General features: G+C 40.1%; 1 protein-coding gene and 1 non-coding gene across 3 annotated transcripts; one reads left to right on the plus strand and one right to left on the minus strand.

Annotated features, from left to right (window-relative positions):
- Positions 1 to 11,899: 11,899 nt before the first annotated feature.
- On the minus strand, positions 11,900 to 11,973 carry TRNAI-AAU. Its single transcript has one exon. It is a non-coding gene; the product is annotated as a tRNA-Ile (tRNA).
- A 22,255-nt stretch (positions 11,974 to 34,228) lies between these two features.
- On the plus strand, positions 34,229 to 38,935 carry LOC110606029 (F-box/LRR-repeat protein 3). Of its 2 annotated transcripts, none has more exons than XM_021744745.2 (8): positions 34,229 to 35,096; positions 36,055 to 36,180; positions 36,393 to 36,497; positions 36,588 to 36,981; positions 37,059 to 37,188; positions 37,437 to 37,731; positions 37,817 to 38,068; positions 38,684 to 38,935. In XM_021744745.2, the coding sequence occupies exons 1-8, from the start codon at positions 34,470 to 34,472 to the stop codon at positions 38,708 to 38,710; spliced, it is 1,956 nt and encodes a 651-aa protein (XP_021600437.1). In that variant the 5' UTR covers positions 34,229 to 34,469; the 3' UTR covers positions 38,711 to 38,935. The 2 variants fall into 2 exon arrangements, with proteins under 2 accessions (XP_021600437.1, XP_021600438.1); XM_021744746.2 differs by having other exon boundaries at positions 37,817 to 37,966.
- The last annotated feature ends 33,154 nt before the right edge of the window (positions 38,936 to 72,089 follow it).

A 72,089-nucleotide genomic window follows, 5' to 3' on the forward strand; every position in this document is an offset into this window, starting at 1 on the left:
GATATGTAACCTCTAATATAGATCATGTATCGGTAGCAGTACTGCGAACTCTGTATGTTTATATGGCATGCCATACCCTTAAGCTAACCTCGACTCCTATTACGTTTACCAGGGCCAAGTATCATTAACTAGACAACCAATCCATACCCAAAATCACATCAAACTCTCTAAAAGGTAACTCTATCAAGTCACCTAAAAAGGTATGACCTTGCACACATATAGGACAATCTCTATAAACTCTATTCACAATCACAAGATGTCCTAAGGGATTGGTCACTGCTATGTCATGTTCTAAGTGTTCTACTTGAATTCCCTTCTCATTACTGATGGGTATGCTGATGTATGAATGTGTGGAACCAGGATCAATTAATGCATAAACATATTTGCCAAAGATAGAAAATTTACCAGCAATAACATCTGGTTTGTCCTGGTCTTCCTTTGCACGAATGGCATATGCTCTGGCAGGTGCTCTAGTGTCTGGTCTATCTACTGTCTCTGATACTCTGTGACTCTGAGCACTGCTAGATTCACCTCTACCTCTACCTCTGCCTCTAGACCCTGTCGGCAAAGATCTCTCTGTCTGTATAGGCTGCACTGACTGGCCTCTAGGACAATCCCTCATAAAGTGGTCTGAGCTTCCACATAAGTAGCAAGCCCCAGTCAATCTCCGACATACTCCACCATGTCTCCTGCCACAATGCTCACATACTGGTGGCAACCCTCTGCCTGGTCCTCCTGTACTGGATACTGAGGTAGTCTGCTGTCCAGACCTTACTACTGAACTCTGCCCAGGTCTCTGAATCTGCCTAGGTGGTCCTCTCTGCCCTGTCTGCTGAAATTCCCTCTGTCTTTTACTACTTGTCTGAGATGCAGAGGATTGTCCCTGATACTGGCTCTGACTCCTCTTCTGCTGCCCTTTCTGCCTTCTACTTTGCTCTTCTTCTTTAATTCGCTCCAGGCTGTGGGCCGTCTCTACTAAAACTGAAAGGTCCCTGAGATGCATAGCTGTGAGGTACATCCTGATATCAGCATGTAATCCCTGCTCAAAGCGTTTACATCTTTCTTCCTCTGTAGGAACTATCTCTGTGGCATACTTACTAAGTCTGACAAATTCTCGCTCGTACTCAGTTACTGTAAGCCTGCCCTGTCTGAGGTATAAGAACTCCCTCCTTCTCTCCTCTATATATAAGGCCCCAACATACTTCTTCTTAAACTCTGACAAAAAGAATTCCCAAGTCTGGCGCTCTGGTCGAACCATCTGTGTTAAAGTTGTCCACCATCGATACGCTTCATCTTTTAGCAATGATACTGCACACATCAAGCTATCTACTGGTGAACACTGTAGCTGCTGTAAAACCCTTTCTGTACTTTCTAACCAGAATTCTGCAGCTGAAGGATCATCTTCCTTACATTTCCATACAAATTCAAGCTTAAATGTCTTCTACAAAGTTTTAGGTCTACTTCTTAAGATTCATTTGGCACTGGTCTTAACAAATTTCACTGAGTATGTAATTAGTTATGGTATAATCAATAGACTCTGTTCCGGATGCACTACCACTGTGTCCATTTTAGGTTCACTTGCAATTTTCATCATTTTAACTACAGATTCAGAATTTTGTCAATTCATGAAAGTTTTAGATATTTGTCTTAGCTTTCATTTGGTATATCTTAGGCCTAATTTCAATATATACACAATAAGTTATGAAGTTAGTAACACAAGCTGTCCTGTTACAACCTATTCTGCCAGATTTACACTTTTAGCTCCCATGGTAAATTTCTTTACTCTAAGCCTTTCACACATCATTTTACCATTCATATAACATATTTATACAATCAAAGCAACATTTTCAGCAAGTAAAATCAACCTCTAATTTCACTTATTCATGGCAGAATCAAAGGAAAACAGAAAATCATTAAAACACCAAACCTTTCTTGAATTCTTCTTTTCTTTTCCTCTTCTAATCTCTAGCTATCTCCTTTCCCTTTGATGTTCCTTCACCTATGCCAATTTATATCTTAGGGAATGATTGAATAAATTGTAAATTAAAGCTTTATAATTCAAATTCATGCATGAAGAAATGAGATGATGCTATTTCCTACTCATTTCTAAGCTCACCTTTGATTTTCAAGCTTGGTGCATATGGAACCCTAAACTTTTCTTCTTCAATTCTTTCACTATATGGCTGTTCCTTTAGCTCTTAATCTTAGGATGAATTTTGGTTAAAGGAAGAAGTTGTTTTGGTAAGGTTTTGGCTTGGCTTTGGTGGAAGGAAGACAAAACAAAGCTTTGGTCTTCTATGGTGTGAGCTACGGCAATTGTGTGATGGAGAAGATGAAAATCCCTTTTTCACTTTGCTTTATCATTTCTCCTTTCCTTAGTTAGGTGACACATGGAAAGTAAATCTAAATTTTTATGTTTTAACTTTCCATATTTATACTTTGACCTACTAAACTCTTTCCAATGTTTCAATTTAGTTTTTAAACTTTCAATAATCATAGATTGACCTACTAAACTATACATATAGCCTTTAGAAGCCCTTTTCACTTAAGCAAGCATGACGGATATAAACAAGCACCTCAAGCAAGCACGTCGGGAAACCCTAAGCACCTCCTGAAAGTGACTCGTTCCCGACTCGCTAATCACACTGTCTGCTTTATTTATGGATATGTCCGTTTCTTTATTTAAGTTTTCTATGATTCAGTTATTAGCAGATTAGAGTTAAGCTAGCACCTCCCCTAATACCCCTTACTCTAGGAATGAAATAGCCTAACGATGGCACTACTCTACCTATGGGTTTGAGGATGTTACAGTTAAGCAATCAGTGGCACAGCCTTCTGGTTCTAAGACCCCAGGATCTTCTTCTTTTAGTGCAGCAGCTTCAGGTAGCAAGAGGTGGAGCAGTACCACCAAGAAGTCGAAGAAGAACAAGTTTTGGAACAAGGTCAAGTCCAGTCTGGGACTAGGGAGTGGCTCGAGCTCTGGTGCGGATAATGCAGTTTGTGCAAAGTGTAGTAGCCCACACAGGGGAGTTTGTCGGGCTAGGACAGCAGCCTGCTTCAGATGCGGGCAAGAAGGACACATGGCTCGGGAGTGTCCTAGGGCAGCTTTTGGAGCACAGTCTCAGCAGACAGCTTCTGGAAGTGTGGCTCAGCCAGCAGCTCCAGCCGTGACTCAGGCCAGTGGCAGAGGTAGAGGGAGAGGAGCAGCCTCTTCTTCAGCGGGTTTCAGAGGTGAAGGTCCATCAGCTCCAGCACGGATCTTCACAATGACTCAGCAGGAGGCAGATGCATCTAACACCGTGATGGCAGGTAACTTAGTCATTGGTTGTTCAGATGTGTATGCCTTGATGGACCCTGGTGCATCTCATTCTTTTATTGCTCCGAGAGCCGTCCAGAGGTTGGGGTTGATGATTTCTGGGTTAGAGTGTCATCTCTGGGTCAGTGGACCCAAGTGTGATCCATCAGTGGCAGAGTCAGTCTGCCAGTGCAGTCCAGTCTTTGTTGAGGGAAGATGCCTTTCCGCCGACCTTGTGGTTCTAGACTTGACAGATTTTGACGTCATTCTAGGGATGGACTGGTTATCTACCCATGGTGCTACCTTGGACTGCAGGGACAAGGTAGTCAGGTTCAGAGGTCAGGATGGGTCAGAGGTTGTCTTCAGGGGAGACAGGAGGGGTACACCTAGAGGTCTGATATCAGCTCTTCAGGCTCGTAGGTTGCTTAGGAAGGGATGTCAGGGGTATTTGGCTCATGTGAGAGAGCTTAGCAGTCAGGTTAGAGAGCCCGCCTCGGTGCCAGTGGTTAGAGAGTTTCTAGACGTCTTCCCAAACGAGCTGCCAGGTTTACTACCTGCTAGGGAGATAGAGTTCGAGATGGAATTGATGCCTGGAACCCGACCGATCTCTATTCCTCCCTACAGGATGGCTCCAGCTGAGTTGAAGGAATTGAAAGAACAGTTGCAAGAGCTGGTAGAAAAGGGCTTCATCCGACCGAGCACCTCACCTTGGGGTGCACCAGTCTTGTTTGTCAGAAAGAAGGATGGATCCCTTAGGCTTTGTATCGACTACAGGCAGTTGAACAAAGTCACTACCAAGAATAAGTACCCGTTGCCTAGGATCGACGATCTATTTGACCAGCTAGCTGGAGCAGGTTGTTTCTCCAAAATAGATCTGAGATCGGGGTACCATCAGCTAAGGATAAGGGAGGAGGATGTGCCGAAGACAGCCTTCAGGACCAGATATGGGCATTTCGAGTTCCTTGTAATGCCACTCGGGTTAACCAACGCCCCTGCAGCATTCATGGATCTCATGAACAGAGTGTTTAGTCAATACCTGGATCACTTTGTTATTGTCTTCATAGATGATATCTTGGTGTATTCCAGGAATGCAGAGGAGCATGCCCATCATCTGAAGTTGGTTCTACAGACCTTGAGGGAACATGGCTTGTGTGCCAAGTTCTCTAAGTGTGAGTTCTGGCTGAGGAGCATTTCATTCTTGGGGCACGTGGTGTCAGAAAATGGAATAGAGGTGGACCCCAAGAAGGTAGAAGCTGTGGCTAACTGGCCTAGACCCACTTCAGTAACAGAAATCAGGAGTTTCTTGGGTTTGGCAGGTTACTACAGGAGGTTCGTTCAGGACTTCTCAAAGATAGCAGCTCCTCTGACCAGGTTAACCAGGAAGAATCAAAAGTTTGTGTGGACCGACCAGTGCGAAGAGAGTTTTGAAGAGCTTAAGAAGAGGTTGACTTCAGCACCAGTGTTAGCTCTGCCATCTAGTGATGAAGACTTTACAGTCTTTTCCGATGCGTCTCGTGTGGGACTGGGTTGTGTACTAATGCAGAATGAGAGGGTGATTGCTTATGCTTCTAGACAGCTGAAGAAGCACGAGTTAAATTACCCCACGCATGACCTAGAGATGGCAGCAGTAATCTTTGCACTCAAGATGTGGAGGCACTATCTCTATGGGGTAAAATGTGAGATCTTTACAGATCATAAGAGCCTGCAGTACATCCTGAGTCAAAGAGATTTGAATTTGAGACAGAGGAGATGGGTAGAGCTGCTGAGTGACTATGATTGCAAGATTCAGTATCATCCGGGTAAGGCGAATGTTGTGGCAGACGCCCTAAGCCGGAAGTCACTAGGCAGTCTATCCCACATCACGGCAGAGAGGAGACCAGTGGTGAAGGAGTTTTACAAGCTCATTGATGAAGGTCTACAGTTGGAGTTGTCTGGTACAGGTGCTTTAGTGGCCCAGATGAGAGTGACACCCGTGTTTCTGGAGCAGGTGGCTCAAAAACAGCATGAGGACCCAGAATTAGTGAAGATTGCCAGGACTGTTCAGTCAGGCAAGGACAGTGAGTTCAGATTTGACAGTAAGGGAATCCTCCGCTATGGGAGTCGATTGTGTGTACCAGATGACATAGGCCTAAAAGGAGACATTATGAGAGAGGCTCATAATGCAAGATACAGTGTTCACCCCGGAGCCACCAAGATGTATCAAGATCTGAGGAAAGTTTATTGGTGGCCAGCGATGAAGAAAGAAGTGGCATAGTTTGTGTCAGCCTGCGAAGTGTGTCAGAGGGTGAAGCTGGAACATCAGAAGCCGGCTGGAATGCTTAACCCGCTACCTATTCCAGAGTGAAAATGGGAGAATATAGCTATGGACTTCGTAGTGGGGTTACCGGCAGCATCCAACAGAGTGGACTCCATATGGGTGATTGTGGACAGACTCACCAAATCTGCTCACTTCATCCCTGTCAGGAGTGGCTATTCTGTGGACAAGTTGGCGCAGGTGTATGTTGATGAGATCGTCAGGCTGCATGGGGTTCCTGTTTCAATAGTGTCTGATAGAGGGCCCCAGTTCACCTCCAGGTTTTGGCGGAGTCTGCAGAATGTCATGGGTACTAGGTTGGATTTCAGTACTGCCTTCCACCCCCAGACTGATGGACAGTCAGAAAGGACCATCCAGACTATCGAGGATATGCTTAGAATGTGTGTGCTGGACTTTGGCGATTCTTGGAGGCAGCATCTACCTTTGGTGGAGTTTGCCTACAATAACAGTCATCATGCTAGCATCGGGATGGCTCCATATGAAGCTTTATATGGAAGGAAGTGCAGATCACCTGTTTGCTGGGAGGAAGTTGGAGAGAAGGCCTTGGCAGGGCCTGAGTTAGTAGAGATTACCAGCAGGGTGGTACCCATAATCGGAGAAAGGATCAAGACTACTGCAAGCAGACAGAAAAGTTATGCAGACATCCGCAGACGGCAAGTAGAGTTTCAGGAGGGAGATCTGGTATTGCTCAAGGTGTCCCCAATGAAAGGAGTGGTTCGGTTCGGAAAGAAAGGTAAACTGGCTCCACGATACATCGGACCCTTTGAAATCTTGCAAAAGATTGGGAATGTGTCGTACAAGCTGGATTTACCTGCTTCAATGGAAAGAATCCATCCGGTTTTCCATGTTTCCATGTTGAGAAAGTTCGTGTCAGATCCGGGCAAGGTTCTTAGTGAGCCTGATGTGGAGATCCAAGAAGATCTCACCTATGTTGAGCAGCCAGTACGGATCCTAGACACCCAGATCAGAAAGATGAGAAACAAGGAAATCCCGATGGTGAAAGTCCTTTGGAACCACCACAATATGGAAGAATGCACTTGGGAGACACGGGAGTCCATGCTCCAGCAATATCCTTATCTTTTCTGAGGTTAGTTCCTTGTGAGTTATATGTGCTTTGTATGTATGATATGTGTATGCCATGCTATGTGCTTGTTGAGGAACGTTCGGGGACGAATGTTCTTAAGGGGGGAGAATGTAATACCCGGCTAGACTCCGGTATCGGAATTCCTGCCGTCCGGTGGAATCTCGGATGTCGGAAGTCTCTAGTAGGGTAGAAACATGTTTTCATAAAATGTTTTAATGTATTTCATGATTTTAAGTAAAAAGGAAATGAGTTTTTGCATGAAAACAACTTTGGAGGAAAACCCAGGTTCGGCCGCCGAACATGCAGGAATTTCGGGTGTGCCTTAGGCCCCCGAAGGCATAAGTGAGGGAAGTCCAGGTTCGGCCGCCGAACCTCAAGTTCGGCCGCCGAACATGGCATGCATGCGGAGGCACGTTCGGCCCCCGAACGTGGCCTGGCCAGCCACTATAAAAGGGTCCCTTAGCCGAAATGGGCGAGCTTTTCTCCCCATTTTCGGCCAAGGTGAGCTCTCTGCCGTCCCTCACCAATCTTTGAGTTCTTCCTTCAAATCTTTCACGATTTTCACAAGTTTTCATCTTGTTTTGAAGATTTTCAAATTTTGAGCAAGTTTTGAGCTTGGAGACCCAAGGAAGTTGAAAATCTCCCATCTCCAAGATTAGGTCGTCTCTCTCTCGATCTTCAAGAGGTAAGAGCCGATCTCAAGCTCAATGCATGTTTTAAGTAAGTTTTATGAAGATCTATGGGGTAGAATGCATGTTTTAAGTAAGTTTTATGAAGATCTATGGGGTAGAATGCATGTTTAGCTTATGGTTAGGTTTATGAGTTTATGTTGTGTTTTTGAGCAATGTGGCTTGCAAATGCATGTTTGATGTGTTGTAGATGGGGTTTTAGATAGTTTGAAGCCCCTAGGAGCTTGTATGCTTGTGTATGTGTGTTGTAGAATAGGTTTATGCATGTTTGGAAAGTTTGGAGGCAAATGTGCATAGAAGAGCTGAGTTTCTGCCATTCTGGGAGAAACCAGGTTCGGCAGCCGAAGGAACTTTCGGCCGCCGAACATGCTTGTGGAGGCAGCCTTCGGCTGCCGAAGCTTGCCCCCGAAAGGAGACTTTCGTCTCTGTCTGGGAGTTTCGGCCGCCGAAAGTGCCGCCGAACATGCATGAGTTTCGCCTCTGTCTGGGAGTTTCGGCCGCCGAAGGTGCCGCCGAACCTGCCTGACTTTCGGCTCTGGAGGGACTTTCAACCGCCGAACCTGCAGCCGAAAGTGCCCTGTCCAGCCCTTTTTTGCATGTTTTTCTATGGTTGTTTCATGATGTTCTAGGGGATTTTTGGGGGATGTTTTTTGAGATATGTTCTAGTTGTTTGGTCCCTCATTTGAGTCCACCTGTGTAGGTTCGGACCCGAGGAACCGAGGACCTCAGCAGTTAGTTCAGCTGCTTCTGAGTCAGTAGAGCTTCAGCCAGAGGTGAGTGGAATAACTCTTATGCTTTTAAATAAATAAACCAGTTTTAACATGATTCACGCATCATGAATGCCATGAGATATAATAGGGTGCTTGCATTAGAACTCACGAATATGTTGCATTGCATAATATGTTGATGATGCGGATGAATGTTGAATGATCCTTTAGTCCTCATATGTTATGATATGATGATTATACGGTACGGAAGACCAGTGAGGCCCATTCTACGCCCCTGGCACCATGTAAGAGAAAGACCAGTGAGGCCCATTCTATGCCCCTGGCACAGTTGGACCATGTAGAGGACTATTGGTGACAAATTCATCCTTGATGTGATTAGCTGTGATGTGATGCATTTCATGTTATCATATATTTTAAATGTTTTATTATTCTGCTCACTGGGCTCTTGTAGCTCACCCCTCTCCCTTAACCGCCAGGCTTGCAGGTACAGGGTAGACCAGGAGGTCAGCAAGAATAATGAAGTCTTATATATGTAATAGATAGTGTGGACATGATAAATGTATTAATGTTATGAAAAAGTACGGTTTTAGTCATGTAATGATATTGAGGATTAGAGATTGTGCTTGACTTTATGTATAAGGTATTCCTTTTAATACATGATCTTAGATGTTTTATGATGCTTATGTAAATCAACTCAACGTATGATGTATCGCCCATTGGGGCATTGATGAGGTCCCACAGAGGGGTCATGTTTATGACTATATTTATGTTCAGTGCATGCACAGGTTGAGTTGGTGTATGAGAGAATGAATGAAAGAAAAATTTTAATTTTTATGTATGTTGTTGATCATGTATGGGATTAAACAGGTTTACAGGTTACATGTCAGGCTTGCTACGGGTCCCGGCGGCCTTAAGCCGACTTGGATCCTAGCGCCGGTAGCGGTCCGATTTTCGGGTCATTACAGTCCTTCTTTTGGGCCGCAATTTGTTTGCTTCTATTTAGATCCTAGGGGTGTCTATAAAGGCTTCATCCTTTCTTCCAGAGTCCATCTTTAAAGCCTCTTCCTAAACCTTATACTACCCAAGAGTAGTCTGCAATTTTTGGATACAATGGAGTATCTATTTATTGTTTAAATTATTGAAGTCTCATTCGTTGACCACACTGGGCATGTTTTATCTGTTGTTTAGGATAGAGGAAACGATGACTCTTTCATTGGTAGCAACATTAATAGTAGCTCTAGGACCACTGGCCATCTTGAGAGTGAAGGGAGAGAAAAGGAATAGAAACCTTAGCATAATCCAAATGAATAAAGGAGATTCAATGGAACTCTCGACAGCGAAACCAAATGATATTATTAAGATTAAATTGATGAAGTGGACAGAATGGGACTGTATTATGATTAGCCAGAATCTGTAAGGAGAAAACGTGAGGTGGTAGTGGGTGCTACGGCAGCCATTTCGACGCTCAAATCAATATTTTGACAATTAGAGAAAATACAATGAGTTGCTTAGAGTTTTAGTATTAGAGAATAGTGTATTTTTGTCTCTGCGATTCTTCTCTTTTTATCTTGTAAGAGATAGAGATGAATATAATATTTTTCTGATAATCTGGTGGTAATGTAGCCATCTGCTTGATACGAGACATAACCAGCCAATAAGTTAGAATTTCGCGATCACAGACATAATGAAAAAATGTTAGGTTGTACCTGATAACAATAATTTCGTATTAATACTCGCATTGTTGAAGGAAGGGCGAGTCTTCTGGTAATGACCCAAGTGTTAAAATGTTTAAGTCTTCCCTTCTCATGCTGGTCTATATTTTCTATGTATCTGATCCTTACCACGTATCCCTATTTAGTAGCGACAACTTCCAGCTTTTTCTTGGATGGATATTACGTAACATCACTAATTAAAAGTTATCCGAAAATCTCAAATTTTAAAATATATATTCTATATTACGCTACATACAAAAATGTTAAAAGAAGTTGGAATAATGATAATATAAAAAATTATTCATAAAATTATTTAATAATTATAAAATAATATTTTAATTTAATTGGCTCAAAAAAATTAATACTTTATTATTATTTAAATTTCTTTAATTCAATTAATTAAATAAAATTTTTAATTAAATCTAAATTGGTTAGACACTACCGAATTAACTTTACTAAGGCTTTAAACAATTACAGAAAAATATTTGACTAAAAAACTTTGTTTTAGTTGTACAAGTTAAGTTAAGAAAATATCTATAGTGATATATATATGGATTCATCTCAAAAAAGTGGATTAGTAACAATAAAATTATAGTTAATACATATTAAAATGTCATTAACAATATTTAGTACCAATTAATTCATCATTAATAACTTTTAACAATGAAAAATTTAGACAATAAATTACATTTGTAAATAAATTTAATTGTTAATATTATTATATATTATAAAATAAAAAGTTAATATTATATTAATAATAATTCTAATTTATATTAAGAATCCTGTTATAATTTAAAATTTAAACAATTTTATTATCTAAATCTAATAAATAATAATAATTAATTCAAATTATTACCAATTAAAATAAAATTAACAAAATTATATATAAGAGACTGAAGATGAAAAAATGAAATTGTTAAAATTGCCATAATAATTTAAAATTATTAAAATAAAATTAATTTTAATTATGAATTAATTGTAAATTTTATTATTTATGGTTCATAAAAATTACAATAATATTAAATATTAGGACAATAATTTTTAGAATGCCACATGTAAATATTAAATAATATGAGAAAGTATTTTAAAAATAGTATATGTTAATAAATTCTTAATTTTATATTAATTTAATATATTTAAATTTAATTAATTAATAAGAGTTATTGAAATAAGATTTTTTTTATAATAGATTTTTTTAAAAAGAAGATGAACTGATAATTCAATCATTATTCTACCTTAATATTCTTACTTTTTTAATTATTTATAATTTTATTTAAATTTTAAAATAGATTACAATTTTATTAAATAAATTAATTAAAAGTTATTAAAAAATCTCAAATTTTAAAATTTATAATTTGTAGTATATTATATATAAAGTTTAAATGATGTGGAGTAATAAAAATATTAAAATTATTCATAGACTCATTTGATAATTATAAAATTATCTTTTACTTTAATTAGCTAATAAATAATATAATATCTATTATTATCTAAATTTCTTTACTTTTATTTATTAAATTGAATTTTACTAAAAGATATGGTTTAATAATAATAAATTTACTATTAATGAATATTAAATTATCTTTAATAAAATTTAATGTTAATTATTCTATGAATAATAATATTACATATTAAAAATTTATGCAAAATTTTTCATTTATATAATTAGTATTAAATAAAAGTTACAATTATTTTAATAATAATTTTAATTATACCAAAATCTCTATTATAATTTATAATTTAAAATGTAGATAATTTTACCATTTAAATTTAATAAGTAATACTAATTAATTTAAATTAATCTATCTATTAAAAATACTAATTAATAAGAGGTTGTTAAAAATGTATAATAATTTTAAAATATTAAAAAATAGATAAAAATTATTGTAGAGTAATGAATTAAACATTAAATTTTATTAAATGTAAGGATTATATATTGTGAACTCATTAATGATATATAATTGATGTGCATGTCCATTTGAAAATCCCCTATAAACAGAGCGTTAGATACAGCTGATGCTTCTCTCCATTTGTTTTTTTACTCGGTGAAAAAAAATAAAAGATGCAATTATATAATTGGCCCATGCAGGTCTCGAACCTGCGACCTTCGCGTTATTAGCACGACGCTCTAACCAACTGAGCTAATAGGCCACTAATAATTGTTCAACGACTTGCAGACTTGTGGCGAATTTTTATTTACTTTTAATAATTTCAGACTTATTTTACTTTAAATAATTTTTATTTTCTTATTTCCCTTATCAAATTCTCCATGTACTTTTCCTATTTTATGAAAGTTACTTTTTTACAATTTTATTTTTACAAATAGTTATTATTTTAAAATATTATTAAGTTTATCAAATAAGCATTTTTTTTTTAATTATAGCAATTATAATTGAGATATGAATATAGTTTAAAAGTTACGCCAAATAATTTTAAACAGTATTTTGTCTTATTTATAGAATTATAATCTTATATTATTGATTTAATTTATTTAATAAAAAAAATTGTGGTCGAAACTTCATAACTATTTGTAAATAGATTTTTATTACGCATTCAACATTCGATTTTAAAATAAATTAAATTTAAAAACTAAATCATTGAAACTAAAATAAATAAGTTTTCGATATCAATTTTAGCAAGCACAAACTTGAAAAAAAATACTAAATATACTATCATTTTATGATAAGAAATTTTCATAGAGAGATTAACTAATATATTTAAAAGTATTATTTATTATTAACATGTGAAATGAAGTTAATCTTACGATAAAAACTTTGCTAAATTTTTGTTTTTGTTTTGAAAAAGATACCACAAATCAGATGATATAAAAGAAAATAAGACCAATTTCCAGAGTCTAGATTTCGGCTTGGATTATGAAAAGTCCAAAAGGGGTGTTACTTTATGATAAATGGAAAATAAGTTTTAACAAGACAGTCTATTCATTTTGATCGTTTTAAACTCTAGGTTGATATGTCTGAATATCTGTTTGAACATTATAGTTTAAGATAATAATATTTATTTTCTTGACTTTAAAAAAAAAAACAAAATATGATTTATATGTGTGGGTGATTAGGCTTATTGTTTTAACTAACGTACTAAATACTAGTTAGTTTTTTCACCGTCTCATACATAATTATTGCAATAGAAATTAAAGACTTGAAATCATAATATAATTTAATAAATAAAAGATGCAAAATATTTACCTTTGAGTGTTTAATTTTTTTCCTTTGCTTTTTTTTTTTTTTATTATCGAGTTGTAGAAAATCATAGTTAACTAAATTGATTATCTTCAATAATAATCCATACAAGGAAAAGGAGAAAATAATTTTCAAAGAGCAGCAACAATAGCTGAGACACCTCGATGCGAGGAGCAATGCCACCTAGAGGAATTAGCCGAAAGAGGAAAAACTTTTTGAGTTTGCTTTATTTCAAGGTTTCAGCCAATAAAGAATTTTATACTCTTTGTGGCTGAAACTCATATTCTCTCAATCCTAATTTAATTCTTAAATGGGCTTTAAATTAGGAATTGGATTCAAAATATTCGAAAAGCTCATTAAAAGTGTATTAACTAAAAAGTCCAAAACTTAACCCTTTTAGCTTCATACTTATTAAAAAGTGTTAGGCAAATTATTTCTATCTCTAATTTAGTCGCATTAACATTTAACATTAATATGTTAATTAATGTTTTATTTAAGGCTCTCATTCTCAGGACGGTCAAGATGATTACAGATGAGTTAGGGGCTGATGACAGTAGAGCCATTCAGATGGCTGGGTTCACGTTGAAGTGCAAGAAAGCCCGAGAGTGATTTAAAAACTATGTGAACTCGAGGTTGGATAGCCTATCATGGGAGGAGTTTGCTAATGAGTTTGCAGGATGGGCTTTCCCTGATAGTTCAAGGGAGTTGAAGATGATTGAATTTGAGCAGTTGAGGCAGACAAAGGAGATGAGTGTGGATGAGTACACAGATAGATTCTTAGAGCTGTTGCCGTTTGCCGAGCAAAATCTGGACACAGATCAGAAGAAGGCTAGGAGCTATATCATGAGGCTTCATTCTAGGTATTCCTCCTTGATCCAGTCAGCAGAGAGGGAGAGTTTTCATGCCATAGTAGATATGGCCCGGAGAATGGAGGCTAGTGCAATAATCGAAGGAAAAGTTAAGCAGTCTGTGGCACAGTCTTCTGGTTCCAAGACCCCAGGTGGGGGAAGTTAGACCCTTCTTCTTTGAATTCAGCAGCTTCAGGCAGTAAGAGGTGGGGCAGTACCACCAAAAAGTCAAAGAAGAACAAGTTCTGGAATAAAATAAAGTCAGGTCCGGAATTAGGAGGTGGCTCGAGCTCAGGTGCAGACAGTGCAGTATGTATGAAGTGTGGGAAGCCGCACAAGGGAGTATGTCGGTTTGGGACGACAGCCTGCTTCAGATGTGGACAGGAGGGACACATGGCACGGGAGTGTCCTAGAGCAGTTTATATGGCACAATCCCAGCAGACAGCTTCTGGTAGTATGGCTCAGCCAGTAGCTCCAGCCGCGACTCAGGCCAGTGGCAGAGGCAGATGGAGAGGGGCAGCCTCTTCTTCAGCGGGTTTTAGGGGTGAAGGTCCATCAGCTCCAACACGGATTTTCACCATGACATAGCAGGAGGCAAATGCATCAAACATCGTGGTGTCAGGTAATCTCATCATTGGTTGTTCAGATGTTTATGCCTTAATGGACCCTGGTGCATCTCATTCTTTCATTGCTTCGAGAGCCGTCGAGAGGTTGGGTTTGATGGTCTCCGGATTAGAGTGTCCCCTATGGGTCAGTGGACCCAAGTGCGACCCATCAGTGGCAGAGTCAGTCTGCCAGTGTAGTCCAGTTTTTGTTGAGGGGAGATGCCTTTCAGCCGACCTTGTGGTTCTAGATTTGACAGATTTTGACGTCATTCTAGGGATGGATTGGCTATCTACCCATGGTGCTACCTTGGACTGCAGAGACAAGGTAGTTAGGTTCAGAGGTCAGGATGGGTCAGAAGTTGTATTCAGGGGAGACAGGAGGGGTACACCTAGAGGTTTGATATCAGCCCTACAGGCTCGTAGGTTGCTCAGGAGGGGTTGTCAGGGTTTTCTAGCTCATGTGAGAGAGCTGGATAGTCGTGTTAGAGAGCCCGCCTCAGTACCCGTGGTCAGAGAGTTTTTAGATGTGTTTTCAAACGAGCTATCAGGTTTACCACCTGCTAGGGAGATAGAGTTCGAAATAGAATTGATGCCTGGAACCAGACCGATCTCTATCCCTCCCTACAGGATGGCACCAGCTGAGTTAAAAGAGTTGAAGGAGCAGTTGCAAGAGCTGGTAGATAAGGGTTTCATCCGACCGAGTACCTCACTTTGGGGCGCTCCAATGCTTTTTGTGAGAAAGAAGGATGGATCCCTTAGACTTTGTATCGACTACAGGCAGTTGAACAAGGTCACTACCAAGAATAAGTACCCGTTGCCTCGGATCGATGATCTATTCGACCAGCTAGCAGGAGCAGGCTGTTTCTCCAAGATAGATCTAAGATCCGGGTACTATCAACTGAGAACAAGAGAAGAGGATGTGCCGAAGACGCGTTCAGAACCAGATATGGGCACTATGAGTTCCTTGTGATGCCGTTTGGGTTAACCAATGCCCTTGCAGCATTCATGGACCTCATGAACAGAGTTTTCAGTCAGTATCTGGATCACTTTGTTATTGTCTTCATAGATAATATCTTAGTGTATTCCAGGAATGCAGAGGAGCATGCCCATCATCTGATGTTAGTCTTGCAGGCCTTGAGGGAACACGACTTGTATGCCAAGTTCTTCAAGTGTGAGTTCTGGTTGAGGATTATTTCTTTCTTAGGGCATGTTGTATCAGAAAATGGAATAGAAGTGGACCCCAAGAAGGTAGAAGCTGTGGCTAACTGGCCTAGACCCACTACAGTGACAGAGATCAAGAGCTTTTTAGGTTTGGCAGGTTACTACAGGAGGTTCATTCAGGACTTCTCTAAGATTGCAGCTCCTATGACCAGACTGACTAAGAAGAATAAGAGGTTTGTGTGGACTGACCAGTGTGAAGAGAGCTTCGAAGAGCTGAAGAAAAGGTTGACGTCGGCACCGGTGTTAGCTCTGCCTACCAGTAATGAAGACTTCACAGTGTATTATGATGCGTCCCGTGTGGGACTGGGTTGTATGCTAATGCAGAATGAAAAGGTGATTGCTTATGCTTCTAGGCAGTTGAAGAAGCATGAGTTGAATTATCCTACATATGACCTAGAGATGGCAGCTGTGATCTTTGCACTCAAGATGTGGAGGCATTACCTCTATGGGGTAAGATGTGAGATCTTCACAGATCATAAAAGCTTGCAGTACATCTTGAGTCAGAGAGAGTTGAACCTGAGATAGAGAAGATGGGTAGAACTGCTTAGTGACTATGATTGCAAGATTCAGTACCATCCGGGTAAAGCGAATGTTGTGGCAGACGCCTTAAGCCGAAAATCACTTGGCAGTCTATCCCATATCACAGCAGAGAGGAGACCGGTGGTGAAAGAGTTTTATAAGCTCATTAATGAAGGTTTGCAGTTGGAGTTGTTTGGTACAGGTGCTTTGATAGCCCAGATGAGAGTGACACCCGTGTTTCTGGAGCAGGTGGCTCAGAAATAGCATGAGGACCCAGAGTTAGTGAAGATTGCCAGGACTGTTCAGTCAGGCAAGAACGAGGAATTCAGATTTGACAGTAAGGGGATCCTCCGCTATGGGAACAGATTGTGTGTACCAGATGACGTGGGTCTGAAGGGAGACATTATGAGAGAGGCTCATAATGCCAGATACAGTGTTCACCCTGGAGCCACCAAGATGTACCAGGATCTGAAAAGAGTTTATTAGTGGCCAGCTATGAAGAGAGAAGTGGCACAGTTTGTGTCCGCCTGCGAAGTATGTCAGAGGGTAAAGCTAGAACATCAGAAGCCGGCTGGAATGCTTAACCCACTGCCGATTCCAGAGTGGAAATGGGAGAATATAGCTATGGACTTCGTGGTGGGGTTACCGGCGATGTCCAACAGATTGGACTCCATATGGGTGATTGTGGACAGACTGACCAAATCTGCTCACTTCATCCCTGTCAGGAGTGGCTATTCTGTGGACAAATTGGTGCAGGTATTTGTTTATGAAGTGGTCAGGTTGCATGGGGCTCCTGTTTCAATAGTGTCTGATAGAGGACCCCAGTTCATCTCCAGGTTTTGGCGGAGTCTGCAGAGTGCTATGGGTACCAGGTTAGACTTCAGCACTACTTTCCATCCCCAGACTGACGGACAATTAGAGAGGACCATCCAGACGATAGAAGATATGCTCAGAATGTGTGTGCTAGATTTTAGCGGTACTTGGAGGCAGCATCTACCCTTGGTGGAGTTTGCCTACAATAACAGCTATCATGCTAGCATAGGGATGGCTCCATATGAGGCTTTGTATGGAAGTGCAGGTCGCCTGTCTGTTGGGAAGAAGTTGGAGAAAGGGCCTTGGCAGGGCCTGAGTTAGTAGAGATCACCAGCAGAGTGGTGCCCATAATAAGAGAAAGGATCAAGACTGCTGTAAGCAGGCAAAAGAGCTATGCAGATGTCCGTAGAAGGCAAGTAGAGTTTTAGGAGGGGGATTTGGTATTGCTCAAAGTGTCTCCGATGAAAGGGGTGATTCGGTTTGGGAAGAAGGGTAAGTTAGCTCCACGGTACATCATACCCTTTGAAATCTTGCAAAAGATTGGGAATGTATCGTACAAGTTGGACTTACCTACTTCAATGGAAAGAATCCATCCAGTTTTCCATGTTTCCATGTTACGAAAGTTCATGTCGCATCCAGGCAAGGTTCTTAATGAGCCTGATGTGGAGATCCTTGGAGATCTCACCTATGTTGAGCAGCCGGTGTGGATCCTAGACACCTAGATCAGAAAGTTAAAAACAAGAAAATCTCGATGGTGAAAGTCCTTTGGAATCACCACAACATCGAAGAGTGTACCTGGGAGACACAGGAGTCCATGCTCCAGCAATATCCTCATCTCTTCTAAGGTGAGTGTCTTGTGTTTTGTATGTATGTTTATGTTTTATGCTATGCATGTGTTGTTTGGTGAATATTTGGGGACGAATGTTCTTAAGGGGAGAGAATTTAATACCCGGCTAGACTCCGATATCGGAATTCCTACCATCCGATGGAATCTCGGATGTCGAAAACCTCTAAAAGGGTAAAAACATGTTTTTATAAAATGTTTTCATGTATTTTATGGTTTTAAGTAAGAAAGAAATTGAGTTTTGAATGAAAAAAGACCATTGAGGGAAATCCAGGTTCGGCAGCCGAACATGCATGAGTTTTGGAATCACTTTCGGCTTCCGAAGGTGGTCTGGCCAGCCACCTATAAAAGGATCCATGGCCGAAAATGGGCGAGCTTTCTCCCCTATTTTCAGCCAACGGTGAGTCCATGCCCTCCAATGGTTGGTTTTGATGATTTTCCTCAAATCTTTCAAGTTTTAACAAGTTTTAACTTGGTTTTGAAGATCTTTGAAGCTAAGATCAAGTTTTGGAGTTTGGAGACCCAAGGAGCTAGATTTCTCCCATCTCCAACTTAGAATCGTCTCTCCTCTCGATCTTCAAGAGGTAATCTTAGATCCTACCTTTCCTGTATGTTTTAAACAAGTTTTGAGGGGTTATGGGGTAGAAATGCATGTTTAGGTTAAATATTGAGTTTATGGATAATGTATGTTATTTGAGTTGCTATATGTGTTTGTGTTGGGGTTTAGGTTAGTTTGAGACCCCTATATGCTTATTTGCTTGTGTATGCATGTTGTAGAATAGCTAAATGCATGTTTGAATGGTTTGGGAGGCAAAATGTGCATGAGGAGGCTGAGTTTTGCCCTTTGGAAGAACTCAGGTTCGGCAGCCGAAGGACTTTCGGCCGTCGAACCTGCCTGTGGAGGCAAGCTTTCGGCTATCGAACCCTGCCCCCGAAAGTTAGACTTTCGGATCTGGAGGAGGGTTCGGCCGCCGAAGGTGCCCTGTTCAACCTTTCTTTGCATGTTTTCTATGATTGTTTTAAGGTGTTTTAGGAGATTTTTGGGGAGTAGATTAGAGTCATGTTCATGAATGTTTGGTCCCTCATTTGAGTCCACCTGTGTAGGTTCGGACCCGAGGAACCGAGGACCCCAGTAGTGAGATAGCTGCTTCAGTGTCTTGTCAGAGCTAGCTGGACGTGAGTAGAATGACTCTTTATGTTTCAAAGCAAATAATGAAAGTTTTAGCATGATTCACGCATCATGAATGCCATGAGATATACTAGGTTGTTTGCATTAGAATTCACGAATATGTTGCATTGCATAATATGATGTTGATATGGATGGGTGTTGAATGATCCATTAGCCCTCGTATGATGATATGATATGTTATGATATGGTATGGTATGTATGACCAGTGAGGCCCATTCTACGCCCCTGGTATTATGTAAGAGAAAGACTAGTGAGGCCTATGCTATGCCCCTAGCACATTGGTATGTTATGTTATGTTACGTAAGAGAAAGACCAGTGAGGCCCATGCTACGCCCCTGGCACTATTGGAATGTGTAGAGGGCTATTGGTGACAAGTCCATCCTTGATGTGATTTGTTTGTGATGTGATGCATTTCATGAAAGCATGAATTTTAACCTAATGTTTTTACTATTCTGCTCACTGGGCTCTAGTAGCTCACCCCATTCCCTTAATCCCCCAGGTTTGCAGGTACGGGATAGATCAGGAAGTCATCAAGTGTAAAGTTATCTTTTATGTAATAGTTAGCTATGGACATGAGAAAGACATTGTAATGTAAAGTATAGTGATGTAATGAAATGTAAAGAATTGTATTGAGGATAGAATTGTGCTTGGCCCTAGAGTATGTTAATCCCTTTTTTTGGTACATGATCTCTTAATGAAACGATTTAATGATGTTTTATGTAAACCAAGCTTATGGTATGTTATGTTACCCCATTGGAGCATTTATTGAGGGCTCCAGTGTGGGGTTTTATGTTTATGAGTTTGTGCATGCACAGGTTAAGCTTGGCGAATGAAAGAGAAAGTTTAAAAATTGTATGTATATGCTTGATCATGTATGAGATTTAACAGGTATACAGGATGTATGTTAGGCTTGCTACGGGTCCCGGCGGCCTTATGCCGATCTGGATCCTAGCGCTGGTAGTGGTCTGGTTTCCGGGTCATTACAAAGACTTTGAATAATATTTTTAAAATATTGTTAAGGGGTTAACACCAGACCAAGAACCTAGTAGTCTCTACTTTTTATCATAAGATAACTTTAACTTTTCAAAGGGACTTACTTCCCGCCTTGTGACTCGACTAACAGTTACCCGCCTTATGACTATAGAATAAATAACTCGGAAAAAATAAAAAAAACTAAATTTAACACTCGATTATAATAACGATTTAAAGGATTCTATTAATCGGGACTGACATCCGATCGTTAGACTGACAGATACCTGCCTTGTGGCGCTTTTTGACAGAAACTTGCTTTTGTCTTTAGGAAGGATACCAAAAGACTCACCTAGCGGTTACCTGTATGGTGGCGCTTTTTGGCAGAAATTTGCTTTTATCTTTTAGAACTAATATCTGGATTATGGTCTAGTGAAATCCGACTTACAGCCCTGGCATCAGATGCGTTATTTAGCGGGACTAACACTCGATTATAGCATGGAAGAACCCACCTTATGGTCTTGGTGTTAGGAAACCAAGTGATTTACTACAACCCAAACACGCAGTGAAAAAATTAAAAATCTCTATTTTCCTTCCCGGGATTCGTGTTCTTCATTTATTTCAAAAAGAAGGATACGAGACTAACCTGTTAGACTCGACGAGAAGATACTATTGCGGAATGATGGTGCTGCTTTTCAACGAACACCCTCTATGGTATCCACACGAACGTCTTCTGTCCTTCTAGAGTGATAGCTCTCTCAAGATAGATAAACTATGTGCTCCCGATCTGCAACTCAAAACAAATTCTCAAAAACCTTTTTTTTTCACTTCGTAGAAGCAGTTTTTATTCGTTTTTAGTCTTTTATTTTCCCACAACTCTTTTTGTGAAAGAGTTGTGCTCATAACCCACTATCATGACTCGCAAATACTCAAATATCTTATGTGATACAGTTGTGTTCATAACCAACTATTACAATCTCGCAGATACTCAAATATCTTATGTGATAGAGTCCTTTATCTGTAATAGTTACAGATAGACTGCAGATCTTTTTAAATATTATTATCTCATAATAATAAATAATTAATATTAATAATAATAACACTTTATTATTATTAATTATATTAATGGGCTTTGGGCTTTTAGCCCATTAATATGACATAGCACATCAACAACATTCTTTTGTGTATGACCCAATAGACTCACATTAATTGGCAATAGACCCAGTCCCACAAGGCCCATAAATCATAAGCGGTCTCTATCAAGACATTATAACTGCCCAATTAATGTAAGGATCGATAGTCCGATATAGCCTAATAAATAGAATATGTATTAATCCCTTTGTCACACGATATCTAGTTTGAACATAAGTCATGGTCAATGTCAAACTTATAATATTCAAACTTATGATTTTCTCGATCTCTAGATAGACTGATAAATTCAAATGATATTGATCACACTATCAATTCATTTGAGCACGGCCATGCATTTCTTAGTCTCACTTATTGAGGGGCCCAGAAGATATCTCTCTCAAAAACAGGGAAAAATTATATCTTGATTGTTCAATATCATCTACATAATTTCTATTGTGCTCAATCATAACCTTTATGATTGTCCGATTAAAGACAATGTTTGGTTATGTCAAAACGTAATAGTCCTTATATTGGAAACTATGACAATCTCAAGTTAAAGGATTAAGACATAACTACTTTGTGATTCACTTATGACAATAACCCATGTAGTGATCTCAGTGCAGGTCCATCCAATACTTTATTCTCTAACAAGTATCTATGATTATTGAATTATATCAACATATACATAATCATCTCATGATTATCAATCAATAACCATACTAGTTATATTTTATTATTATCAACATAATAATAAGTAACCAGAGATGTTAATCATTATTATATAACATGCAAACAAATAATAATGATAGTAAAAATCTCTTTTATTAATAACCAAAACGACATACAAAAAAGATCTAAGATAATGGCCTAGGGCAAATGCACTAACACTTGGCATTAGATGCCTTGTTTAGCGAGATTAACTCCCGCATTATAACCTGACAGATCCCGCCTTGTGGCCCTAGCATCAGATGCCTTGTTTAGCAGGACTAACAACCAGATTATGACTTGGCAGATCTCGCCTTGTGGCCTTACATAAAATGTTTTAGAAACTTTTTGTGAAACGAGGCTAACACCTGGTTGGTCAGCCTGGCGTATACCCCCCTTATGGCCTGAGCGTAAACTACATTAGAATCTTTTTGTAAAATGAGACTAACACCTAGTTGGTCGGCCTGGTGTATACCTGCCTTATGGCTTGGACATAAAATGCCTTGTTTAGCAGGACTAATGCCCGAATTATAGTCTGGAGGAACCTGCCTTGTGGCCTTGCATAAGAAGCCTTATTTATCAGGACTAATACCTGGATTATGGCATGATGAATTCCTGCCTTGTGGCCTGGTATGAGATGTCTTGATTAGTGGAACTAACACCCAGATCATGGCCTGACGAATTTCCGCCTTGTGGCTTGACATGAGAAGTCTTGTTTATCGGGACTAACACTTGGATCATGACCTGACGTATTTCCACCTTGTGGCCTGGTATGAGATGCCTTGTTTATCGGGACTAACAACTGGATTATGACCTAACGGATTTTTGCCTTATAGCCTATCATGAGATGTCTTATTTAGTGAGACTAATACTCGAATCATGGCTAACGGATTCTCGCCTTATGGCCTGGTATGAGATGCCTTATTTAGTGGGACTAATACTCGGATTATAGCCTGACAAATTTCTGCCTTGTGGCCTGACATGAGATACTTTGTTTAATGGGACTAATACTTGGATCATGGTCTGACGGATTCCCGTCTTGTGACCTTTAATGAATGCTCTTTCATCCTTTTGAAGAAAGTAACCCCTCATTCCTTGTCATTGAATAACACATGAAAAATACATTGTTAACTATTATTGATAAAAATTTTCAATTTATACTCATTAATAAATACTTAGGATAAAATTATTATTATTTTTGCTCTAATTGTTTAGACGTAATTACCCAATTAATAATTTTATAACCATTGAGTATGTGAAAAGGAGTAAATTATTGTTGCTTGTAAATATCAATTTATTAATTTGCCATATCTCATTAGTAAATATCTTTTGTGTTTATAAGATAGCTCCTACAAATCGTAGTGAATGTCCTTGGGATCTTGTTATCTTTAATAAATCCATAAAATTATAAGTTATAGTTATATACCAGGTTACAATTTCAATATCTTAAAGTTCATTATTAGAATTCAATGAACTTCTTGTAACTTACGCACACAATGAAACACTTCTAAGATTATTTATTTCTTAATACCTTACTAAGAAATTTAATTTTGATAATTGTTGCCAAAATCTATAATTTTTTTTGGAAAGATATTTGTATAACTAACTTCTGAGACATTTAGTTAGAGATAAAAATTAACATGATTAAGCTTATACTTGAAGGACATTAAATTCAATTTATTTATTAATTAGATAACTCTTTATCTAATTTTATTTTTCAAAATCTTTATCATTTTTCTTATAGAAACTCTTTCTCAAGAATCATGACTTAAAAGTTAAAAAACTCTTTATTTTATAAGAAAATTATTTAAAATATCAAACTCCATTTAGGACTTCCAATAATTTTATCTTTATCAAGTTTTATTTTGAATACCTCTGCTCTTAACACCTTAAGATTTTATGTTCAATCATTGTATATCATATATACTTAATAAAGAGATACATGTTTGATCATATCTAAAATTGAAAATATGAAACTTGATTTCAGATCATATCTAATATTAAAAAGAGTAAAGTTATATTCATTTTGTAATTTTTTTAAAAGAATTAGTAAAGTTAAATTTTATAGTTCTCTATATCCACCACAGTCTCACACAGTGGAATAGTAATCATTAAGACACTCCATACTTTATAGCCTTCTTAATTGATTTTAATTGTAATAAAATATTTTTCATAAGGAAATTATCGAATCCAATACTTGAGTATCTTGTTACTTTGATCTTATCAAAGACCTTTATATTCTTTGCATATATATTTTCCTTTTATTTTATGCTAGAAATCTTTATTTGAATAATTCAAAGGGTTCATATTTGTTTTTGAAATACAAGCACCTCAATTAAGTATCTTATAAATAATCCTTTTAACCATTTCACAAATGGATCATGCATATCATCTTGTATTGGGAATAAGACTTTTATATGATTATATCACCTTGTATTGGGAATAAGACTCACTGGCTAGTGTAGGTCCAAGATCCAAAAAAGAATTTAGTTCCCATCTTTTTTGAACTAGTAATCATTTTCTTAACAATTTGATACAGTCAATAAAACTAACTTGTAGATTAAAATGGGTTTCGATGTATGTATTTTATTACAATAAAAAACTTATACTTGTTTTATTATAATTATCACTATAATTAAAATGAAGATCACAAGTACAAAATTGAATGCTAATATTTTATTTAACTAAATAAAATACGTATATCATTCATGAATTGAATTTATGTCCATTATAAGTCATATTTTAATTTACAGATAATCTATACAAAACAAGCTAAATGTAAAAGAAAAACATGTCTTTTGGCTACCCAATTTGCTATTCTTGTACATCAGAACATTTGTGATTGGTAACAAATAATGAATTATTATTATTATTTAAATTCAAACTACAAGTTATAGAGATTTACCTCCATAAGATTTTTTTTATACTTATAAGTCTGAAATTCTAAGTACTTAGGTAACTTTTACCTTACGACAATTGAAACAATTTCTCTTATCTTTGCTTCATTCCTTCATATTCTTAGATTGGCCTTATGAACTGAGATTGCATGAGGTTACTAGATACAGACACCTGGACTATGGTTTGATTTAATAGACAAATCAATAAACTGTGATTGGTTCGATAAGTGAAGAATGCCTTCGAGATTTCATATGGGTCTCTCCATACTTGATCTTGAGAAAAAGGCCTACAAAATATGGAAAAAAGGTCAAAGGTCTATTGGAGATGCCTCGGTGGAGACCCTTCGACATTCAAGTTAGATCTAGAATTTTTAGTGCGATACATTAACACAAAGAGAAAATAAGAATAAAGTATTAAAGAGAATGAGAAAGTTTAAAAAGGTATGTGTGAGAGCGTAAAGAGAGTGACAGAGAGATCTCCCTCTTTTAGGTTAGATCAGCAATATATATGCCGGTTGATCTTTTTGACACCCCTTGTGTCATGTCCTATCGGACTAGACGGGAATGTCCTTTGTAGGCATCACAAGTGGCTCATTAACTGTAGACAATCGGCTAATAAATATAGAGCCGGTTAATCCATACTCTGTCTATCGTGTTTGTCACGTCAGTCTATTTTACTGCATGCACATTTATGACCTCAATGATGTACCGAGAAGATGACCAGTGTGATAGAGGTCAACATCTTACCCTAGTTTCATCAAATCATGCTCAGCTCGCTCGATCTAAATAGAGGTGGGTTCCTTTAGGTCACTGAGGTTAGCTGCACCCATATTCAATGCCTTGTCATAGTATAAGCTTTAAAGAGATTTGCCCGTCCGCTCTAGACTTTGGCAGGGTCAGTGGTTTTGATGGTCTGATCCTTGTACCTTATAGGTTGGGCTTTCTACTGCTCGGTTGGATTAGATGGAAAGGTTCGCATGACCCTTCTAAATCCCATATATACATGTCATGATCTTAAAGGACCCTATTTTTTTTTATGTTATCAAATGCCCTTTCACTTCTCTGAGGGTTATTTATGACGATTGGAGAAGGGAATTTGATCTCCTGATTCGACGCCAACTATTCATTTGGTAGACGCTTGTAACGACTCGAAAATCGAACCGCTACCGGCGCTAGGATCCAGATCGGCATAAGGCCGCCAGGACCCGTAGCAAGCCTGACATGCATCCTGTAAACCTGTTTAGTCCCATACATGATCAACAGCATACATAAAAATTTGAACTTTTCTTTTCTTTTACCAAGCTCAACCTGTGCATGCACATAAGCATAGACCGCACACTGGAGCCTCATCAAATACTCCAATGGGGTATCATCATAACGTAAAGCTTGGTTAAACATTTACATTACAACATTTTACAATTTATCATGTCCACATTCTAACTATTACATACACATGACTTCATTCATCTTGACTTCTCTGTCTAGCTCGTACCTGCAACCCTGGGGGATTAGGGAAAGGGGTGAGCTACTAGAGCCCAGTGAGCAAAATAATAAAAACATTTAAATCATATGCCATAATGGAATGCAACACATCACAGACAAATCACATCACGGATGGTATTGTCACCAATAGTCCTCTACATTCCAAAGTGCCGGGACGTAGAATGGGTCAACCGGTCTTTCTCTTAAACATATCATAACATAACATTCCAAGGTGCCGGGACGTAGAATGGGTCAACCGGTCTTTCTCTTACATAGTGCCGGGACGTAGAATGGGTCAACCGGACTTCCATACCATGACATACCGTACCATATCACATCATATCATATGAGGACTAAAGGATCATTCAATAACCAATCCACATCAACATCATAGAATGCAATGCAACATATTCGTGAATTCTAATGCAAACAACCTAGTATATCACATGGCATTCGTGATGCATGAATATGCTCAAAACTTTATAATTTATTCGCTTTGAAACGTAAAGGTTTATTCTACTCACCTCAGCTAGCTCTGACAATGACTGAAGCAGCTGACTCACTGCTGGGGTCCTCGGTTCCTCGGGTCCGAACCTACACAGGTGGACTCAAATGAGGGACCAAACAAACTAGAACATGACTCTAAAACATCCCCCAAAAACCCCCTAAAACACCTCAAAATCATCATGCAAAACATGCAAAGGAAGGCTGAACAGGGCACTTTCGGCAGCCAAAAGTCCCTCTAGAGCCGAAAGTCAGGCAGGTTCGGCGGCACCTTCGGCGGCCGAAAGTGCCCTCCAGAGACAAAAGTCCATTTTCGGGGGCAGGCTTCGGTAGCCGAAAGGCTTGCCTCCCAGGCAGGTTCGGCAGCCGAAAGTCCTTCGGCTGCCGAACCTGGTTTCTGCCAAAAGGGCAGAAACTCGGCTCCTCATGCACATTTGCCTCCCAAACCTTCAATCATGCATATAACTCAACCAAAACATGCATACACACATACATAAGCTCCTAGGGGCTTCAAACTATCCTAAACCCCAACTACAACACATCAAGCATGCATATCCAACATACATTGTCCATAAAACACATAAAACCTAAAAATGCTCAACTAACATAAACATACATTTCTACCCCATGAAACAACTTAAAACTTGTTTAAAACATATAGTGAGCTCAAGATCGGCCCTTACCTCTTGAAGATCGAGGGGAAAATGACCCTAGCTTGGAGATGGGAGAGATTGAGTTTCTTGAACCTCAAAGCTCCAAAACTTGCTTTATACTCGAAAATCTTCAAAACAAAGTGAAAACTAGTGAAAATCGTAAAAGATTTGAAGGAAGGAACTCAAGATCGGTGAGGGACGGCGGAGAGCTCACCTTGGCCGAAAATGGGGAGAAAAGCTCGCCCGTTTTCGGCTAAGGGACCCCTTTATAGGTGGCTGGCCAGGCCACATTCGGGAGCCGAACGTGCCTCCGCATGCATGCCATGTTCGGTAGCCGAATATAAGGTTCGGCGGCCGAACCTGGACTTCCCTCACTTATGCTTTCGGGGGCCTAAAGCGCTCCCGAAGTGCATGCATGTAGTTCGGCCGCCGAACCTGAGTTTTCTTCCAAGGCTATTTTCATGCAAAAACTCATTTTCCTTCTAGCTTAAAAACATAAAATACATTAAAATATTTTATAAAAACATGATTTTACCCTTCTAGAGGTCTCCGACACCCGAGATTCCACCGGACGGTAGGAATTCCGATACTGGAGTCTAGCCGGGTATTACAACGCTTATGAATTTCGAAGGAAAATGCAATTAGTTGAATTGATCGACTTAACGTAGATCGAGCTAAGGGAGTAAATTTTATATTTATAAAAGTGAGAAAATTCTCAATGAATTATTTTCCAAATGTAATATGAAGTAGCTTTGCCCTTACTTCTGAAGGTCTTTTTATTAGAGGTTTTACATTGATAGTCTTCCATTTGGGAGATCTGATCTTCGCGGTCTTTTTTATGGAAGATCTGACTTTGGTGGTTTTCCTTTTGGATGGTTTGCCCTTTCAGCCTAGCCCTTCTGACCTGACCTTAGTGGTTTGCCCTTCCGGGTCTGACCTTAGTGGTCTGCTCTTCCAGGTCTTGTCCTTCCGGCCTTTCGACCTGACCTTAGTTGTCTACCTTTCTGGGTCTTGCCCTTCCAGCCTTATCCTTTTGACTTGACCTTAATGGTCTGCACTTTCTAGTCTTTTTTATGGAAAGTCTAACCTTAGTGGTTTGTCTTGTCGTCCTGACCTTAGTAATATGCCATTTCGAGTCTTCTTTATGGAAGGTTAGACCTTAGTTGTCTAGCGAACTTGCTTCATTTGAGAAATTTCGAGAGTAATTTATTTGTAAATATATAGTAGGCTTGTTTCTACCTTACCCTTGTTGGTAAAAAGTTTTTAATTTCTTGAAACGCGCATCTTTTTATTTAAGGTAATGAAATTGCTTTTGTTTCTTAATTGCTATTCATTGCTTGATATTTGTTACCCTTATGTTGGACTTTTTCTTATTGGGCATATTCAACCCTGTCATTTATATGAGATATTTATGTCTCATTAGGTCAGCAGGTCATTCATAACTTGTTTTAGCCCTGATGGCGTGTCAGAATAATGATATTTTAAGATTCATAAAAATGAAAGGAGTATCAGACAAACTATTTGACAAAGATCATAACAAAACTATCAAAAATTACTGCATGAAATCTTTGATCTGTGTTTTTTAAAATTTTGAAAGGTCATGATATATTTCACTTTTTCTTTTTGTGTTTCCAATTCGTACTCCTTTTAGAAAAGACCTTATGAGCTTTTCAGGACTTGAATCTTTTTTTCGAGCTTTCTAGCACTTTTATCATCTTTGAGATTCTTTAGCCCTGAGTATTTTTTATGAGTATTTGAACTCTTTACCGGACTCTTTAGCGCTGATTATTTTTATGAGCATTTTAGCTATTTACTGAACTTTTTTAGCCCTTATTATTTTACAACCATTTTAGCTCTTTACTGAGCTTTTTTTTTGCCATGATCCTTCATCCGAACTCTCATGCTCCTTGTGGTCTTCTGGGCTCTTTAGCTTTGATTCTTTATCCGAGCATTTTCGCTCTTATTATTTTCTAGGCTGTTAGCCTTGGGTCTCATCCGAGGACTTTTGCTCTTTGTCCTCTTCCGGGCTCTTAGTCTTGAGTATTCGTTTAAGCGTTGTTGTCTCTTTATTGTCTTTTGGGCTCTCAGCGCTAGTTATCCGTCCGAGAACTTTTACTCTTCCATCATCTTTCGGGCTCTTTGGCCTCGATTCTTTGTCTAATCTCTCAGGCTTCTTGTGGTCTTTTGAGTTATTTAGTCCTGATTCTTCGTTTGAGCTCTTTGGCTCTTCATATTCTTCTAGGCTCTCTGTATTCTTTTAGGATCTTTACCCTTGATTTTTCGTCTGAGCTCTTTAGATCTCTGGTCGGCTTCCAGACTCTTTAGCCCTAATTCTTCGTCTGAGCTCTTTTCTCTTAAGCGTCTTCCAGGCTCTTAGCTCTGATTCTTTTTCAGAGCATTTTTTGCTCTCACGTATCTTTTGGGGTCTTAGCCTTGATTCTTCTTTCGAGCATTTTTGCTCTTATGCATCTTCCAAACTTTTAGCCCTGAGTTTTTGTCTGAGCGCTTTTAGCTCTTTGTATTCTTCTAGGCTCTTTTAGCCATGGTTATTCGTCCAAACTCTTTTGCTCTTTGTCATCTTCCGGGCTCCTAGCCTTGGTTATCTGTCCGAGCTTTTTTGCTCCTTGTCATCTTTTGGACTCCTAGCCTTGAGTCTTTGTCCGAGAACTTTTGCTCTATTATCTTCTGAGCTTTTAGCCCTGCCTTTCCATCCAAGCACTTTGCCTTTTAGGCATCTTCTAGGCTCCTAGCTCTGGATCTTTGTCCAAGCGCTTTGCTCTTAAGCGTTTTTCAGGCTTTTTGCGCTGGACTTTAGTCCGAGCATTTTGCTCTTGAATGTCTTTCAGACTTTTTACCTAGGACCTTAGTCCGAGCGTTTTGCTCTTAAGCATCTTCTGGGCTTTTAGCCCTGGTTCTATTTCCAAGCATTTTTGCATTTAAATGGCTTCTGGGCTCTTGGCCTTGTGTATTCTTTACGAGCATTTTTTCCTTAAGTGTCTTCTAGGCTTGTAATACCCGGCTAGACTTCGACGTCGAAATTCCAACCTTTCGACGGAATCTCCGTTGAAAGCTGGAATCTCCTTAGGAAGGGTAAAATAAGGTTTTTATAAAATGAATCTGAAGATTTTAAGGTTTTGAGTTAAAAAGAAAGAAAGAAAAATGTTTTAAAGGAAAACCCAGGTTCGGCCGCCGAACCTTCACGTTCGACCGCTGAAGGTGGTACGAACGCGGGACCTCCTATTTCGGCCCCCGAATGTGGTTTAACCACCCACCTATAAGAGGCCTTCAGCTCGAAAATGAGAGGGCTTTCTCTCCATTTTCAGGTAGAGGTGAGTCCTTGCCACCCTTTGATGCTTTTGTTGTTTTTTCTTTAAATCTCTTAAGAAAATTCATGAGTTTTCTCTTGTTTTTGAAGATTTGAACTTGAATATAAGTTTTTAAACCCTGGAGACCTTCGGAGACCGTTTTACCTCATCTCCACGTTGGGGTTGCCATCACCTCTAGATCTCCAAGAGGTAAGCCTAGATCTTTGCTTTTCCTAAGTTTTAATCAAGTTTTAAGAAAGGGTTAAGGGCTTATAAAGCATGAAATAGATAGATCTAAAGTTTTAGGGTTTGAGTTGGGTTATTAATAAATGTTTGCTCTTATGAGTTTTTACTGTTGTTTATTGGGGTTTAGGCTAGTTTTTATGCCCCTTATGCTTGATGAGTGAGTATGCATGTTTTGAGGAGTTGGGTGTGAGGATTTGAGAGTTTTGGTGGCTGAGTGCATAGGGCAGAATCGGATTCTGCCTTGCTGGAGAACCCAAGTTCGGCTGCCGAAGCAAGGTTCGGTTGCTGAACCTGCTGGTGAAGGTAGCCTTTTAGCCGCCTAACCTGCCCCCGAAAGCATGGACTTTCGGATCTGTGAAGGGGTTTCGGCCGTCAAATCCGCCCCCGAAAGTCCCTGACTTTCGGATCTGTGAGAGACCTTCTGCCGCCGAACCTGCCACCGAAAGTCCTCTGCCCAAACTTCTTTTGCTTGTTTTGTATGCATGCTTTGGTATGTTTTAGGGGTTTTTGGGGGAGTTATTTAGAGTCATGTAAAAGTTATGTTTGGTCCCTCATTTGAGTCCATCTATGTAGGATCGGACCTGGAAGACTGTAGAGGCCTTCAGTGAGTTAGTTGCGTCAGTGTTAGACGAGCGTCAGCCAGAGGTGAGTAGAACTGAATTAAACTATTATTTTAAAGTAATCAAACTTTTAAGCATGTTCATGCATCACGAATGCCATGTTTATGTATTAGGATGTTCACATTAGAATTCACGAATATGATGCATTGCATAATTTACTGTTGACGTGGATGGATATTGGATGACCCACTAGCCCTCGAGTATGATATGATATGATACGATACGAAAGTCTAGGTGAGGCCCATTCTACGCCCTGGCAATATGTCAGGGAAAGTCCAGGTGAGGCCCATTCTACGCCCCTGGCATTTTGGATATGTTATGTTATGTTTAAGCGAAAGTCCTGAGGAGCTCCGTCGAGGGCCCGTCGAGGGCCGGGCACATTGGAATATGTAGAGGATTACTGGTGACAAGTCCATCTTGATGTGAATTGTTTGTGTTGTGACGCATTTCATATGAGCATATGTTTATTAAACTGTTTTTATGTTCTACTCACTAGGCTCTTGTAGATTATCCCTTTCCCCTAACCTTAGGTTTGCAGGAGCAAAGATAGCATCGGAAAGTCGGCATAGTAGCTGGTATAGTTTTTGTAATAGTATAGTGTGGACATGTAAATTTTAATGGAATAGAATTGTGCCTTGCCCTAGTGTTTGTCTTGTAATCCTGTTTACATGCTCTTTATGTAAAAGTTTTAAGCATGTGTTATGTTGAACTAAGCTTGGGGTATGTGATGTTTACCATACTGGAGCATTTGATGAGGGCTCTAGTATGGGTTTTATGTTTTCAATTTATGATACATGCACAGGTCAAGCCTTGGTTCATGAAATGTTTAAGCTTTGTGATAATGTATGATCATGTATGGGATTTTATCAGGTACCTAGGATGTATAGTAGGCTTGCTATGGATTTCGGCGACCTTAAGTCAATCTGAATCCTAGCGCCGATAGCGGTCTGATTTCCGGATCGTTACAAGGCTCTTCACCCTGGGTCTCTGTCCGAGCATTTTGCTCTTGAATATCTTTCAGGATTTTTGTCCTGGACCTTAGCTCGAGCATTTTACTCTTCATCATCTTCCGGGCTCTTGACACTAATTCTTTTTCCTAGAATTCAAATTCGTAGGTTTACTAGGGATTCTGAAATTCAGGCTCATAGCCTTACTGGCGATTTCAGAATTCAGATTCATTGCTTTATTGGCAATTTCGAAATTAAGGCTCATGCCCTTATTGGCGATTTTGAGATTCTGGCTCATAGTCTTACTGGCAATTCCGAAATCGAGATTGTGGCCTTATTAGCAATTTCAATATTGAGACTCATGGCTTTACTTGCGATTTTGAGATTGAGGCTCGTGGCCTTACTGGTGTCCTTCCATATCAACCTAAACTTCTCTCAAACCTATGATACACATCCACAAATTCACCGCATTCAAATCCTTTGAAAACTCAAAGCATATCAAATATAGATAAATATTTTGGCCTTAACATGGTTACCCCAACATAATTGGGATGTGAGTTATTTGCAAACATCCTCCATATTACCTATCCATAAAGATCTCCATCTAAATATGAAGTGAGGTAAACATTAAAGAATAATGCAATACTCTAATCTCAAGAGCAACGGACCACTGATATTGAATAAATTATGCAAATAAAGCTCCCATTTCAAAAATAAATAGTTATAGCAAAATACACTTAAACATAAACACTCAAACTTCAACCATTGTCAATGAAAAAACCTAGCTATTGATCTCAACCAATCTAAATCTACACAAATTTCAAAAACTGCCTAAACAACATAAGCAAAGTCTCAAAAAAGAAAAAAAAAAAAAAAAAACAAAGCCACTCACATTTTCGTTTAAAGAGAAGTTAGTAGCTCTAATGTTCAATCAACCTTAAAACCACTAATAATGGAGTTAATTAAAAGCACCCAATAATACCTTAGAATAACTCTTCAAAAAAACTTGAAAATCCTAACAAATGCACGAGTTTATATCGATATTGAATTGAAAGGTGAAAACCTTAGTCAATTCGTAGTTATTTCTCAAGGAGCTATGAAAAAAGTTGTTACCTAGTGAAATAAATCCAAATTGCTTTTTCTCATGCAGCCAGTTAATCAGTTACGTGTCGTGTAGTACACATTCCGAGAGTTGTTAAAATGGTGTTTTAAATGTTATGAATTTAATTAGTTTAGATGTTGGTTAAGAAACAAATATTTTTTTTTTTAAGTAGGAGATGGAAAAAAAATGATATAGTTTAGCTTATTTGACGTTTAGAAAAAATTAAATTTAATAAAATTTAACGAAGTAAAAATAAAAACTTATAAAATTTATCTTAAATTAAAATTTAATATTTTTAAGTCAGTAATTTTAATTTTTATACTTTTTGTTAAATTTTTATTATAAATTTGTAAACAAAATTTACTTTTTAATTTATAATATTTAAATCATAATATATTAGATTTTGGTAGTTACAATTTAAAAATTTAATGTACTTAAAAATTATCAGTCCTGAAATAATAGGATACAAAAGTGTATTAAAGTAATCTCAGGGTTTCTTTTGAAATTAACAGAAAACACAGAGAAAGCAAGGGGTAAAACTGGAATTCAGTAACAAATTTAATATGGATTAGCATTCCTTAGATAAACCCAATATAGTAATTACACAAAGCAATCTTCATCTCCCTCCCCAAGTGGAACAACAGGAACTCCCCCAGTTGAGTTGCTGACTTGCAGCTACAGTTTTCTGTTAACGGTTACTAACTCAGAATCTTACAAAAATCTATGAGTCAATCTAAACGTTACATGTAATAAATTCCTTTGGCATTAAATATTTCACGCCATTCCATCAAAATCTGATCTTATCCATCTCTGACCATATTCCACCAGAAAAAAGGTCAAAAGCACTGATATGCAAGCACCCCTCTTCAATTGTTTTGATTTCCTCACGGAGGAGATCATATTTATAATCCTTGACCATCTTAACAACGACCCATTTGCCCAAAAATCTTTCTCTTTAACCTGTAAGGCTTTCTACTCCATCGAATCTCGCCACCGCAGAACACTTAAGCCACTTCGAGCCGAGCTCTTGCCGAGAATTCTTCATCGCTTCCCCTGTATTGACCGTCTCGATCTGTACCATTGTCCTTCCATTGAGGATAGTACGTTGAACGTGATTTCACAGGCATGTAAAGCTACTTTGCTTTCTATAAACCTGTCAAAATCGAGGTCTTTCTCAAATGTTGGGTTATCAAGCTTGGTTTTGAGCTGTTCCAATTTGGTTGAGATTGACTTGTCTAATGGAGTAAAGTTGAATGACTTGGCTGCAGCCGCAATTGCGGAGGCTAAGAATTTGGAGAAGTTGTGGTTGGCGAGGTGTAAGTTGATCACAGATATGGGAATTGGGTGTATTGCAGTTGGGTGTAGAAAGTTGAGATTGATTTGCTTGAAGTGGTGTCTAAAGATTGGTGATCTTGGAGTGGAGTTAATTGCTTTGAAATGCAAGGAGATTAGGAATTTGGATCTCTCGTACCTACCGGTAATTTTCATTTTGTGCTATGCCCATTTTGGTTTCTATGCTTTGTTGTTTTCCAGGAAACATGAAGGAAAGGGGAAAAGCAAATAAAATTGTGAGGTGAAAAAACTTTTTGATCCTGTTGAGATCGCATGTATTGATTTATGTTATTGTTGTGGTTTTCGTTGTTGTGATTGGTCCTTTTGAAATGTGATGTTACCGTTATGCTTTTTTTCGAGATTTAGATGCTTAAATTAAGAATACAAATTTGGGCTTTCAATGATGTGACTTCTGCTGTTTCTTTCCTCTCCATTATTGTACTATTGCGAATATCAGTGGACAATGGTGGGGTTTGTTGGAATTTGATGGTCCAAGTTTGGATGTGGCGAGAGCGCTGAATTTGAATGGAATTTAATTGAGTTTAATGTGATAGCTTTCTCAAAAATACTTTTAACAATTTGGATTGAACTCCCTTTACTTTGTTTTATTAGCTCTTCCTTTCTCCTTCTTTTTACAATGTGAAATTCTCATTTCTCCAACGGGTTTACTTTCTCTTAAAAGACCCCAGTTAATGACTAAATTTTATTGCCCAATATGCGACTTCTTTGTGGGTAGAGATCTTGAATTCAAAGTCTCTCATTTGCCAAATTTTGATGGATTTATTTGGTTGTTAAGGGAGGGGTGTTCGGACAGGGGAATGGGTACCACTGATTGTGTAGTCCAAGTTTCCTTTTGGCCACCACGGTGGGTTTTGCATTGTTATTCATTTGTTCTTGGGTTCTATTTGGTGATTATTAATTCATTTTGGATTATGTATATATATATAGGAAAAAAAAACTCCTTTTACAGGTTAGTGAAGGTTGGCTAAACTTGTTCGAAACGTTGCACGAGTTATAAGACTTACTGTTAACTGTGATTTTCTGTTCCACTTATTTTTCCTTCCATGGATGCTAAAATGGATGGTTTTTCATTTGATAAGCAGATCACAGAGAAATGTCTTTCATCTATCATGCAACTAGATCATCTTGAAGATTTGGTTCTTGAGGGATGCCTTGGTATTGATGATGATGGTCTTTCAACACTCCAACAGACTTTCAAGTCACTCAAGGTATAGCTAATTTCCTTTTCTCTATCAACTTATTGCTTGTAATATATTAAACATTTTGTGGTGTTTTCCTCTTTTTCCACCTAGATTTTACAATCCCCCACTGCATACAACAGATTTGAAACTTCATATAACCTGCCAAGAATCTGAATTTTACTTTTCTTTCTTCTGTTTAATGCTCAAATAATGATTTCTCTGACTTTGCAAATTTGCAGACACTTAATATGTCAAACTGTCAGAACGTTACTCATGTGGGTTTTTTGTCTTTGACAAATGGTGCAAAAAACCTCCAAGAACTTTCTTTAGCTTTTGGCTTTGCTGTGAGTCTGATATTCCTATCATAACTATTTCCTTGGGAATTTTTGTTAAATCATACCTTTGAGGTCCTTTATTAATACTTAATGATACAGGTTACCAGAGATCTGGCAAAATGCCTGCATACATTTTCAGGGTTGCAATCAATAAAATTAGATGGCTGTTTGGTTACTTGTTCTGGCCTTGAAGCCATTGGAAATTGTCATCACTCGTTCAAGGAGCTGAGCTTGAGTAAGTGCTCGGGAGTGACCGATGAGAGTCTGTCCTTTCTCGTGAAATCTCACAAGGATTTGAGAAAGCTGGACATTACATGCTGTCGCAAGATAACATATGATTCTATAAACAACATAACTAGTTCATGCACTTCCCTAACTTCACTCAGAATGGAGTCTTGTAGCCTGGTTTCACGCAAAGCATTTGTCTTGTTTGGACAACGGTGCCAACTTTTGGAGGAATTAGATGTAACAGATAATGAAATCGATGATGAAGGTTTCCCCTTTGACCTAATGTGTCCTGTGTACTAATTATGCTTTTCTATTTTATTTTTATGCTACTACTTTATGCAGGTCTAGAATCGATATCAAGATGTACTAAACTTTTCAGTTTAAAGCTGGGGATTTGCTTGAACATAACTGATGACGGACTTAGATATATTGGAAGCAGTTGCTCAAAGCTTAAAGATCTCGATTTGTATAGGTTCGTTAGAAGTCAATATTATTCATTTTCATTGAGAACTTGGGAAGCAATGAATGGGTGTTAATCTCAATTGGAGAACATACCATATGATGCAAATTTTCTTGATACTCACAGGACTGTTTATTTCAATCAAGCTTATATATCAGCTAGAGATTAGTGATTTGCCAGTTGAATTTACCCAGTTCTTGGAGGTTCAGCATTTGTTGTATAAGCTATGAGTATATTTTCTTTCTTTTTTCTCTTTGTAGGTCTACAGGGATAACTGATGTGGGAATCACAGCAGTTGCTGTTGGTTGTCCTGCACTGGAGATAATTAACTTGGCTTATAATGATAAAGCTACAGATGCTTCATTGAGATCTTTGTCTACATGTTTGAATTTAAGAGCACTTGAGATCCGAGGATGTCGTCGTGTATCATCAGAAGGTCTGTCTGCCATTGCCACTGGCTGTAGGAAGCTTATGGTGCTTGACTTAAAGAAGTGCTTCAACATCAATGATAATGCAATGCTTCCCCTTGCTCAATTCTCCAAGAACCTGAAACAGGTAATTTAGTTTTCTGGTCTGTTGGAAAGGAATACTGAAATGTGATCTCATGCTGATGGTAGGGCATTGATTTTGGCTACTACAGATAAACTTATCATATTGTTCTGTTACCGATGTTGGGCTTTTGGCACTCACCGGCTTCAACTGCCTACAGAACATGACTATCTTACACTTGAGAGGTTTAACTCCAAATGGCCTAGCAGCTGCTCTATTGGCCTGTGGAGGGCTGACTAAGGTGAAGCTTCAGGCTTCCTTTAAGCCATTACTTCCTAAACACCTTCTTAATTTCATGGAAGCTCGCGGATGTTTGTTTCAATGGAGAGATAAGGCATTCCAGGTACCTTTTCTTTTATCTTTGGTAGTGATGCTGCTGCTGACAACCGTACTTTGTTATATGGAGAACTAGATATTGTTAGATAAGGCATTGCACTCTGTACCCCTAAGTTTGAACTTTTAAGGGGGCGAGTTTTCTGTGTCTTTTCGGGAATGGCGAGCGCCAAAAAACAAGTGGCCCTTTTGGTTTGACGAATGAAGAATTTCATTGTCTAAACCAAGAATTTAACGTCATCTTATTTACGTTGTCTTTCCCTCCGAATGTGGGCATACCAAGCTGCCCTAAGCACAGTTTAAAAGCAGTGGTCTTCATCTATAGCTGCTTTGGCAAGGATCTCTTTTCCCATTTACTTAGAATGATTGCTTGGCCATAGGCTTGGGATCTTCATTACGAGCAGGTCTTAGGTTTGAATCTCGATCGGTTAGAAGAAGTTGCGAGAAGGAGAGGGTTATCGGCAATTATGTAGCTCGTTTATTATTCCAATGGATGAAAAGAAAGTTAACATTATTTTTACTTCCCTTTTTGGCAATCCTATCATTTGTAGTCAATACGGTGATAATACTGTAATGGTGTATATGAACTTTACCCCTAATATTAGAATTTTGGTTTTGTTGGCAGGTGGAAATGGATCCTAAGGGATGGTAGCTGCAGCTTAGGAGTCCTGAAACTTTGTAATTAGGGGAGAGGATCGGAGAATGTGCTTTTCTTTTTCAGTGAATGGATGTTGACATGTATTGAATCTGTTTTCGCGTGACAATTTTGGAAGAGGAATTGATGTTCAAGGAGACAGGTGGATTTAACTCAAATATATTTTGATTTTTACTTTAAAATAATAAAATTTGAAAGCCTTTAAATTTATTGGAATTCAAAGAGGCTAGCTATTATAATGGAACAAGTCTTTTAATTTTTTTCATTTTTGAAATAATATAATACTTTATACATAAACAAATATTACGTCATTATAAGTTAAAGAGCCGAACAATTTAAGTAGTAGAACTGGTGAAAAAATATGTAACATTGACCAAGTATTTGCTTGTTTACTTATTCAATAAAAAAAAAAAAAAAAAAAGAACTGTGATAATAGAGTTTTACACTCAGCAATGATGGAACCAGTAGCAGAGTATCTAGTAGACAGAGTTTATTGCATTTGACACCACCTGGCAATTAATTTCCACAGTAACATTACAAATTTAAGATTAGCCATCTCAGAGCTTCACGCAAGGCTAGTGCCTTCACAGTAATTGGAGAATAAATCCCCACAATAACTCTAGAATATCCCAAGACCAATAGACCATCAATCCCCCTGAACCATTAAATCATATGAGCAGGGACAAGATGCCACATTCAATAATGCATCAATATTGCATTTTAATATACCAAGATGTGGATGGGACTAATAACAAAGACCTGTAGCTTGAGCACTGTTAGCAGTAGAGGAGCTTTGACTTCGGTCTAGAAGCCAACTATTAATGCAAATACATAATTGACAAATGATGGACACGCTGGGGAGGAGGACACCCTTCCAAAGCAATTGATTACGTGCATTCCAAATGTGCCAAAGAATAATACATATCCCAGAAGCAATGCCCATTGGCTTATTAACTTTGCAACAAAAATAAAACTCCCAAAAATTTCGAAGAGATAGTTGATCAATTGGTAGATCCACCAATGACCAACAAGATGCTACAAAAGGACATGTTATCAGGATATGGAGCAAACCTTCTTGACAGAATAAACACCGAACATCAAGTGAAATTCCCCTATGTTAAAAGACGTTTTCGAGTGGGAAGCACATTATCCACATTACACCACAAGAAATATTTTAAACTTAGGATAGAACATTAAAACTCCATAAACTCTGCCAATTTTCAGTTAAATTGAAGACCAAATTCGAAACTTTCTGTCACACCCCTTAACATATTAAGGTGTAGACAGAATAAGAGTTATCACAAACTATATTTTTTTAAATATTTCAAAACTAAACCTTTTTCTTTATATGTAATTATCAAATTATTAGATAGTTCATGTAAATTTCATAAAATAAATAAAATGTAAGATTTTAAACTAAAATTTTGATAGAGTTTCTTCTGTTTTATCAGTATTTCAACCTGTAGTATATATGAAAAACACATTTCTAATTATACTCTCAACTATCATTTAATGTCATACTATTTGTAACGACCCGAAAATCGGACCGCTACCGGCGCTAGGATCCAGATCGACTTAAGGTCCCCGAAACCCGTAGCAAGTCTGCTATAATCTCTGTATACCTGTAAAATCCCATCCATGATCATATATTTACTGTACAAAACATTAAACTTTGCTCTGAACCACGGCTCAACCTGTGCATGCACTATCTCTGTACTACAGAACCCCTTACTAGAGCTTGCTCTAGACGGGTTAAACTCATACTCTGGTAAGCCTGGTTTTCATACTCATAAAAACATTTACATACAATAAACAGATCATGTATACAAAAAGGATTTACAACACATCTAGGTCAAGCACAATACTAAACTCTAAACAATACCATAACATCTCTTTACAAATATTTCATGTCCACAATATGCTATTACAACACTCTTTACTCTTTCTGTACTCTTCTGACTCCCCCCTGTACTCTGATCTTGCAAAACTGGGATTAAGGGAGAGGGGTGAGCTATACTAGCCCAGTGAGTAGAACCATAAAACATTGTATTAAACATATTCTCATGGAATGCATCATATCACAGACAATTCACATCATCTCTTTGGTTCCTCTGGTCCGTTCCTACACAAATGGACGCAAATGAGGGACCAACCTAACTCAAGGACAGCTGTATAAACCTCCCCAAAAACCCCCCTAAAACATCCTAAAACCATCAAGGAAAACATGCAAATGAAGGCTGGACAGGGCACTTTCGGCGGCAGTTTCTGCGGCCGAAAGCCCTCTCCAGAGCCGAAACTCAGCTACTTTCGGCGGCACCTTCGGCGGCCGAAAGTCCCTCCAGAGACGAAACTCATGCATGTTCGGCGGCACTTTCAGCGGCCGAACCTCCCTCCAGAGCCGAAAGTCCAAACTTTCGGGGGCAAGCTTAGGCAGCCGAAACCACCTCCTTAGCATGTTCGGCGGCCGAACCCTCTTTCGGCGGCCGAAACTGGGTTCCTCAGTAAGGCAGAACCCTGCTCAACTTCATACAATCTTCCTCCAAACATCTCAACCATGCAAACCTCAACTCTACAACACACATAAACTCAAACATAAGCACAAAGGGGTCCAAAACTACCTCAAAACCCCAACAAACATCACAACTACACACATAAGCATGTTTTGACCACAACTCAACCAAAACCTCAACTTACCCTAATCATGCATCTCTACCCATAAACCTCCATAAAACCGTTAAAAAACATCAAAGAAACTACGGATCTCCACTTACCTCTTGAAGATCTCGAGGATATGTGATCCTAACGTGGAGATGTAGAGAAACTCATTCTCAAACTCTCCAAACTTCAAAATCTTGGTTTTTAGCTCAAAACCTTCAAAACAACATACAAACTCATCAAAACGTTGAAAGATTTGTAAAAAGCATGAAGAGCACCCAAGGAAGATTATGGTCTCACCTCTGTCTGTGAAAATGGAAGAAAACTTATCCATTTCACCGACCTAGGGCCTTTTATAGGTGGCTGGCCAGACCCCCTTCGGCGGCCAAACGTGAATCCGAAAGCCATGCATGTTCGGCGGCCGAACTTCACCTTCGGCGGTCGAACCTGGCTTTCCTTCCTTGGTGCTTTTCTTTCCAAAACTCAATTAAAACATGCTAAAACAATTGAGAAAACATATCTATTACCCTTCTAGAGTATTCCAACATTCGAGATTTCGCCGGTCGGCAGGAATTCCGATGCCGGACTCTAGCCAGGTATTACACTATTCTTTAATTTAGCACACATTTTATAACAACATCTTTTCTTATTTTTTCATGAATATCATCACATGCAAACGTTTAGCTTTTTTTTCTTTATCCATACATGATTACATTATTTTAACTTGTATAACCTTCATAACCCATTCTATTTAATATGTCCATACTAAGATATAACTGTACAATAACTTAGAGACTTAAAATAACTAGCTATAATAATGGTCTTGATGTCCGATATTGATCTCTAACGACCTTTACAGTGATTACTTTATCTATAACCCGCGTGAGGTAAAAACCAGCTAATGCTCAGTGGGTGATTGCAAATAAATAATGGAATAGAGCAAGCATATTCACATATATAGATAATTAAGTAAACAATTACAAGCATGTAAAGTGTAGTTAATATGATACAAAGTATACTTGTCAAACTTCTTGAAATAAGATATGAGTGCAATATGTATCCTTGTGCACGCTAAGAATTAATTTCAGATTCAATAAAACATCTTCTTTTGCCTCTATTGTACATTTTATATTTATAACAGATCACCATAGTTTCGTTCATGCAATAGATGCAAACACGTTGACATTCACTGATAATTTCACAAAAAAAAAAAAATTAAGCATCAATCTTAATTAGGTTCTCAGCCCTTATAAACACATAGTAGGGTCGACTAAGTAGATAAGAAGTCATAACGGTGGGCACATGGTGCCAAACGGTAGGCTTAAAGGTCAAAACTGTGGTAGCAGGGCTTCGTGGCTATGCTTATGAGATACCTGATATATAACCTCAAATATAGATCATGTATCGGTAGTAGTACTACGAACTCTATATGTTTATGTGGCATGCCATGCCCTTAAGCTAACCTCGATGCCTATTAAGTTTACTAGGGTCAAGTATCATTAATTCAATGTATCAATTGTTCAATGTAAATACATATTATTTGAAACTATTTGAAATCATTTTCAAAATACATATATCATATGCTAAGGTTAACAAGATGAAAAACTCATGGCAAATAGTGTAAAACTTTATTGACTTAGCACTCCAATAGTGCGTCAAGTCAATTCACTTCTTGCATTTCATACCACCAATAAGTAAAGAATGACAAGTTTTACTCAAATCATCATGCATAAATAAGTTTTATTATCAAGAAAGCAGGTGCAAAAATAAGTACGACAAGCAAGCACATGCGTAATTCTTACCGATTAAGCAACATGTCGATTTTTATGGATTCCAATTCAAGAGAGTTGCATTCTGCCATACTTTTCATTAACTTTTCAATCATTTTAAAGTTATAATTTGACTTAAGTTTCTTCACAACAAATGTATATTTATGTCTTACCTTTCTAACAAGGTATAATTCATGTAAATCTGATCATCCTAACTTAAGTTATGAATTTTTCTTATAAGCTACTCAATAAGGTCTTAATCAGTCTAGTATTGGTACTTATTTATAGTATCACAAAACATATCAAATGCATGCATTTTCATACAAATTCAAGTTTAAGTATCTTCTATAAAGTTTTAGGTATACTTCTTAAGATTCATTTGGCAGTTGTCTTGACTAATTTCATTGAGTACAGAATTAGTTATGGTATAATTAATACAGTCTATTTCAGATGCTCTATCACTATGACTAGTTTAGGTTCACTTCTAATTTACATAATCTTACCTATAGATTCAAAATTTAGTCAATTTATAAAAGTTTTAGCTCTTTGTCTCATATTTTATTTGGTATTTTTTAGGCCTAATTTCAATAATTACACAATGAGTTATGAAGCTGCTAACACATGCTGCCCTGTTAAAACCTATACTGCTAGGTTTGCACTTTTAACTCCCATGTTAAATATCTTTCCTTTAAACCTTTCAAAAACCATTCTAACATTTATATTACATATTTATACAATCAAAGAAACATTTTCAGTAAGCAAAATAAATCCTTAATTTCACATATTCATGAGAAAATCAAAGGAAAACAGAAAATCATGCAGATCAAAGAAGAACGGAGCTGGATGACCCCATACCTGGAATACCTGGAATACCTGGAAATAAGGAAGTTACTCAAGGATAAAGTAGAAGTTCAAAAAATCAAAGCTAAAGCTTTCAATTATCAAGCAGTGAGGGAAACCTTATACCAAAGGGGGAAATCCAGCCCATGGCTAAGATGTGTAGGCCCGGAAGAGGCAGCCATGGTAGTTTGAGAGACACATCAGAGGGTTTGTGGAGTTCATGAAGGGGCAACTACATTGGCAAATAAAACCTTTCGGCAGAGGTACTACTGGCCCATAGCCAAAAAAGAAGCAGAGGAGTTTATTAGAAGATGTGACATTTGTCCAAGGTTTACCAATGCTGTCAACGGCCCAGTCACACCACAATCAAGCATATCTAGCCCATGGCCATTCTTGCAGTGGGAGATAGACATCCTGGGCCCATTCCCTAAGATTGTAGGGTAGAAGAGATTCGTGATAGTGGTAGTAGTGTACTTCTCCAAGTGGCTTGAGGCAGAAGCTGTGCCTACTATCACAGCCTATAAGTAATAGACTTCATCTAGGGAAATATTATATGCCGATTCAGGATACCCAAGACGCTCATATTGGACAATGGATAGTAGTTCGACTACAAATCTTCAAAGACTTTATGAGGAACATGGGTATATGACACAAGTTCTCCTCAGTGGCTCACCCGCAGAGAAATGGCCAAACTGAAGTTACGAATCAGGCTATCCTCCAAGGGTTAAAGAAGCGGTTGGATAATACTAAGAAGAACTGAGCTGCCGAGCTACATAGCATCTTATGGGCATTCCGGACTATGCCTTGAACGCCAATAGGGGAGACACTATTCGCATTAGCATTTGCAACAGAAGCTGTAGTCCCCATAGAGCTACAGATTCCTACTCACTGAGTCCAATTTAGTGATGAAAGCACCCGTGGGGAGAAGTTGAGGAGCAATGTGGATGCCTTGGAAGAGATAAGAGATGAGGTCCAAATAAGAACAGCTGCTTATCAACAGAAGGTAGCCCAGTATTACAACCAAAAAGTCCAAGAGAGGAACTTGAAGGTTGGAGACCTGGCTTTGATGAGATTGGAAGCAACGAGAAAGAGGGCAGCCATGGGGAAGCTAGCGCCAACCTAGGAAGGCCCTTTCAGAATCACCAAGGTAATCAAACCTGGGGTGTACCGAATTAAAGACCTGCAAAGAAATCCGGAGCCTCACTCCTGGAACATCCAACATTTGAAGAGGTATTTCCTATAAAGGCATGCAATGTAATCTAATTTTTTGGAAGCATGAATAAAATTGTTATCTTTCCCTTCTTATTAGTATCTCTAAGCAAGTATAGAATGTTAGGAAGCCCAAAGATCACTGCAACACAAAATTATGCAACGAAAAATAAAAGATCTTTGTTCCCCCTTTCAGGATCCGAGTGCTTCATTTAATTCGAAAGAAAGGATAAAAAAACTAACCTTTTTACACTTGATGAAAAGAAACTGTTTCAGACTGATGGTGCTGCTTCTGAAATGAACAGTCTCAATGGTATCCACACGAACGTTTCCATCTAGAGTGCTAGCTCTCTTAACGGATGGATTAGTTATGTACTCCCAATCTACAACCCCAGAAAACGATTACAAAAAATCTTACTCACGCAATTCAAAGAAAGTCTTTTATGTTCACTCATTTTTCTCAGTCTTTTCATTTTTCCACATTTTTTTTTGTAAAAGAATTATGTTCAACCCAACCATCACAGTATCACAGATACTAAGATATTTATACGATAAGTCCTTTTCAAAAGAAAATAAAAAGATATTTTATCTGTAACAGTTACAAATAGGTTGTAGATCTTTTAAATATTATTATCTCATAATAATAACAAATAATTAATATTAATAATAATATCTTTATTAATATTGTTATTAATTATACAAATCGGCTCTTAGCCCATTAATATGACATAGCACATCAATGACATTCTTTTGTGTAACCCAATAAGCTCACATTAATTAGCAATAGGCCTAGTCCAACAAGACCCATAAATTATAAGCGGCCTCTAGAAAGATGTTATGACTACCCAGTTAATATGAGCATAGATAGTCCGATAAAACCTAATAAACAGATCATGTATTAATCCCTTTGTCACACGAAATCTAGTTTGAACATAAGTCATGGTCAATGTTAAACTTATAATGTTCAAACTTATGATTTCTCGATCTCTAAGTAGACTGGTAAAACCAAATGATATTGATCACACTATCAATTCATTTGAGCACAGCCATGCATTTCTCAGACTCACTTATCGAGGGGCCAAGAAGATATCTCTCTCAAAGAGAGGGACTGTAATACCCGGCTAGACTCCGAAAACAATTTCATAATTGTTTTGAGGTGTTTTAAGGGGTTTTTGGGGGATGTTTTTAGAGTTATGTTCTAGTTGTTTTGTCCCTCATTTGAGTCCACCTGTGTAGGTTCGGACCCGAGGAACGGAGGACCCCAGCAGTGAGTCAGCTGCTTCAGTCATTGTCAGAGCTAGCCAAGAGGTGAGTAGAATAAACCTTTACGTTTTAAAGCGAATAAATTATAAAGTTTTTAGCATGTTCATGCATCATGAATGCCATGTAATGAATTAGGTTGTTTGCATTAGAATTCACGAATATGTTGCATTGCATCTATGATGTTGATGTGAATTGGTTATTGGATGATCCTTTAGTCCTCATATGGTATGATGATGTTACGACATGATATGGTATGGAAGTCCAGGTTGTACCCATTCTACGTCCCTGGCACTATGTAAGAGAAAGTCCAGGTTGTACCCATTCTACGTCCCTGGCACATTGGAAATGTTATGATATGTTATGTTAAGAGAAAGACCGGTTGTACCCATTCTACGTCCCGGCACTTTGGAATGTAGAGGACTATTGGTGACAATACCATCCGAGATGTGATTTGTTGTGATGTGTTGCATTACATGATGGCATGAGAATTTAAATGTTGTTTTTCATTATTCTGCTCACTGGGCTCTAGTAGCTCACCCCTTTTCCCTAGTCCCCCAGGATTGCAGGTACGGGCTAGACAGAGAAGTCAAGAAGAGTAAAGTCATATGTTTGTAATAGATAGAAAGTGGACATGATAATTTGTAAGATGATGTAAAGTTTGAATAGTCATGCTATGTATAATGATATTGAGGATTAGAAGTTGTGCTTGACCCTATGGATGTTGTTATCCCTTTTAATACATGATCTTAGATGTTTTATGATGTAGATGTAAGCCAACTCAACACATGTTATGCCACCCATTGGGGGCATTGATGAGATCCCACAGAGGGGTCAAGGTTATGGTTATGTTTATGTTTAGTGCATGTACAGGTTGAGTTTGGTGCATGAGAAAATGTATGAAAGAAAAGTTATAATTTTTCTTATGTATATTGTTGATCATGTATGGGATTAAACAGGTTTTCAGGTTAAGTCAGGCTTGCTACGGGTCCCGGCGGCCTTAAGCCGATCTGGATCCTAGCGCCGGTAGCGGTCCGATTTTCGGGTCGTTACCCAGAGTTAGTGAAGATTGCCAGGACTGTTCAGTCGGGCAAGGACAGTGAATTCAGATTTGACAGTAAGGGGATCCTCCACTATGGGAGTCGATTGTGTGTACCAGATGACATAGGGCTAAAAGGAGACATTATGAGGGAGGCTCATAATGCAAGATACAGCGTTCACCCCGGAGCCACCAAGATGTATCAAGATCTGAAGAAAGTTTATTGGTGGCCAGCGATGAAGAAAGAAGTGGCACAGTTTGTGTCAGCCTGCGAAGTGTATCAGAGGGTGAAGCTGGAACATCAGAAGCCGGCTGGAATGCTTAACCCGCTACCTATTCCAGAGTGGAAATGGGAGAATATAGCTATGGACTTCGTAGTGGGGTTACCGGCGACGTCCAACAGATTGGACTCCATATGGGTGATTGTGGACAGACTCACCAAATCTGCTCACTTCATCCCTGTCAGGAGTGGCTATTCTGTGGATAAGTTGGCGCAGGTATATGTTGATGAGATCGTCAGGCTCCATGGGGTTCCTGTTTCTATAGTGTCCGATAGAGGACCCCAGTTCACCTCCAGGTTTTGGCGGAGTCTGCAGAATGCCATGGGTACCAGGTTGGATTTTAGCACTGCTTTCCATCCATAGACGGACGGTCAATCAGAGAGGACCATCCAGACAATAGAGGATATGCTTAGAATGTGTGTGCTGGACTTTGGCGGTTTTTGGAGGCAGCATCTACCTTTGGTGGAGTTTGCCTACAATAACAGCCATCATGCTAGCATCGGGATGGCTCCATATGAAGCTTTGTATGGGAGGAAGTCCAGATCACCTGTTTGCTGGGAAGAGGTTGGAGAAAAGGCCTTGGCAGGGCCTGAGCTAGTAGAGATTACCAGCAGGGTGGTACCCATAATCAGAGAAAGAATCAAGACTGCTGCAAGCAGACAGAAGAGTTATGCAGACATCCGCAGACGGCAAGTAGAGTTTCAGGAGGGGGATCTGGTATTGCTCAAAGTGTCTCCAATGAAAGGAGTGGTTCGCTTTGGGAAGAAAGGTAAACTAGCCCCACGATACATCGGACCCTTTGAAATCTTACAGAAGATTGGGAATGTGTCGTACAAGCTAGATTTGCTTGCTTCAATGGCAAAAATCCATCCGGTTTTTCTATGTTTCAATGTTGAGGAAGTTCGTGTCAGATCCGGGCAAGGTTCTTAGTGAGCCTGATGTGGAGATCCAAGAAGATCTCACTTATATTGAGCAGCCAGTGCGGATCATAGACACCCAGATTAGGAAGCTGAGAAACAAGGAAATCCCGATGGTGAAAGTCCTTTGGAACCACCACAATATGGAAGAATGCACTTGGGAGACACGGGTGTCCATGCTCCAGCAATACCCTTATCTTTTCTAAGGTTAGTTCTTTGTGAGTTTTATGTGCTTTGTATGAATGATATGTGTATGCCATGCTATATGCTAGTTGAGGAACATTCGGGGACGAATGTTCTTAAGGGGGGGAGAATGTAATACCCGGCTAGACTCCGATATCGAAATTCCTACCGTCCGGTGGAATCTCAGATGTTGGAGACCTCTAGAAGGGTAAAACTATGTTTTCATAAAATGTTTTGATGTATTTTATGGTTTTTAATGAAAATAAAACCAAGTTTTCAGTGGAGAGGGCTTTGGGGACTTTGCCAGGTTCGGCCGCCGAAAGTCATGTTCGGCCGCCGAACGTGAGGAGGTTTTGGGAGCGCTTTAGGCCTCCGAAAGCCTTGTTTGAATCAGCCAAGGTTCGGCCGCCGAACCTCATGTTCGGCCGCCGAACTTGCATGCGCTGTGGGGGCACGTTAGGCCGCCGAAAGGTGGTAAGGACAGCCCTATAAAAGGACCCCATGGCCGAAACGGGCAAGCTTTTCTTCCCGTTTTCGGCCAAGGTGAGTTCTCCACCGCCCCTCCTTTGTTTTGAGCTTCTCCCTTCGAGATTTCATGTTTTTCTTATGAGTTTTCATCTTGTTTTGAAGATTTTCGAGTTTAAAGCAAGTTTTGGAGCTTTGAGGTTCAAGAACTCAAATCTCTCCCATCTTCGAGCTAGGGTCGTTTTCCTCTCGATCTTCAAGAGGTAAGGGCCGATCTTGAGCTCACTATATGTTTTTAACAAGTTTTAAGTTGATTCTTGAAGTAGAAATGCATGTGTAGGGTTTTATGAGTTTTTGGGTTTTTGTTGGTTTATGGGCAATGTATGTTGGATTTGTGTTGTTTGATGTGTTGTAGATGGGGTTTTAGATGGTTTGAAGCCCCTAGGAGCTTGTATGCTTGAGTATGTGTGTTGTAGAATAGGTTTATGCATGACTGAAAGTTTTGGAGGCAAATGTGCATAGAGGAGCCAAGTTTCTGCCCTTTGGCAGAAACCAGGTTCGGCAGCCGAAGGACTTTCGGCCGCCAAACATGGCTGGGGAGGCAAGCCTTTCGGCTGCCGAAGCCTGCCCCCGAAAAGAGACTTTCGTCTCTGTTTGGGACTTTCGGCCGCCGAAGGTGCCACCGAACCTGCCTGGGTTTCGGCTCTGGAGGGACTTTCGGCCGCCGAAGGTGCCGCCGAACCTGCCCTGTTCAGCCTTCCTTTCCATGTTTTTTCATAATTGTTTTGAGGTGTTTTAAGGGGTTTTTGAGGGATGTTTTTAGAGTTATGTTCTAGTTGTTTTGTCCCTCATTTGAGTCCACCTGTGTAGGTTCGGACCCGAGGAACGGAGGACCCCAGCAGTGAGTCAGCTGCTTCAGTCATTGTCAGAGCTAGCCAAGAGGTGAGTAGAATAAACCTTTACGTTTTAAAGCGAATAAATTATAAAGTTTTTAGCATGTTCATGCATCATGAATGCCATGTAATGAATTAGGTTGTTTCCATTAGAATTCATGAATATGTTGCATTGCATCTATGATGTTGATGTGAATTGGTTATTGGATGATCCTTTAGTCCTCATATGGTATGATGATGTTACGACATGATATGGTATGGAAGTCCAGGTTGTACCCATTCTACGTCCCTGGCACTATGTAAGAGAAAGTCCAGGTTGTACCCATTCTACGTCCCTGGCACATTGGAAATGTTATGATATGTTATGTTAAGAGAAAGACCGGTTGTACCCATTCTACGTCTCGGCACTTTGGAATGTAGAGGACTATTGGTGACAATACCATCCGAGATGTGATTTGTTGTGATGTGTTGCATTACATGATGGCATGAGAATTTAAATGTTGTTTTTCATTATTCTGCTCATTGGGCTCTAGTAGCTCACCCCTTTTCCCTAATCCCCCAGGATTGCAGGTACGGGCTAGACAGAGAAGTCATGAAGAGTAAAGTCATATGTTTGTAATAGATAGAAAGTGGACATGATAATTTGTAAGATGATGTAAAGTTTGAATAGTCATGCTATGTATAATGATATTGAGGATTAGAAGTTGTGCTTGACCCTATGGATGTTGTTATCCCTTTTAATACATGATCTTAGATGTTTTATGATGTAGATGTAAACCAACTCAACACATGTTATGCCACCCATTGGGGGCATTGATGAGATCCCACAGAGGGGTCAAGGTTATGGTTATGTTTATGTTTAGTGCATGTACAGGTTGAGTTTGGTGCATGAGAAAATGTATGAAAGAAAAGTTATAATTTTTCTTATGTATATTGTTGATCATGTATGGGATTAAACAGGTTTTCAGGTTATGTCAGGCTTGCTACGGGTCCCGGCGGCCTTAAGCCGATCTGGATCCTAGCGCCGGTAGCGGTCCGATTTTCGGGTCGTTACCCAGAGTTCGTGAAGATTGCCAGGACTGTTCAGTCGGGTAAGGACAGTGAATTCAGATTTGACAGTAAGGGGATCCTCCACTATAGGAGTCGATTGTGTGTACCAGATGACATAGGGCTAAAAGGAGACATTATGAGGGAGGCTCATAATGCAAGATACAGCATTCACCCCGGAGCCACCAAGATGTATCAAGATCTGAAGAAAGTTTATTGGTGGCCAGCGATGAAGAAAGAAGTGGCACAGTTTGTGTCAGCCTGCGAAGTGTATCAGAGGGTGAAGCTGGAACATCAGAAGCCGGCTGGAATGCTTAACCCGCTACGTATTCCAGAGAGGAAATGGGAGAATATAGCTATGGACTTCATAGTGGGGTTACCGGCGACGTCCAACAGATTGGACTCCATATGGGTGATTGTGGACAGACTCACCAAATCTGCTCACTTCATCCCTGTCAGGAGTGGCTATTCTGTGGACAAGTTGGCGCAGGTGTATGTTGATGAGATCGTCAGGCTGCATGGGGTTCCTGTTTCTATAGTGCCCGATAGAGGACCCCAGTTCACCTCCAGGTTTTGGCGGAGTCTGCAGAATGCCATGGGTACCAGGTTGGATTTTAGCACTGCTTTCCATCCATAGACGGACGGTCAATCAGAGAGGACCATCCAGACAATAGAGGATATGCTTAGAATGTGTGTGCTGGACTTTGGCGGTTCTTGGAGGCAGCATCTACCTTTGGTGGAGTTTGCCTACAATAACAGCCATCATGCTAGCATCGGGATGGCTCCATATGAAGCTTTGTATGGGAGGAAGTGCAGATCACCTGTTTGCTGGGAAGAGGTTGGAGAAAAGGCCTTGGCAGGGCCTGAGCTAGTAGAGATTACCAGCAGGGTGGTACCCATAATCAGAGAAAGAATCAAGACTGCTGCAAGCAGACAGAAGAGTTATGCAGACATCCGCAGACGGCAAGTAGAGTTTCAGGAGGGGGATCTGGTATTGCTCAAAGTGTCTCCAATGAAAGGAGTGGTTCGCTTTGGGAAGAAAGGTAAACTAGCCCCACGATACATCGGACCCTTTGAAATCTTACAGAAGATTGGGAATGTGTCGTACAAGCTAGATTTGCTTGCTTCAATGGCAAAAATCCATCCGGTTTTCTATGTTTCAATGTTGAGGAAGTTCGTGTCAGATCCGGGCAAGATTCTTAGTGAGCCTGATGTGGATATCCAAGAAGATCTCACTTATATTGAGCAGCCAGTGCGGATCATAGACACCCAGATTAGGAAGCTGAGAAACAAGGAAATCCCGATGGTGAAAGTCCTTTGGAACCACCACAATATGGAAGAATGCACTTGGGAGACACGGGAGTCCATGCTCCAGCAATACCCTTATCTTTTCTAAGGTTAGTTCTTTGTGAGTTTTATGTGCTTTGTATGAATGATATGTGTATGCCATGCTATATGCTAGTTGAGGAACATTCGGGGACGAATGTTCTTAAGGGGGGGAGAATGTAATACCCGGCTAGACTCCGATATCGAAATTCCTACCGTCCGGCGGAATCTCGGATGTTGGAGACCTCTAGAAGGGTAAAACTATGTTTTCATAAAATGCTTTGATGTATTTTATGGTTTTTAATGAAAATAAAACCAAGTTTTCAGTGGAGAGGGCTTTGGAGACTTTGCCAGGTTCGGCCGCCGAAAGTCATGTTCGGCCGCCGAACGTGAGGAGGTTTTGGGAGCGCTTTAGGCCTCCAAAAGCCTTGTTTGAATCAGCCAAGGTTCGGCCGCCGAACTTGCATGCGCTGTGGGGGCACGTTAGGCCGCCGAAAGGTGGTAAGGACAGCCCTATAAAAGGACCCCATGGCCGAAACGGGCAAGCTTTTCTTCCCGTTTTCGGCCAAGGTGAGTTCTCCACCGCCCCTCCTCTGTTTTGAGCTTCTCTCTTCGAGATTTCATGTTTTTCTTATGAGTTTTCATCTTGTTTTGAATATTTTTGAGTTTAAAGCAAGTTTTGGAGCTTTGAGGTTCAAGAACTCAAATCTCTCCCATCTTCGAGCTAGGGTCGTTTTCCTCTCGATCTTCAAGAGGTAAGGGCCGATCTTGAGCTCACTATATGTTTTTAACAAGTTTTAAGTTGATTCTTGAAGTAGAAATGCATGTGTAGGGTTTTATGAGTTTTTGGGTTTTTGTTGGTTTATGGGCAATGTATGTTGGATTTGTGTTGTTGGATGTGTTGTAGATGGGGTTTTAGATGGTTTGAAGCCCCTAGGAGCTTGTATGCTTGAGTATGTGTATTGTAGAATAGGTTTATGCATGATTGTAAGTTTTGGAGGCAAATGTGCATAGAGGAGCCAAGTTTCTGCCCTTTGGCAGAAACCAGGTTCGGCAGCCGAAGGACTTTTGGCCGCCGAACATGGCTGGGGAGGCAAGCCTTTCGGCTGCCGAAGCCTGCCCCCGAAAAGAGACTTTCGTCTCTGTAATACCCGGCTAGACTCCGGTATCGGAATCCCTACCGTCCGGTGGGACCTCGGATGTCGGAAACCTCTAGAAGGGTAAAACTATGATTTTATGAAATGTTTTCATGTTTTTAAGTAAGAAATTAAATGAGTTTTTGCATGAAAAATCTTTGGAGGAAAACCCAGGTTCGGCCGCTGAACTTTGAGGTTCGGCCGCCGAACATGCATGCTTTCGGAGGGACCTTAGGCGCCCGAAAGTTTTGAGTGAGGGAAATGCAGGTTCGGCCGCCGAACTCCAAGTTCGGCCGCCGAACCTTGCATGCATGCGGAGGCACCTTCGGCCCCCGAACGTGGCCTGGCCAGCCACTATAAAAGGGACCCTTAGCCGAAATGGGCGAGGTTTTCTCCCATTTTCGGCCACAACAAGCTTCCGATCTCCCTCTCCTCAAATCTTGTGTTCTTTCACTAGATCTCCTCCATCTTTCTTGAGTTTTAAACCCACATTGCTAGTTTTAAGCTTTAAAGGCAAGTTTTGGAGCTTTGGAAACTCAGGAGCTCTCGTGCTTGGATCTCCGAGTTGAGTCGTCTCTTCCTCGATCTTCAAGAGGTAAGAACCGATCTTAAGCTCAATGTATGTTTTAAATGAGTTTCATGAAGTTTTAAGGGGTAGAGAAGCATGTTAGAGTTAGTTGAGCATATGTTAGGTTTATGTGATTTTTGAACAATGTGGCTTGCTTGAAGTGTTGTAGTTGGGGCATATGTTTGTATGAGGCCCCTAGGAACTGGTATGATGTGTATGCATGAGTAGAATCAAGTTTATGCAGGTTTTGAGGTGTTTTGGAGGCTGTGGACACAAGGGACCCAAGTTTCTGCCCTTCGGCAGAAACTCAGGTTCGGCCGCCGAAGTGACTTTCGGCCGCCGAACCCCCTTGTGGAGGCAGTTTCGGCTGCCGAAGCCTGCCCCCGAAACTCAAGGTTCGTCTCTGTCTGGGAGGTTCGGCCGCCGAAGGTGCCGCCGAACCTGCCTGACTTTCGTCTCTGGAGGGACTTTCGGCCGCCGAACCTGCCGCCGAAAGTGCCCTGTTCAGCCATTTCTTGCATGTATTCATGTGATGTTTTCAGGATGTTTTAGGGGGTTTTTGGGGAGCTTTTCAGAGTCACGTTCATGTATGTTTGGTGCCTCATTTGAGTCCACCTGTGTAGGTTCGGACCCGAGGAACCGAGACCCCCGGTTGTGAGATAGTTGTCCAGAGTTCGTTGTCAAAGCTTCAGTTACCAGGTGAGTGGAACAACCCCTTAAGTTTTAAAGTAATTGAATAAATGAATGAATCCTAAAGCATTGCTCATGCATCATTATGCCATGTAATATTTCAGGATGTTTGCATTAGAACTCACGAATATGCTGCATTGCATACTTTGTTGTTGATGTGGATGAATGTTGAATGATCCATTAGCCCTTGTATGACATGATAGCCTATGTGAGTCCAGGTGTGCCTGCTACGGCTCTACGCCCCTGGCACTATGACTGATTATGAAAGTCCGGGTGTGCCTGCTACGGCTCTACGCCCCCGGCATGTATAAGTAAGAAAGATAGGGGCTAAATGGTGACAAGTTCATCCTTGTTGTGAAATGTTTGTGTTATGACGCATACATGAAAGCATGAATAAGAAAAAGAATGAAATTAAAAGTTGTTTGATAATAAAAATAAAATGAATAATAATGTACCTAAAAATGGAGGAATTAAAACAAATGTTTTTAGTTTCTGCTCACTGGGCTTTTAGCTCACCCCACTCCCATTATCCCCAGAGTTGCAGGTACAGGAGAGATCAAGAAGTCGGCTAGAGTGAAGTCAAGTCATTTGTATGTAATAGCTAGAGTATGTGGACATGATATATGATGTGAATGTAATGTAAAGTTTGAGCAGTTATGTTTATGTAACTATGTTATTGAGGATAGATTTGTGCTTGACCATAGTATATGTTAATCCCTTGGTATGTACATGATCTTATTATATGATGTGTATGTGAACCAACTCAACACAGATTTTACATTGCCATTGAGGCTTTGATGAAATCCCACAGAGGGATTAATGTTTATGTATATGATGAATACCGTGCATGCACAGGTTGAGTTTGGTGTATGAAGAAAAAGAAAAGTTTTAATTCTTCAGTATGTTTGTTGATCATGTATGGGATTAAACAGGTATACAGGATGTATGTAGGCTTGCTACGGGTCCCGGCGGCCTTAAGCCGATCTGAATCCTAGTGCCGGTAACGGGTCGGATTTCCGGGTCGTTACAGAGTGGTATCAGAGCCCTAGGTTCATATGATCGGACCTAGAGTGTCGGGCTCATAGATGTTCTAGAAGGTCAAGCACAATAGGAAAAGATCATGTCCACTAGGATAGGATGTGGAGTCCTGTCTTGCATGATGATATGATATGCCATGATGATATGCATGTGCATAAATGCTATGATATGATGCTATGTAGGTGATGAGGGTTCATGTGTTTCCACATGAACCATATGATGCTAATGATTGTTTATACTGTGTGCTGTTTTCCAGAAGATAGAATGAGAGGAACTCGTCGATCAGCACGATTGACTAGAGTGCCACCTCAGGACGAGGGCGCCGATGCCCGTCCTTCAGCTTTGCCTAGGGCAATGTCCAGTAGGTCCAACAGAGACAGAGTAGCTAGAGACCCTAGAAGGTCTTTGGATCTGGGTAGAAGCAGATCAGTAAGGGGAACAGTGCAGGGAGGAATGTCTGAGGATATGGAAGTAGATCAGAGGAGGGATGGCAGTCTCGGTGTGAGTATGCCGGAAGAGGGCATGGGAGAATCAGAAGGAGGCACTCAGGCCTCGAGTTATGTCCAGCCACATCACTACCCACCCTATTCACACCATCCAGGGTATTCGATGGGAGGTACATCGGATTACCCCAGTTTTAGCCCTTATCCTCCACATATGCCATACCCACCTTACTACCCACCATACTCTCAGTACCCCATGTACCCACCTCCACCTCCCTATACCAGTACAGCAAACCCTACCCCAGGGGATGTTGCACCTCCACCACCACCACCAGTACCTACTGTCCCGGAAACACAAGTACCCAAACCTACCTCATCTGGAGGGAGCAAGGTCAAGATGACCGATTACATGAAGCTGGGTGCTCCCCAGTTTGAAACCGGTGATGATCCGTTCGTGTACTTGGAGCGGGTCAAGGCAATTACAGATGAGATAGGGGCTGGCGACAGTAGAGCCATTCAGATGGCCGGGTTCACGCTTAAGTGCAAGAAGGCACGGGAATGGTTCAAGAATTATGTGAACCCGAGAGTGGACAGCATGAATTGGGAAGAGTTTTCAAACGAGTTTGCAGGATGGGCTTTCCCTGATAGTTCAAGGGAATTGAAGATGATAGAATTCGAGCAGTTGAGGCAAACTGATGACATGAGTGTAGACGAGTACACAGACAGGTTCCTGGAGTTGTTGCCATATGCTGGGCTGAATTTGGACACAGATCAAAAGAAGTCAAGGAGATATATTATGAGGCTGCATTCCAGGTATTCCTCTTTGGTACAGTCAGCAGAGAGGGAGAGTTTCCATGCCATAGTGGATATGGCTAGGAGAATGGAGGCTAGTGCTATCGTTGAGGGGAAGGTAAAACAGTCAGTGGCACAGTCTTCTGGTTCCAAGACCCCAGGTGGGGAAAGGTTAGACTCTTCTTCTCTGGGTACAGCAGTTGCAGGCAGTAAGAAGTGGGACAGAGGCCACAGAAAATCTAAGAAGAATAAGTTCTGGAACAAGATCAAGTCAGGTCTGGGTTTAGGCAGTGGCTCAAGCTCTGGCACAGAGGTTACAGCATGTATGAGATGTGGGAGACCACACAAGGGAGTATGTCTGGCAGGGACAAACACCTGCTTCAGGTGCGGACAAGCGGGTCATTTGGCTCGAGATTGTCCTAGAGCAGCCTTTGCAGCACCGTCTCAGCAGACAACCTCCGGCAGTGTGGTGCAGCCAGTAGCTCCAGCCGCAACACAGGCCAGTGGCAGAGGCAGAGGGAGAGGGTCAGCCTCTTCATCAACAGGATACAGAGGTGAAGGTCCATCAGCTCCGGCACGGATCTTCACTATGACTCAGCAGGAGGCCAGCACATCTAACACCGTGGTGGCAGGTAATCTCATCGTTGGTTGTTCTGATGTGTATGCCTTAATGGACCCGGGTGCATCTCATTCTTTTGTTGCTCCGAGAGTCGTGAAGAGGGTAGGATTGATGGTCTCTGGGTTAGAGTGTCCCCTATGGGTCAGTGGACCCAAGTGTGACCCGTCAGTGGCAGAGGCAGTCTGCCAATGTAGTCCAGTTTTCATAGAGGGAAGATGCCTTTCCGCCGACCTCGTGGTTCTAGATTTGACAGATTTTGACGTCATTCTAGGGATGGATTGGTTATCGACCCATGGTGCTACCTTGGACTGTAGAGACAAGGTAGTCAGATTCAGAGATCAGGATGGGTCAGAGGTCGTCTTCAGAGGAGACAAGAGGGGTACACCTAGAGGTCTGATCTCAGCTCTTCAGGCTCGTAGGTTGCTTAGGAGGGGATGTCAGGGGTTTCTAGCTCATGTGAGGGAGCTAGATAGTCATGTCAGAGAGCCCGCCTCAGTGCCTGTGGTGAGTGAGTTCTTAGATGTTTTCCCAGACGAGCTGCCAGGGTTACCACCTGCTAGGGAAATAGAGTTCGAGATTGAGTTAATGCCTGGTACCAGACCGATCTCTATCCCTCCCTACAGGATGGCACCAGCTGAACTGAAAGAACTGAAGGAACAGTTGCAAGAGCTGGTAGATAAGGGTTTCATCCGACCGAGTACTTCACCTTGGGGTGCTCCGGTTTTGTTTGTAAGGAAGAAGGATGGATCCCTTAGACTTTGTATCGACTACAGACAGTTGAACAAGGTCACTACCAAAAACAAGTACCCTTTGCCGAGGATCGATGATCTATTCGACCAGCTAGCAGGAGCAGGTTGTTTCTCCAAAATAGATCTGAGATCAGGGTACCATCAGTTGAGGATAAGGAATGAAGATGTACCGAAGACAGCTTTCAGGACCAGGTATGGGCACTATGAGTTCCTTGTGATGCCGTTTGGGTTGACCAACGCCCCTGCAGCATTCATGGACCTCATGAACAGAATATTCAGTCAGTATCTGGATCACTTCGTTATTGTCTTCATAGACGATATCTTAGTGTATTCCAGAAATGCAGAGGAGCATGCCCATCACCTGAGGACAGTTTTGCAGACCTTGAGAGAGCATGGCTTGTATGCCAAGTTCTCCAAGTGTGAGTTTTGGCTTAGGAGCATTTCATTCTTGGGGCACATTGTGTCAGAACAGGGTATTGAAGTAGACCCCAAGAAGGTAGAGGCTGTGGCTAACTGGCCTAGACCCACCACAGTGACCGAGATCAAGAGTTTTCTGGGTTTAGCAGGTTACTACAGGAGGTTCGTTCAGGACTTCTCAAAGATTGCTGCTCCTATGACCAAATTGACAAAGAAGAATCAGAAGTTCGTATGGACCGATCAGTGTGAGGAAAGCTTTGAGGAGCTTAAGAGGAGGTTGACTTCAGCACCGGTGTTAGCTCTGCCAAAAAGTGACGATGACTTCTCAGTATTTTGTGATGCGTCCCGTGTGGGACTGGGTTGTGTGCTAATGCAAAATGAGAGGGTGATCGCTTATGCTTCTAGGCAGCTGAAGAAGCATGAGCTGAATTACCCCACACATGACCTAGAGATGGCAGCAGTGATCTTTGCACTCAAGATGTGGAGGCATTACCTTTATGGGGTAAAGTGTGAGATCTTCACAGATCATAAGAGCCTGCAGCACATCTTGAGTCAGAGAGATTTGAATTTGAGGCAGAGGAGATGGGTAGAGCTGTTGAGTGACTATGATTGCAAAATTCAGTACCATCCGGGTAAGGCGAATGTTGTGGCAGACGCCCTAAGCCGGAAATCACTCGGCAGTCTATCCCACATTTCAGCAGAGAGGAGGCCGGTGGTGAAGGAGTTCCACAGACTTATGAGTGAGGGATTACAGTTGGAGTTGTCTGGCACAGGTGCTTTGATTGCACAGATGAAGGTAACACCAGTGTTTCTGGAACAGGTGGCTCAGAAACAGCATGAGGACCCAGAGTTAGTGAAGATTGCCAGGACGGTTCAGTCAGGCAAAGATAGTGAGTTCAGATTTGATGATAAGGGGATCCTCCGCTACGGGAACAGATTGTGTGTGCCAGATGACATTGGCCTGAAGGGAGATATTATGGGGGAAGCCCATAATACCAGGTATAGTGTTCACCCTGGAGCCACCAAGATGTATCAGGATCTGAAGAGAGTGTATTGGTGGCCAGCTATGAAGAAGGACGTGGCACTGTTCGTGTCAGCCTGCGATGTGTGTCAGAGGGTGAAACTAGAGCATCAGAAGCCGGCTGGAATGTTGAATCCACTACCGATTCCAGAGTGGAAATGGGAGAACATAGCTATGGACTTCGTAGTGGGGTTACCGGCAACGTCCAACAGATTGGACTCCATATGGGTGATTGTGGACAGACTCACCAAATCTGCTCACTTCATCCCTGTCAGGAGTGGTTACTCTGTGGACAAGTTAGCGCAGGTGTACGTGGATGAGATTGTCAGACTGCATGGGGTCCCGGTATCTATAGTGTCAGATAGAGGGCCCCAGTTCACCTCCAGGTTTTGGCGGAGTCTGCAGAGTGCTATGGGTACCAGGTTAGATTTCAGTACTGCCTTCCACCCCCAGACCGATGGACAGTCAGAGAGGACCATCCAGACCGTAGAAGATATGCTCAGAATGTGCGTGCTAGATTTTGGCGGTTCTTGGAAGCAACACCTACCTTTGGTGGAGTTTGCCTACAATAACAGCTATCATGCTAGCATAGGGATGGCTCCATATGAAGCTTTATATGGGAGGAAGTGCAGGTCACCCGTTTGCTGGGAAGAGGTAGGAGAGAGGTCCTTAGCAGGGCCTGAGCTGGTAGAGATTACCAGCAGGGTGGTGCCCATGATCAGAGAAAGGATAAAGACTGCCACCAGCAGGCAGAAAAGTTATGCAGACATCCGCAGGAAACAGGTAGAGTTTCAGGAGGGGGATTTAGTGTTGCTCAAGGTGTCTCCGATGAAAGGGGTGGTTCGGTTTGGTAAGAAGGGTAAGCTAGCTCTGCGGTACATTGGACCCTTTGAAGTCCTGCAAAGGATTGGGAATGTATCGTACAAGCTGGACTTGCCTGCTTCTATGGAGAGAATCCATCCGGTTTTCCATGTTTCCATGTTGAGGAAGTTCGTGTCAGATCCGGGCAAGGTTCTTAGTGAGCCTGATATGGAGATCCATGAGGATCTCACCTATGTAGAACAGCCAGTGCGGATCCTAGACACTCAGATCAGAAAGTTGAGGAACAAGGAAATCCCGATGGTAAAGGTCCTTTGGAACCACCACAACTTAGAGGAATGCACATGGGAGACACGGGAGTCCATGCTCCAGCAGTACCCCCATCTGTTTTGAGGTGAGTGTTAGTTGTTCTATGTGTTGCATGTATGATATGCTGTATGTTATGATTGATGCCATGCTTTATATGTTAGTTGAGGAACATTCGGGGACGAATGTTCTTAAGGGGGGGAGAATGTAATACCCGGCTAGACTCCGGTATCGGAATCCCTACCGTCCGGTGGGACCTCGGATGTCGGAAACCTCTAGAAGGGTAAAACTATGATTTTATGAAATGTTTTCATGTTTTTAAGTAAGAAATTAAATGAGTTTTTGCATGAAAAATCTTTGGAGGAAAACCCAGGTTCGGCCGCCGAACTTTGAGGTTCGGCCGCCGAACATGCATGCTTTCGGAGGGACCTTAGGCGCCCGAAAGTTTTGAGTGAGGGAAATGCAGGTTCGGCCGCCGAACTCCAAGTTCGGCCGCCGAACCTTGCATGCATGCGGAGGCACCTTCGGCCCCCGAACGTGGCCTGGCCAGCCACTATAAAAGGGACCCTTAGCCGAAATGGGCGAGGTTTTCTCCCATTTTCGGCCACAACAAGCTTCCGATCTCCCTCTCCTCAAATCTTGTGTTCTTTCACTAGATCTCCTCCATCTTTCTTGAGTTTTAAACCCACATTGCTAGTTTTAAGCTTTAAAGGCAAGTTTTGGAGCTTTGGAAACTCAGGAGCTCTCGTGCTTGGATCTCCGAGTTGAGTCGTCTCTTCCTCGATCTTCAAGAGGTAAGAACCGATCTTAAGCTCAATGTATGTTTTAAATGAGTTTCATGAAGTTTTAAGGGGTAGAGAAGCATGTTAGAGTTAGTTGAGCATATGTTAGGTTTATGTGATTTTTGAACAATGTGGCTTGCTTGAAGTGTTGTAGTTGGGGCATATGTTTGTATGAGGCCCCTAGGAACTGGTATGATGTGTATGCATGAGTAGAATCAAGTTTATGCAGGTTTTGAGGTGTTTTGGAGGCTGTGGACACAAGGGACCCAAGTTTCTGCCCTTCGGCAGAAACTCAGGTTCGGCCGCCGAAGTGACTTTCGGCCGCCGAACCCCCTTGTGGAGGCAGTTTCGGCTGCCGAAGCCTGCCCCCGAAACTCAAGGTTCGTCTCTGTCTGGGAGGTTCGGCCGCCGAAGGTGCCGCCGAACCTGCCTGACTTTCGTCTCTGGAGGGACTTTCGGCCGCCGAACCTGCCGCCGAAAGTGCCTTGTTCAGCCATTTCTTGCATGTATTCATGTGATGTTTTCAGGATGTTTTAGGGGGTTTTTGGGGAGCTTTTCAGAGTCACGTTCATGTATGTTTGGTGCCTCATTTGAGTCCACCTGTGTAGGTTCGGACCCGAGGAACCGAGACCCCCGGTTGTGAGATAGTTGTCCAGAGTTCGTTGTCAAAGCTTCAGTTACCAGGTGAGTGGAACAACCCCTTAAGTTTTAAAGTAATTGAATAAATGAATGAATCCTAAAGCATTGCTCATGCATCATTATGCCATGTAATATTTCAGGATGTTTGCATTAGAACTCACGAATATGCTGCATTGCATACTTTGTTGTTGATGTGGATGAATGTTGAATGATCCATTAGCCCTTGTATGACATGATAGCCTATGTGAGTCCAGGTGTGCCTACTACGGCTCTACGCCCCTGGCACTATGACTGATTATGAAAGTCCGGGTGTGCCTGCTACGGCTCTACGCCCCCGGCATGTATAAGTAAGAAAGATAGGGGCTAAATGGTGACAAGTTCATCCTTGTTGTGAAATGTTTGTGTTATGACGCATACATGAAAGCATGAATAAGAAAAAGAATGAAATTAAAAGTTGTTTGATAATAAAAATAAAATGAATAATAATGTACCTAAAAATGGAGGAATTAAAACAAATGTTTTTAGTTTCTGCTCACTGGGCTTTTAGCTCACCCCACTCCCATTATCCCCAGAGTTGCAGGTACAGGAGAGATCAAGAAGTCGGCTAGAGTGAAGTCAAGTCATTTGTATGTAATAGCTAGAGTATGTGGACATGATATATGATGTGAATGTAATGTAAAGTTTGAGCAGTTATGTTTATGTAACTATGTTATTGAGGATAGATTTGTGCTTGACCATAGTATATGTTAATCCCTTGGTATGTACATGATCTTATTATATGATGTGTATGTGAACCAACTCAACACAGATTTTACATTGCCATTGAGGCTTTGATGAAATCCCACAGAGGGATTAATGTTTATGTATATGATGAATACCGTGCATGCACAGGTTGAGTTTGGTGTATGAAGAAAAAGAAAAGTTTTAATTCTTCAGTATGTTTGTTGATCATGTATGGGATTAAACAGGTATACAGGATGTATGTAGGCTTGCTACGGGTCCCGGCGGCCTTAAGCCGATCTGGATCCTAGTGCCGGTAACGGGTCGGATTTCCGGGTCGTTACAGTCTCTGTCTGGGACTTTCGGCCGCCGAAGGTGCCGCTGAACCTGCCCTGTTCAGCCTTCCTTTGCATATTTTTGCATAATTATTTTGAGGTGTTTTAAGGGGTTTTTGGGGGATGTTTTTAGAGTTATGTTCTAGTTGTTTGGTCCTTCATTTGAGTCCACCTGTGTAGGTTCGGACCCGAGGAACCGAGGACCCCAGCAGTGAGTCAGCTGCTTCAGTCATTGTCAAAGCTAGCCAAGAGGTGAGTAGAATAAACCTTTACGTTTTAAAGCGAATAAATTATAAAGTTTTTAGCATGTTCATGCATCATGAATGCCATGTGATGAATTAGGTTGTTTGCATTAGAATTCACGAATATGTTGCATTGTATCTATGATGTTGATGTGGATTGGTTATTGGATGATCCTTTAGTCCTCATATGGTATGATGATGTTACGGCATGATATGGTATGGAAGTCCAGGTTGTACCCATTCTACGTCCCTGGCACTATGTAAGAGAATGTCCAGGTTGTACCCATTCTACGTCCCTGGCACATTGGAAATGTTATGATATGTTATGTTAAGAGAAAGACCGGTTGTACCCATTCTACGTCCCGACACTTTGGAATGTAGAGGACTATTGGTGACAATACCATCCGAGATGTGATTTGTTGTGATGTGTTGCATTACATGATGGCATGAGAATTTAAATGTTGTTTTTCATTATTCTGCTCACTGGGCTCTAGTAGCTCACCCATTTTCCCTAATCCCCCAGGATTGCAGGTATGGGCTAGACAGAGAAGTCAAGAAGAGTAAAGTCATATGTTTGTAATAGATAGAAAGTGGACATGATAATTTGTAAGATGATGTAAAGTTTGAATAGTCATGCTATGTATAATGATATTGAGGATTAGAAGTTGTGCTTGATCCTATGGATGTTGTTATCCCTTTTAATACATGATCTTAGATGTTTTATGATGTAGATGTAAACCAACTCAACACATGTTATGCCACCCATTGGGGGCATTGATGAGATTTCACAGAGGGGTCAAGGTTATGGTTATGTTTATGTTTAGTGCATGTACAGGTTGAGTTTGGTGCATGAGAAAATGTATGAAAGAAAAGTTATAATTTTTCTTATGTATATTGTTGATCATGTATGGGATTAAACAGGTTTTCAGGTTATGTCAAGCTTGCTACGGGTCCCGGCGGCCTTAAGCAGATCTGGATCCTAGCGCCGGTAGCGGTCCGATTTTCGGGTCGTTACAGGACAAATTCTATCTTGATTGCTCAATATCCTCTACATAATTTCTATTATGCTCAATCATAACCTTTATGATTATCCGATTAAAGACAATGTTTGGTTATATCAAAACATAACAGTCCTTATGTTGGAAACTATGACAATCTCAAGTCAAAGGATTAAAACATAATCATCTTGAGATTCACTTATGACAATAACCTATGTAGTGATCTCAATATGGGTCCATCCAATACTTTGTTCTAAAAAATATAACCCTAAAAAAAAATGAATTGTTACAACAATAATATTTTAGTAAGCTAAGATTCATATTTCACCTAATTCCAAGTCAGCTTTGGCATGACGCTTAGAATTAAGTTATTTAGGTAGGTAATTCCTTACTAATTACATCTAATGTAACTCTTAGATATGAGGTGTTGACATCATATGTCAAAAGCATGTTTTACCCCTCTAATGCCTTAGACCTAAAGCCATTTTGATAGCCTAATTAAGTCCAACCAAATTAAATAAATGAGTAACTATTACTCATCCTATATGTATATATATATATAAACACTATCATGCATAGCATCACATACTAATATATGACAAAATATGTAAACGTGACATAGCATGGCCAAAATCTAAAATGATCTTCATAGGCCAATATAAAGATCATAAGGAGCAACCTAGATGTAATCTTATTACATTAGTTGCAATGGAACATATTTTTATATCTTGAGCTTGCTTGTCCAAACTATTGAATCTATTCGTCATTGGAGGCAACTCCACCATCACCATGGAAGCACGAATCTTCTCTCCTCTATCTTGTGGATCTCCATTTACAAAATAAAAGAAAACCTATACTATTACATTAAACTAAACGACACGCAGGTCGTATTTAAAAAAATTACATCCCATATAAAAACCCAATCTCATAGGTTAATAAGACCATGTTATGCTCCATACCAAAACTTCATATAATCACAACATGTTTCATATAATCACCACATGTTTCATATAAACATGTTATAAACTTATTAGTTTAAAGTGTATTTATTGCGGAAACGATATCTAAGGCGCTACGCATGTAACGACCCGAAAATCGGACCGCTACCGGCGCTAGGATCCAGGTCGGCTTAAGGCCACCGGGACCCGTAGCAAGCCTGACATGCAACCTGAAAACCTGTTTAATCCCATACACGATCAACAACATACATAAAAATTAAAACTTTTCTTTCATTCATACACCAAACTCAACCTGTGTATGCACTGAACATAATCATAAACATTGGCCCCTTAGTGGGACCTCATCAATGCCCCCAATGGGTGGCATAACATGTGTTGAGTTGGTTTACATAAGCATTACAAAACCTCTAAGATCATGTATTAAAAGGGATACCATACACATAGGGTCAAGCACAATCTCTAATCCTCAATATCATTACATTACATAACTATTCATAACTTTACAATTTCATCATGTCCACATTCTATCTATTACATATAAACGACTTCAATACTCTTGCGGACCTCCTGGTCTACCCTGTACCTGCATACCTGGGGTTAAGGGGAAAGGGGTGAGCTACTAGAGCCCAGTGAGCAGAATAATAAAACATTTAAACATATGATAACATGAAATGCATCACATCACAACTAATCATATCAAGGATGAACTTGTCACCATTTAGCCCTCTACATATTCCAATCATGCCAGGGGCGTAGTGCAGGCCACACCTGGTCTTTCTCTTATACATAACATAACATACATAATCCATGGTGCCGGGGGCGTAGTGCAGGCCACGTCCGGTCTTTCTCTTACATAGTGCCAGGGGCGTAGTGCAGGCCACACCTGGACTTCCATACCATATCATCATGTCATAACATATGAGGGCTAATGGATCATTCAACATTCATCCACATCAACAACATATTATGCAATGCAACATATTCGTGTAACTAATGCAATCAGCCTATTACATATAAACATGATGTATGAATATGCTTTAAGCATTTGATTTTGTAAGATAAAAGGTTTAATTTAGTTCTACTCACCTCTGGCTAGCTCTGACACTGACTGAAGCAGCTGACTCACTGCTGAGGTCTTCGGTTCCTCAGGTCCGAACCTACACAGGTGGACTCAAATGAGGGACCAACATACTATAATATGACTCTGAAAACACCCCCCAGAAACCCTCTAAAACACCTCAAACATCCATGCAAGAACATGCAAAGGAAGGCTGGACAGGGCACTTTCGGCGGCAGGTTCAGCGGCCGAAAGTCCCTCCAGAGCCGAAAGTCAGGCAGGTTCGGCGGCACCTTCGGCGGCCGAAACTCCCAGACAGAGGCGAAACTCATGCATGTTCGGCGGCACTTTCGGCGTCCGAAACTCCCAGACAGAGATGAAAGTCTCCTTTCGGGGGCAAGCTTCGGCAGCCGAAGGCTGCTTCCACAAGAGGGTTCGGCGGACGAAAGTCCTTTCGGCTGCCGAACCTGGTTTCTCCCAAAGGGCAGAAACTTGGTTCAAACATGCACAAATGCCTCCAAACTCATACCATCATGCATTTAGCTCAACCAAAACATGCATACAAGCTCCTAGGGGTCTCAAACTACCTTAAACCCCAACTACAACACACAACAACAACACATTGCTCAAAATCACAACATAAGCTCATAAACCTAACCATAAGCTAAACATGCATTCTACCTCATAGATCTTACATAAAACTTACTTAAAACATGCAATGAGCTTAAGATCGGCTCTTACCTCTTGAAGATCGAGACAGAGACGGCCTAAACTCGGAGATGGGAGAGATTTGAGTTCTTGAACCTCAAAGCTCCAAAACTTGCTCAAAACTTGAAAATCTTCAAAACAAGATGAAAACTTGTGAAAATCGTGAAAGATTTGAAGGAAAAGACTCAAGATTGGTGAGGGACGGCGGAGAACTCACCTTGGCCGACAATGGGGAGAAAAGCTCGCCCATTTTCGGCTAAGGGACCCTTTTATAGTGGCTGGCCAGGCCACGTTCGGGGGCCGAACGTACCTCCGCATGCATGCCATGTTCGGCGGCCGAACTTGAGGTTCGGCGGCCGAACCTGGACTTCCCTCAGTTATGCCTTCGGGGGCCTAAGACACACCCGAAATGCATGCATGTTCGGCGGCCGAACTTTGAGTTTCGGCGGCCGAACCTGAGTTTTCCTCCAAGGTTGTTTTCATTCAAAAACTCATTTCCTCTTTACTTAAAATCATAAAAACACATTAAAACCTTATATGAAAACATGTTTCTACCCTACTAGAGGCTTCCGACATCCGAGATTCCACCGGACGGTAGGAATTCCGATACCGGAGTCTAGCCGGGTATTACAACGCACACAGTGGTCCCGCTAAGCTAAATAGAAACATTAATCGCATTAACAATAATCTGCCTAAATTTCCTTATTCTGCATATCAGTCAGAATGATTTTACTAATTTGATCAGTAATTGTTTGATCATATCAAACAATCATTGACTATACGAAAATGATACCATCGTTTATTAATCATATTAACAAACAACAGTAACGCATATGTGTTAATCACCATTAACATCTTTCTGAAACCCTTAATCGAATAACCTGTTAATCATATTAACACTTATGATCAAAATAATATTTTGTTAATCTAATTAATAGAAAAATATGTGTATACTGTGTGAAAACGATTTTCATATAAAACCTACAGATATCATGGATTCATATCATATATAAATCTGTCGTTTTTAACATCATATGTAAAATGAACTATACAGTTTAATTTTCATGCCATTTGAATAAACATATATCACATATAGCACATCAATCATAACATTTCGACTTAAACAAAAAGCACAACTTGACTTTGATACCATTGTTAGAGAACCTAGAGATTACTGCAACCTAAACTATGCAGTAGAAAATAAAAATCTCTGGTTCCCTTTTTAGAATCCGAGTGCTTCGTTTAATTTGAAAGAAAGGATAAGAGACTAACCTTTTTCAATTGATGATAGGAGACAGTTCCGGACTGATGGTGCTACTTCTGAAACGAACACCCTTAATGGTATCCATACGAACGTTTCCGTCTAAAGTGCTAGCTCTCTCAACTGATGGATAAGCTATATGCTCTCTAATCTGCAGCCCAGAAAAACGATTACTCCGAAAACCCTTGCTCCCGCGATTGAATGAAGGTTTTTTATTCATTTTTTTAGTCTGTTTATTTTCCCACAATTCTTTTTGTAAAATAGTTATGTTCATAACCAACTATCACAATCTCCCAAATACTCGAATATCTATGTGATAAGTCCATTTTGAAAATGAAAACCAAAAAATCCTTGATCTGTAACAGTTACAGATATACTGCAGATCTTTTAAATATTATTACCTTATAATAATAAATAATTAATATTAATAATAATAATATCTTTATTATTATTAATTATACTAATGGGCTTTTAGCCCATTAATATGACACAGCACATCAATGACGTTCTTTTGTGTGACCCAATAGGCTCACATTAATTGGCAATAGGCCCAGTCCCACAAGACCCATAAATTATAAGTGGCTTCTAGCAAAATATTATGACTACTCAATTAATATGAGAATCGATAGTCCGATAAAGCCTAATAAATAGAATATGTATTAATCCATTTGTCACATGATATTTAGTTTGAATATAAGTCATGGTCATTGTCAAACTTATAATGTTCAAACTTATGATTTCTCGATCTCTAAGTACACTGATAAAACCAAATGATATTGATCACACTATCAATTCATTTGAGCATAGCCATGCTCAGAAGATATCTCTCTCAAAGAGAGGGACAAATTTTATCTTGATTGTTCAATATCCTCTACACAATTTCTATTATGCTCAATCATAACTTTTATGATTATCCGATTAAAGACAAAATTTGGTTATATGAAAACATAACAGTCCTTATGTTGGAAACTATGACAATCTCAAGTCAAAGGATTAAAACATAACTATCTTGAGATTCACTTATGACAATAACCCATGTAGTGATCTCAATGTGGGTCCATCCAATACTTTGTTTTCTAACAAGTATCTATGATTATTGAATTATAAAATATGAATGACCTTACATTTATACAACTGCATGACTTGATTTGGCACTTATCACCCACTGACACATAAAAATTTCATTTGCCTTATAAAATGATTTCATTATATCTGTCATGAGTATTCCTATTATATGTGAATGAGTATATATGTTGTTATTCACCCACTGGGCATAAGCTCAGCGCATTGGATTTTCCATGCGCAGGTAATAGATAGAGGAAGCAACAGTTAGGAGGTCTGGTTCTGCATCAGCACAGAGACATCATCATAACCAGTCAGTCACAAGATTTGTACAGAGGTTGTTTATGGTTGGCATGTACATTAATAGTCTACCAAGAGTCTGTAAATGAGTGGTGTAAATAGTACAAATATATACAAATGTGTTGACTAATTTAAGTTATTATGTTCTATTTATGGATTGGATAATGTGAAATGAGCAAATATTGAGATTTTATGACTATTTTTCACAGGGATAATTGCTAATAAACAGGGGAGACTTTTGCGGTTTCTCCATTTAAAATTATTTTGTGAATCAACATGCATTGAAACAAACTAAAGAACAATTTATAAGGTCAAAGCTATCTTAAGTCCACATATGTAATTGCATATAGTATAGTATGTGGCATCCTTTACTAAGTTATTGTATAGACGGGTAAGGGGTGTTACAATTATATCAACATACATATAATCATCTCATGATTATCAATCAATAATCATACTAGTCATATTTTATTATTATCACCATAATAATAAGTAACCAGGGATGTTAATCATTATGTCAGTCATGAATATGCACTTCTCGATGTCATACTTATTTCGTTCAGATGTCAGTCAAAGAAGGAAGACTTGGCCCAACAGGGTCAGCCTAGGAGCCCAATTGATCCCTGAGCTCTTTTTTAGCTCGACTACCACAAAGGCCTCAGCCCAGCCCTTTATCGAGTCTTTGTACCCAGTGAAAATAGACAACCCTCCCCGGGGACCAAAGTAGTAAAATTCATAATTGGATCTAAGGAGACAAAAGAAGGTGAAAAACAATGCGATAGAGGGGGCAAAACCCCAACACAAACAGAGAGACTTGAAACAGTATATGAAGAAGATGGAGTTGGGGGACAACATACGGGGGGTCATTCTGAAGTGATTGAAGACCTCAATGAAGAAAGGGGTGAAAGGGAATATCAGCCCAAAATCGTGCTGCTTAACAATGAAAACTAAGCTACAACCTTGTTGGGCATCTATTAAGCCCGCCGGAGGTGGATTGAGAAGAACAATCCTCTCATTAGGAAGGGGGGCCCTAATCCTTTAGACAGTGGTGTCAGCGTACTCGTTAGAGAAGAAATTAAAGAGGGAAGAAGAGACGGAAGACACCAAACCCACGACATTAGGGATCCTAACGGAAGTCATGAGAAGAGTGAGACGTACCTCGAAGCAAGAAAGCAGAGATTACAAAGGAGAAGGAGAGCAAGTTAGCAGAAGCAGCACAAGAAGAAGAATCGAGAGCAAAATCAAAAGTATGAATTTGAAATGGGTAAAGGCAGAGAGAAGACATTTTGACAAAAGTACTCCTAGAGATGCACAGTAACAATCGGGGCTTCGGGATTTACCTCCTTATTAATCATGGAATAATTAATGAGTAGGTAAAGGGGTACTTGATAACCATTGGGTCTCGGATACTCAGGCCACAGTTGAGTCCATGAGCAAAGACCAAGCTACAGCACTGTGAAAGCCCAACACATCTATCCACCCATGTAAGAGCCGTCCAAGCCCTGCACCAGCAGGAGGGATAGAGCAAAGCTCGGGCCCAACTGAAAGGGATCCTGCTCAACTAACTTGATGGGTTAGTGGGACAACAAACCTCTACACATCCAGGATCATGTCAACATAGGCGTCGAAGGGAATTAAATGACCACCTGACAATGAAAAAAGACGCAGTACGTCTATACGTACAACTCTGCGTGACAATGACATGTTATACTGTAGCAAGGTGGTGGTTACACGTCACTAGATGAAAAAAGGAAAAAAGAGAATAAAGGAAGGAGTACATGAGCCATTCGGCCTAAGTTCACACACACATACCCTAATCCTATCTTCTATT

Source organism: Manihot esculenta, chromosome 18 (genome assembly GCF_001659605.2).
Source record: "Manihot esculenta cultivar AM560-2 chromosome 18, M.esculenta_v8, whole genome shotgun sequence".
Classification (NCBI taxonomy): Eukaryota; Viridiplantae; Streptophyta; class Magnoliopsida; order Malpighiales; family Euphorbiaceae; genus Manihot; species Manihot esculenta.

What these genes read in the sequence shown, in the direction of transcription:
- LOC110606029 (XM_021744745.2), top strand. Translation starts at nt 34,470, where the DNA reads ATGCAAGCACCCCTCTTCAATTGTTTTGATTTCCTCACGGAGGAGATC. An exon ending in TGGATCTCTCGTACCTACCG is followed by an intron (nt 35,097 to 36,054) that starts GTAATTTTCATT and finishes TTTGATAAGCAG; the next exon opens with ATCACAGAGAAATGTCTTTC. An exon ending in GGAGAGATAAGGCATTCCAG is followed by an intron (nt 38,069 to 38,683) that starts GTACCTTTTCTT and finishes TTTTGTTGGCAG; the next exon opens with GTGGAAATGGATCCTAAGGG.